The 72,089-nt window shown below is 39.5% G+C and overlaps 2 long non-coding RNA genes across 7 annotated transcripts; one reads left to right on the top strand and one right to left on the bottom strand.

The window, feature by feature from the left end:
* Nucleotides 1-17,725: 17,725 nt before the first annotated feature.
* LOC102154799 lies at nt 17,726-27,054 on the bottom strand. Its single transcript, XR_005368774.1, has 3 exons — nt 26,790-27,054; nt 22,101-22,291; nt 17,726-18,862 (listed from the first exon to the last, which is right to left on the bottom strand). It is a non-coding gene; the product is annotated as an uncharacterized LOC102154799 (long non-coding RNA).
* Nucleotides 20,545-45,671, top strand: LOC111098566. 6 transcript variants are annotated; one of them, XR_005368777.1, is made up of 7 exons: nt 20,545-20,704; nt 34,500-34,745; nt 36,218-36,358; nt 37,648-37,851; nt 39,209-39,372; nt 44,846-45,011; nt 45,454-45,671. It is a non-coding gene; the product is annotated as an uncharacterized LOC111098566 (long non-coding RNA). The 6 variants fall into 6 exon arrangements; XR_005368776.1 differs by lacking the exon at nt 39,209-39,372 and adding an exon at nt 27,738-28,237; XR_005368778.1 differs by lacking the exon at nt 39,209-39,372 and having other exon boundaries at nt 44,849-45,011.
* The last annotated feature ends 26,418 nt before the right edge of the window (nt 45,672-72,089 follow it).

Below are 72,089 nucleotides of genomic sequence, written 5' to 3'. Positions count from 1 at the left end.
GTGTCTGACTCTTGCAAGTCAGACAAAACTCTGGGTTTTGGCCCAGAGTCATAATCTCAGGGTGATGAGATTGAGCCCCACATCTGTGTAGAGTCTGCTTTAGATTCTCACTCTTCCTCTTCCTTTGTCTCTCCCCTGCTTGCAAACACTCTCTCTCTCTCCCAAATGAATAAATAAATATTTTTTAAAAAAGATATTTTCATCTGTGTTTTGTGTCATAAATGTGTCTGAAATCTGAAAGATTTCATAAAAGAAGATAAATATTTAATAATTGTCTTGGAAGTGACAGCACTGTATGGTAACCACCTAGAATAAATTCAAAGTGAAATTTATTTGTATTTTCCAGATGATAAAAATGAGGCTCTGAGAGATTAATTTGCTTAACATTATTGAGTTGGTAAGTGGAATTAGATGAGCTTTTCTTATTCTTTTTTGAAGTGTTAAGTGCTTGTGGCTTATGGGGGTAGTTCTCAGAGTGTGGACCCGGGACCAGCATCATTATCATCAACTAAGGACTTGTTAGAAATTCAAATTCTCGGGCCCCGCCCATATCCCACTAAGTCAGAAACCCCTGGGTTGAGGCCCCCAGATCTCTGTGTTAACCATCCTCCAGGCGATTCCAATACATGCTCAAGTTTGAGAACCACTGGCTTATTGTATCTTCCCAGATATGAGAAAGACAAATTAAAAAATGTGCTTCTTCCACTTTGGGATGAAATAAATAATTTAAATGAGATAGCATTTATAAAGTCCCTGGCAGAGTGCTAAGTATATATTAGATTCTCAGTGACTCTAATTGAAATATGATGAACCTAATAATTCAAATTGCAAACCAATCTCCACCAAAGACATTTTAATATACTAAAACTAAAAAAAGCTTTACTTTACATTTATAATGAATTTATGTATTTTGATTCTCAAAATCATTTGTTTTCTTAATGCAATTTTTTCATGGCTTCAATTAATTTAGAAACATTTCGTCCCCAAACCTATTTGATTTTAGGTTTTCTTATCAATTTTGCATATAGCAACAGTTAGAAAATTAAAATCTGGACATCTGAAGTGGATTCTGAAGTGTCTAGATTGATGTTTTTCTGTCCTAGTTAACATTCTGTCCCCAATACACACTCATTTCTCTTTATACTGGAAGTCTAGCTCTTGGAGCAAATTTCTGGTCGCTGAAGAGAATTAAGAGGCTTAAGAGTCACTGTTTCTGGCAATCCAGAGGAGCTTCATGAATTGAAGTGAAGGAAGCACCAGATAGTATCTTGGATCCCCTCCAAATTTAAGATTCCAATTTTCAGTAAAGCATGCAATACGATGGGAGGGGCCTCCCTCAGAGTCACACATCCCACGCTCGGAGCACTCCAAGGACTGCCACCTTCTATATGAGAAGCCAAGGGGTGATGACTTGGTCTCTCCATTTCTTAGCCTTCCTTTATGGAGCTAAGTACTTAGGCACTAGATGGTAAAATTTCCTCCCAGCACTGGCATAATTATAAAAAAGAAAAATTTTCCAAATAATAAAGAAATATTACTTAAGGAAAGGGAGAGAATCCAATCACTAGTATGTTGCGCTTTTCAGAAGAGTATAAATTGTTTCCCTGGAGATGCAGATGTTATTCATTATGCTGTAGATACATTCAGAAATGTAGTTTACCCTGATTTAGCTTTATGCTTAATTGTTTTGAAGACTAATGCAATGCAGTCAGCCCTGCATGCTGCTTTGTTGTTATATTTAAAAGCGAATGCTCCACTGATTTGCCTTGTGAAGTTTCTCTACAGGAAGAAGCTTCTAGGTTTGTAGCCACAAGACTCCGAAATGAAGGTATCACCACACTAGGAGATCTAATTATAAGAGCTACACTTTTTTTTTTTTTTGCACATACCCTTGGGCCAGCCAAGTGCTAAAACTCAGAACGATAACTCATTGTTTCTAACCTGCAGGTAAACTATAGAGAATCTAACACCCCATCCTATAAATGAAGACACTATCTCAAGACAGAAACATGATTGCTGAGTGTGCCATGGGAAGTAAAAGGTAGAGTTCAGATCCAAAATTATTTCTGCTTGACTCTTTCCCCAAAACAAACATACAAATAGACCTAACTGCACATGTACTATCTGCTCTATATCAAGTCTTTTATATTTATTGACTTCATTAGCTGGAACATCCCTCAGTAGGTCTTATTATCAGCCCTGTGCTACCAAATAGCAAATAATTTGTCCAAGGCCACAGGAGGAGATATGAGGGAGATGTGACTCTAAACCTAAGTGTTGGAGTTCTGACCCATGCTCCCAATACAGCGTTGATCAAATACAGAAAGTAAAGAAAGTTCACTGCTAAAAATCCAACAAAAAGCAAGCATGGGTACCTAGCTAAGAACAGATAAAATGGTTTCATAATTCCTTCTCATAAATCATGACATTTTGCAATGTTAAGTAATAATAAAGCGTGGGAAAATATCTCATTATATCATGACAAAAATTTTTCAAAAACACTCTAGATCATCTGCTTGCCTTCTAGTGAGTATTAGGCATTCTCTGTCCCTTGGGAACACTGTTTTGGATAGTACATGCATTTGAAGAGAGATGTCCTGACTCAGTGTTACTGCTTTTCTTCTGATAACAACTGTTGAGGAGAAACACAGAACAACTGTTTCAAGTTGTTTTGAACAATGATGTTGAAATATCCATAAGAGAAACCAGAAAAGACTGACATTTTTATTGGAATAAATAAACTTTATAAAAGTTGGATTTGCATTTTTGGATGTTATAAAAATAGATCTTTCGAGGTTATTGTTCAGACTACTGAGATAATCTAGTTTTGAGCCTAAAAACTTTGGGACCAGTTCCTTCTTCACTTAGCAGATGAGAAAAATGACCAGATTGGAATGTTCCAGGGTCACAAAACTAGTTAGGCTGAGAAAAGAATGCATATCTCTTGGACATGAGTTACTTGCTCTATTAGACTTAATCATACCAGAAGTCAGATTATTATACTGCTATGTGATATAAAAAAACTAGGTTCAAATTCCAGCTTCACTTATGTACTAGCTGAGCATTTTGCATAAGATATTTCACTTCTATTAAACTAAACATTAGTTTGTTTTATCTTGAAGATGAACGAATAATACAGACCTCATAAACTTTTTGTGAGGATTAAATAGATCATGTGTTAGTATTTCTAGCATAATGAAAGAGCTCCAAAACCTTAAATTCCCTTTTCTCCCTCCCACTTTGTCTCTCTCTAAATCATGAATAGTTGCAAAGGCTTAGTGCATTGCACAAATAGCACTCTGAGTCAATGAAGGGCTTCTTGGGCATAGACATGCAGCATACCTGTTGTTTTTAAATAGGGATGTCTCCTTGTATTTCGCAAACTTGTAGTAAACCTCTCCTGACAGATAAACTCTCCTGGCAATGTATTTATTTCAGGGAAGTTAGTCCCTGGTCTGCACAGTTGAATTGCAAAAGTAGCTCAGAACCATTTGATATGCTAAGCACAGATGACAAGTGCTGGCAAGGTTAAGAAAATGATTTGAAAAAATTTAGGTAATCTCTATTGAAAATGAGAAAACCTTAGGGTTCTCTCTCCACAAAAGGATTATAGTTATAAAATCCATGAGTAAAAAGCTCAGCAGAAAAGAAGCAAGACAGTAGTGAATTAGAAAAGACCATGAGCTCTGGTGCCATAGGACTAGAATTTGAGTCCCAGATGTATCATGTGTACACCTGGTGGACCTACATGTGAGTATATCAGTTAGCAATTGCTGCGTAACAAATCACCTCAGAATTTAGTGGCTTAAAATACTGCCCATTTTAAAATTATTATTTCTCAGGAACCTATGGGTTAACATTACAGTTCTACAGATCTAAGTTGAGTTTGGTAGAGGTCACTCACCCATCTTTGGTCAGCCATAGGTCAACTAAGCAGATCTTCTAATCTTGGTTTGGCTTTCTCAAATGTTTGGGGTCTCAACAGGGATAACTGGGCTGCCTCAGATTTGTTCCAAATGTCTCATGTCTCCTGAAAGCTAATGTGTGCATGTTCTTACAGAGAAGGTAGAGGAACAGAGAGAAAAGAAGTCTATAAGGTCTGCTTAGGCCTAGAGCTGAGAGACAATGACATTCCACATTCAAGTAAGTCAGCATGAATAAGACCCAGACATATGTATTTTATTGGTATTTTTTTCTCTTCTAGCTAACCATAATACACAGGTAGGTTTGAAGACAATGTCCTCACAGTATGAATCATGTATTGATCACAATACTTTTTGTTAAAATGTTATAAGTTGACCATACAGAAAGTGTGAAAAACAAAGCAAAATAAAACACACCAAAATCTGTCCTTATTAGCTCTCAAAACTGACAATATCAGGGACAAATGTAACTTCTGTCATGTTGGTTCCAAAACATATAGTCTGTCTCTCTCTCTCCAACTATTTTCTCAGCTTCACACAGTGCAAGCCATGCTGTGAATGTAGGTTCTTTCTCTCTGGGAGGAAACTGGCCACCAGCAGTTTCTATAGTCCTTGGAATTTTATTAACTGAGAGAGGGAGAGAGAGAGACACACACACACACAGAGACAGAGAGAGAAAGATAAAACAGAGAGAGGACATCTCTTTTCATAACTCAGACAAATCCTATTATGAGTTCCATTGGTACAACTTGGATCGCATGTCTACCCAAGAGCTTGGATGAGCACATTCAACACATGTGGATGGAGAATGGAGGAGGTGTGAATTCCCAAAAGGAAATCAGAGTGCTATAACCAAAAGAAGAGGAAACAGAGACTGGATAGGCAAAAAAGAACAGATGTCTGTAACAAATGATGTATTCTACAGCTGCATTTCTGCAACATGTTATTATATCCCTTTTCATGCTGTTGTAATCATGTGTTTTATTCTGACTTATACACTGTTCTATTATCTTCTCGAGTACAGGGAAAATGAATTATATCTTGTCATTTTCAGTGTCCCTAGCACTGCATGTGACACTTAAGTAGATCTTTGTTATAACTATTTTTTGAAAAGATTTTGTTAGGAGTTTCAATCTCTGGTTTCTTCTTAGGCTGCTCAATTCAAAAGGTACCTATGTACAGTTCCTCTTTTTCTTAAATTCTGTTAACTTTGGATGCAACCCCCTATTTCTATTGTTCTGTAGAACTAAAAAGTTGGGTGAAATGGAAGGTCTCTTTTGCCCTGACAAGAATCATGCCAAATAGCCTGATCTTTGGGCTTATGCTACTAAATCTACATCCCAATCTTAAACACACTGACTCAGAATTATACCTTCTTGAGGGGGCAGCAGATTATAGAAGACAAAATACTTATAGCAGGGAGCAATCTTTCCTATGCATCCCACTTCTAACTGTGTATACTTCGGTCCACTATCTAAATTTTGGGTGATCTTCCAAACAGGGGTTAGGATCACTAGGCCAGGAGTAAAACTACATAACTGATATCATAGCACTATCCACAGTGGAATGAAGAAAGCAGGACTAACAAGACAGATAGCAGATTAGATATTATAAGAGCGTAGACCACTGGGGGAACATAATATTATTTTACTTTTTCCTGAAAGCTTCAGATACACTGACTTTGTGTGGCATAACTTGTGCCTCTCATCCAAATCGGAATATATCTTCTTGTCCTCTCTTGTCCAAGGTCCCCTTCGGACTCTTGTTCAGTCTCCATCACCACCATGGTGACCAACCGTGCAAGGACTCCACTCAATCATCATGAGGCTGCAAACTATGGGTGGATTTATCTGAGCTGATCGAGGTCACTGCTCTGCCTCCAAAGACAACCACTGGGATTCTAATTCTTCCCATCACTACTAACCCTGACTAATGAAGCTCACCCAAAGGCTCCTGCAGGGCATAAGGGATACCTCAGAGAGCAGTATTTTGAAAATTGAGAATGTTTACCAATGGAAAATAGTAGACAGAAGGAGATTCATAGATAAATTCTGCATGGCCACCTCTTCCTGTATCTGTCAGGATCTCCCCAGGAGACTACAACCTTACTGTAATTTTAACAACAAAAAAAAAAAAGACCATAAAGACTTCTCTCTTTTTTTCTTTTTTTCCCCCAACTATAAATATTTCTTAATTAGATTAAAGGTAGTTGTATTTCCTTGGGCTACCAAAACAAAATACTATACATTGAATGACTTAAGCAACAGAAATTTATTTTTTCACAGTTCTGAAGGTCAGATGTCTATGATCAGGGTTCTGGCTGATTTGGATTTCAGTGAAATCTCTTTTCCTGGCTTCACAGACAGCCTCCTTTTCCCCCGTGTCCTCTCCTGTGTAGGGAGGCATACTCTCCCATGTCTCTTCTTCTAAAACAACAATCCAGTCTAATCAGGGACCCATCCTTATAACCTCATTTAACCTCCATTTCTTCCTACCCCAAATGACTGCCACACCTCAGGTTAGGGCTTCAGCATATGAATTTTGGCAGGACAACTTCATAACAGTAGCTACCTACTAAAAAGGGTAAAAGAGAATTCTAAGGTATAAAAAATTAGTAACTACAGAGAGTAACCACTACCCCCTAGGGTTGAGGGGGAAGTAGAGAAGAAAGAAGTCTAGAAGCTCAGAGAATAAGGGCAGGCAAAGCTGATAGGCAGCCCCACGGCAAGAGGGCATGGCCAGCACAGGAACATACTGCCCAGGGCTCAAGTATCAAGAAGCTGGATATTGGCCACTGGAGGGCCCCATCTACTGATCCTTAAGAGTAGCCCACCACTGTGGTGAAGGCTGTCATGTCCTTGCTCACAGATGCCCTTGCTGCTGCAGAGCCATTGGCGGACCCTACTATGGAGACACATGGTCTCGACAGTCATCATGTGCATTGCTGGTTATGTCATTTACTGCTCCTAATTACAGTACCATTAAATAATCTGGTACTAAATAATAACATGAAATTTAACCTGCAATATCTCTGTATAAAATTGTAAGGGGAAGGAGAGAAAAAGGTAGTTGATATATAGACACAAATATACACACAAAACAAGCAAGGAAAAATAGATAAATTACCTGTAGTTGTTTCCACTGTTGCCTGTGAATAGTGGATAACTATAACTTCTTTCTTTCCAGGACCCATTCCATATTTCCACTTAGCCAGCAACTCACTGATCAAAGTCCTTTACTGCAAGCATGCCCCAAAACTTGATTTCTGAGGGGGTCTGTTTATTTTATAGTCTCACCTTATTTTGATCACTCCAGTTCTTCATTAACCTCTACTATTGGTGATGGAATATTGATCACCCAAGAATGTCCCTTGGGTTCCATATATAGCTCTCGTCCTCTCTCTTGTAATACATAGCTACCCCATTTCTTGTTGAAAATTCAGATCAATCACTCCAATTATTATAATAACACCTTCCTCCTCTTTTTGTCCACTTGGTTCATGGCACAAAGATCCCCAAATGGCCAGAGGTCAGTTTCAACCTTCCATTCATTGGAATCATTGTTGTGTCTTCCAATGGAAGTATATCCCCTTTGTGAGCTGATGCCTTTGAGCCATCAGGCTTAAAAGTTGCCAGGATGGGAATTAAAAAATTCTGTGACTGTGGTATTATATATAATAATGAGAGGAGTGAGAGGAGCCCCTCCCAATATGCTTCTTTTTCAGTCCCACCTATTTTAGCTATAAGAAGAAAGCACCATAAAGTACTGATTGAATTTTTGTAAAGCACATCCTCTACCTTGTAATATAGAACTCAACCCTTTAAAAATACTATCTCCAAGCTGACACCTATAACCGAGTGTAAGCCAGTCTATCTTCTCACAGACTGAAGAAACATCACTTAAACAAGAATAAGTCATGGTTCAGAGCTGATTAATCAAATCTAATTAGGTGGCTCACTAATTGATCCCAGAAGCTACCGCCATTTGACCTCTGGTAAAAGGGCTCAATACATTCCAACTCCTCTGGAGACAAATGAATAGAAACTCCCATTGGTCTAAACCACATAATTCAATTAATCCACTTAGTGAATTCAAGGGTTAGTCAAATCATTTAAGTGTATTTTGGTTTTCAGGAAGAAATTGAACTGGAATTTATCTTTTCCTTGTCTTTCAATAAATACTGTCTAGATAGCAAAATCTTACATGCCAACTTCAAGAAATGATGCAGTAAGGTTGGTCACTATCTGCTTTAGAATATATTCCTTATTTGGTTTTTCTTCTTACCCTTTTCCCTCACACCCTCCTTCCCTTCCTTCCTTTTTCTTTAATTATTAAAATTGAGCCAAACCATATTTTTTGTTAACACGACATATCTAGATTAACCCATCAAGGTAAGTAGGAATTGGAATCTATAATTATCTAACTTTATAAAATAAAAAGTTATATGACAAATTGGCATAATATATAACAGACACTGGATTAGTACACTTAACATATAAAAATCACCTTGCCAATAAATGAGTAATCATAAACATATAGTAGCAATATAAGTAAAAGGCATGAATACTCCACTCAAGAAATAATACAGGGACATGGCCAATGAAAATATGGAAAATCCATTCTTTTAAATACTCATCAGAGAAATACAAATTAAAGCATCAGTAAGACCACTGATGCCAAAAGGATAACTCACTTTCATCTGTTGATATATTAACAAATTATCACTTATAAGGTTGCCAATATTATACACCGATTCTGATGTCCCACATAAATTATGTGTGTGCATATAAAGATATTTAATTTTTGGCCATTATGAAGTACAAACAAGTAGGTTACAACTGACACTACAGAATACAATAAAGTTCTTTGAATTAAACCAAAAATCTATATACATATAGGCTGAAAAGACTGCAAAAAGCTAATAATGTTTCTTTTTGAATGATAGGGTTGTGGGTAACTTTTTATTTATTCTACTTATTCATCTCAATTAGTTACAATATTTTAAATTAGTATAACTTTTGAGCTAAGAAAAGTCATCCTTTTTATTAGAGGATTTAAAGAAAAAAAATGTCAGTAGGAACCCTGACAAACGCCTCTGGAATTCCACGCACCCATCTCTCATCGGAGTGGTTCACCTGCTGTCTCTCACTATTTTCTTCCTTGACTCTCCAGTCTCCTCTCGGCTCCACTCGGCTCTCTTTGATGCTCTCCACAGGTGCTTCTGTACTTTCAAAAGTGCAGTTTCAATACAACAACCATCTCATGACAAATACTGACTCTTCCTGCTCTCCTTTTGTCCTCGACTGTGATCCAGTAAGATCGACTTGGTCCCCCCACCAATCAGTGGAGCATGAAGCTAAATAACCAGAAGAGAGTAAAACTGAACACCAAGGAGAAAAAAAGATATATATTCAATTCACTCTTCTGACTCTACGGAGAGATATTGTGCTCTGGTTCTGAGAGCAGTATTTGCATTAACAAGTAAATGTTACCTGCTTAAGTTTGGATTCAATATAAATATTTTCCTCCATAAATCAGTTTCATTAAATGGGAAAAAACTGCCTCAAGATATTCAGATGCAATACTACTAGAATATAAATACAGTAAGTGTCTACTGGGCATTTAGGTTTGTAGTCGTCTATTTATTCCTTACAACCATCTAGTAGGTTAGACGCTGTCTGCATGTGCAAGCCCAGACTGGCACTCAAAGTTGTGAAGGCATTCATTTAGGATCACTAGGTGGAATAATCAGGATTTTATGGGGTCCTGCTTTAGTTGGTTAAGTTTCTGCCTTTGGCTCAGGTCATGATCTTGAGGTCCTGGGATCGAGCCCCGTGTCCGGCTCTCTGCTCAACAGAGAGCCTGCTTCTCCCTCTCCGTCTGCCCCTCACCCTCTGCTTGCGCTCTCTCTTTCTCTCTCAAATAAAGAATAAAATATTTTAAAAAGAATTTTATGGGGTCCTGAGACGCAGATTCCTTTTCCTACTCCAAAATAATGTTACAACACAGTTAAATACCAACATAGTAAATGTGAAGCTTATAAGGCAGAAAACAACAGTGTAACCCCATATGGGATAAAAATAAGAAAAAAAAATAAAAGAAGTCCAGGACTTTTATAGCAAAAGCAATGAAGGTGGGAGTGACAGGGGAATGCTTCACTGAAGAGAAGCTGAATCCCTAAGTCCCTCCCAGTATCAGTCTGCTTGGGCGGCCATAACAAAGTACTACCCACTGGGTGGCTTGAGCAACAGAAATGTATTTTCTCACCCTTCTGGAGGCTGGAAGTCAGAGATCAAGGTGTCAGTGGCATTGGTTCCTTCTGAGGCCTCTCTCCTTGGCTTATAAAAGTCCATTTTTTTTTCACTGTGTCTTCCCATGGTCTTCGCTTTCAATGTGTCTGTGTTCAAATGTTCTCTTCTTATAAGGCATCAGTCACATTTAATTAGGGTCTGCCCTAATGTCTGCATTTTTACTTAATCAACACTTCAAAACCCCCTGTCTCCAAAACAGTCACATTCTGAGGTCCTGGGGGTTAGGACTTCAACATGTGAATTTGGGGAAACACAACTCAGCTAATAAAACTCTCTATGTTAAGTGTGTACTACTTCTAATATTTCTCTTTTCTAAAGACATTTTCAGAGACTTCATTCACAGTACCTGATAGTCAATGAGTCAATCTCTCCTCTGAATAAACATTTAATTATGTGCTGCCTTTTGTATAGATCATTTCACTGTGTATCAGTATTGTTTGTTTTTGGTCTTTCCCATCAGAATTTCAATTCCTTGAGGATATATTCAGTGGGTTATCTTTATTACCTCGAAGAGTGCAAGTGCACACAGGAGTATGTAATGAATAGCTGTGGACTAAAGCAGTAAATAATAAATGAATTCATAGAGAAACAAATAAGAGTATGTTGAAAGAGTCCCAAGGAGACCATGAACCCCTCTCCGAGTGCACATCTTCCCACGTGGAGACAAGCCTTGGAAAGCTGAGTGGGCATCAAAATAAAGGATTAGCATTAGTAGAGATTGAAAAATTGAAGAGATAGGCCCTATGTGCTATGCATAACTCAAGGACGATGATCTTGTTTGTTTTATTTAAAAATAAATACTCAGAGCCTAGTATTGGAAAATGACACAGAAAACTTTTTTTCTTTTATCAATAGGTGGATGAAACAATGGAATATTTAGCAAACGAAGCAAAAGGAGAAACAGAGAAGGAGAAAAGGAACCATCAGAGAAGTAGGCACGTTTTCAGGAGGGTAGCAACCAAATTGCATCTGCCTCCAATGATCTGCATAAGACATCTTAATTGTTACCAACTTCTCTCAATAATTCTGATATAAACCAAAGTCTGGGAGGCCTTGGCTAACCTACATCGCCTTTGCAAATGTTTACAAGGTGGGTTGCTTAATTATCTGAAAGCCTGCCTTTCTCGTCCACTTCATTTTCTCCATAGAGACCTGCTGTGGCCTCCAGATTTCTGCAATGAGCACCTCAGAGGAGTCCCATGGCAACCTCCCTGGAGACAGCATGAGGATTATTAATATACTTTTGGAAATAACAGCTCTCAGACACTGTAACTCACATTAATGTGCAATATCCCTACTGCTCACTCTGCTGATGGGAATGCAATGTACTCACTCTGGTTTATTATAAAAGCATTAAAATGTGCTCTGTTGGTTAATCATGATGACACTTTCATCTGTTTGGGGGGTTCTGAGTTGTTTTTTGTGGAATTTAATCATACTTTTTGAACTTTACCTTCTAGAAATGAATCTGAGACATTTGGGGCTGGATCCAAGCAACACATCTCTTTAGCCTATTTTTTTTTTTTTTGACAAATTAGAACCTCAGTCAAAACTCCTTTCAGAATCAAGAAACCATATTTCAGCAGGGTGCACCTACTATGTGCTAGATCATGGGGCAATGTGTGGACCATGATGGTATAGTCCCTCACCTAAACAACACTGCGAAGGAAAGGAAAATTTAGACAGGTGAGAAAACAGAACCTCAGAAAGGTTTATCAATCAGCTCAAATATATTAAACAAGCTTCTATTCTCTTTCTACTTCATGGTCTTGCTTGAAGATAGCCCACTAGGTGACTAGGGCTGGTTTTTCCATGAATACTTAGGCTTTTTCCTCTGTTTTAATTTATTAATGATTATATAGTCATTTTTGAAATTAATAATAATTGTGAAGTCAGAGACCATAGAGAAATTTAGTCATGGGACTTAATTCCTTGGCCATTTTCATTGAACTATAAAGATATTTGGAACCCTGTAACATCTTACATATTCTTTACTATCTGACCTTATTTCCTCTCTTCTCCCTCCCGATCACCATGTAGATTTAGAAGTTAGTCAGATTTTGAAGCACTTTTACATTTCATTTGACCCTCAGGGCTTCTTGAGATTGACAATGTGGTTTAAACTTTACTCATACAATGTAGTTGAAGCTGTTGAGACTCATTGGTTATTAAGTGATTATTTATGAACATAGGGAGACAGATTCAATTTAGTCGTGATAGCTCCTTTTTAGATTTAATATTCAGAAAATACTCTTTGAATGCCTTTGAATCATCTAACAGGTGATGCTCCGATCCAGGGGTTGGCAAATGTTTTCTATAAAGGAATAGATAGTAAATACACCGTCTGTGTCACAAGGTCACCACCACTGTGGCATAGAAGCAGCCATACATGATCTGTGAAAGAATGAGCGTGGCTTTGCAAATAACAAACAAAAATGAAAGCTTTATTTGTGGACATTGAAATTTTAAATAACTCTCATGTGCCCTTAAGTATTGTTCTTTTGAATTAGTATCTCAGCCACTTAAAATATAAAAATAACTTTCAGTTCACAGGTCATCCAAAAATATGTGGTGGGCCAGATTTGGCTCAGAAGCTACACTTTGTAGATCCCTGCTCTAAACCCTAGAGATTTAACACAAAACAGATCAGAACAAAAACTCCTTGCCCTTTCGGAGATTACACTCTATTGGAAGTAAGGCAACTAGGGAAGAAGTAGGTCAAACAGAGAATGCTCAGCAAAATAGAAAGAGGCTAGAACCCAAGCAGAGAATGATGCACAGGCAGGTTCATTTCTGAATGTATTTGCACATGCCCCTGAGGTGGTGCTCACTTCAGGTGGGGGTTGTGTGGGGTTAGTAAGTTGGTAGGGGGGTGAGGTTACTGAAGGATTTAAGAATGAGGCCAGCTAACATGCAATCATGAGTTTTCTCCATTCTCATGCGTTGTTGTGCTTTGCAGTAATTTAATAACCTTCTGTTACTATGAATTTCTAGAAAGTCTATTCGACACAATGGGCTGTTATGAGTAGTGTTTTGTGGAATTGAAAGCAAAGGGACTGTGTTCCACATTTAGGTCAAAACACAGCAGCCTAAAAATGGGAGGAGCCACCTGAAGCTGGCTTCATGGGAAAATTCAGTGGAAGCTGAAAATTAGGGCCAGATGAGTGTAGGAATAGTTTCCTCCAAACTCCCACCAAAGAAAGAATCCCTGTAGATATTGGGTGGGTAAAGGAGAGTCCCATGAAATGTGAAAAGAAGTGCATTTCCTATAAATCTTTTTTTTTTCCTATAAATCTTAAATGATAGAATGTAAAGCTGCTAATAGCTAGTTTGCTTCTCTTGTTTTTTTTTTTTGTTTTTTTTTTTTTTTTCAAAATCCAGTGAGGTGTCTGGGATAGATGCCTCCTTTGTACATTATAGATAATTCTTTCACTGTTAGCCTGATACACAAATATGATAATGATGATGACTATCTTATATAGTATACATTATATATAATAATATATTATAAATGTTATTATATTCCATTGGAATATAAGCTCCATGAAACAGTATTTTTGTTTTGTTTGCTGTATATTTGTTCATTACTGGATCTCTAGTGAAAGAATGCCCAACACATAGAAAACATCCGATAGGTATTAATGAATAAGCAAATGAATAAATGAACCAAAGAAACATTAATAGAACCAGTGGGGCCCAGATAAAAAAATTCCTTTGACTATTGATTTTTGAGTTGAAATGAGGGAAACATTCAGACTTGGGAAGGGTTTAATAAACTGGAAGGCTTCTACTGTGCCCAAAAAGGAGATCAGCTTTGGCTTTTAAAGAGGTGATGCTCTCTAAAGAAGCTCTGTCTCTTCCTGTGCAGAGATGCCGCCACAGTGCATGCCACCATTGAGTTACAGCCTTGGTGTTTGCAGCTATTGACTTTCTAAGAAGTCCCTAGTGAGAGTACATGTATCTCACAAAATTATTGGAAATCTCAGGACTTGGTTATTATTTCTGCATCCTCTTCTTAGCAAACTAATTGAATTCTCTGTTCTGCATCATAGTGATCCTTTAGGTTGTGCGAAGTATAAGAAAAAATAAGGCACTGTTCTATTTCACTCCTTTGTTCACCTAAATAAAGACAAGGAATAACTTGAGTCCTTCCTCAAAATTTGTATTTTTCCCTTATCTCACTATAGAGTCATTGATGGCAGGAACCACATTACTTCTTGTGTATCTCAGGATTTCATGCAAAACCTGTCATGTTTGCCATCAACAAACAAGTATTGATTAGAATTTAACTAGTATTTTTCTCTTATATGTTAAAACTATACCACTGACTTGATCATGAAATTCTAAATGCTATATGCCTACCATGAAGAACCTTCTAATTTCAAACTCTGAATTGACACACCATCAATAATATCTGGTATTAACAATAAGTCTTCAAAATTTTAAAAAATATATTTTATTTATTTATTGGAGAGAGAGAAGGAGTGAGAGAGAGGGAGATAGAGAAAGAGAGAGAGAAAGAGAGAGCATGGGCAGGGACAGAAGGAAAGGGAGAAGTTCAGCAGGAGCTCTGTCCCAGGACCCTGAGATCATGACCTGAGCCAAAGGCAGATGCTTAAGCAGTTGAGGTACCCAGTGTCTCATGTCTTCAAATTTTTATAGAACAGATAATTTAAAACACTGCCAATTTTTTTCTAATAGAGATGAAATACATGTATGGATATAATTACTTTTTTGTATTCAATAGATATTCAATAATAGCATCTATGTGACAGATACTGAGCTAGAGCCTGGGTCTAGTGGTGAACATCTGGTCTCTGTTCTTGAAGACTTTCTAGTCCAGTGATGCAGACAGAAAGTAGAAAACAAATTATGAAAATAAGTATCTTAATAGAGATTTTGATAAGAGAAGAAAAAACAGGTGTTTATGTAATATGCAGAGTATAATATGTAGCAGTGGATAATGGCTAGGAAAGACTCTCTCTCAGGAAGTCTCATTTAAGCTAAGACTGGAGACATCAATAAGAATTGCCAAAGTGACTTACTTTGCTGTTTTGTGGGGTCAAGTCAGAGAAAGCACCTATGCTGGAAACTGAAATTTGTGAGTTCAGTTCTGCCTTTGTTGACTTCAATGCATCCATAGGTGTGTTGAACTTCAATTGCTTGATTGCTAAAATAAAGCTCACACTGACTCTCTCTGTGCCTTGATTCCCTCATCCTGTGAAATGGCAGTAATTATAGTAACTATTTTTTTTTAATTTTTAACGAAGATTAGAAGAGTTAACACATGCTGAGCACTTAGAACTCTATCAAGATTATTTTAAGTGTCCAATAAATGTTAGACATTGTTGCTCTTATTATTTTTATTAGTGAATATAAATCTTATGTCATAATTCTTTTATTCATTAATTAAATTTGCACTGAAAATAGGACATAATATCTTTTTCAGATGGCTGGGGGAAAAATCAATGAATTAACTTAGACTTATTTTTTTTTAATTTTTTTTTTTTATGATAGTCACAGAGAGAGAGGGGCAGAGACATAGGCAGAGGGAGAAGCAGGCTCCACGCACCGAGAGCCCGATGTGGGATTCGATCCCGGGTCTCCAGGATCACTCCCTGGGCCAAAGGCAGGCGCCAAACCGCTGCGCCACCCAGGGATCCCAACTTAGACTTATAGTGCTCAGTTCTCTTCTCCTTAGAAGGGCTGTAAATACTCTATTTTTTTTCTTTAAAGTTGTTATTTAAATTATAGTTATTTAACACAGAGTGTAATATTAGTTTTAGGTGTACAACATAGTGATTTAACACATCCATACAATACCCAGTGTTCATCACAAGTACCCTCCTTAATCCCCATAACTTATTTTCCCCATCCCATACTCACCTCCCCTCTGGTGACCACAAGTTTGTTCTCTACAGTTAATAGTCTGTGTCTTAGTTTGCCTTGCTCATTTGGTTTGTTTCTTAAATTCCACATATGAGTGGAATCATGTGGTATTGACTATTTCGCTTGGCTTTATAGGGTCTAGCTGCATCCAAGTCATTACAGATGGACCATTTGTCTCCTGATGGTGCTGTCTGATTTCTCTATCCCATGCTAAGAGTCAAAGAAAGGCTAGGGAGGTGGTGAACAGAGGTGCTTGCTCAGTCATTTCCATAGAATCAAAGTGCTTCAAGGTGAATAACAACAGAACTGTGCCCAGGGAATTATGGGCAGAACATCGAGCAGAACAATCTGTCCTCGGTTGCAATGTTGCACACACATTGGGAGATGATCTCCAGTCAAGATACAGAACCACATGGAGAGGTGTTAATAGAACAAAAATTACAAATGAAAATAGCTCGAAAGTGATCCTCAGGATGAGTCACCTACAGGCATTTGCTGCATGCCAACTGACATGTAAAAAGCTTCAGATGAAGTTGGGTGATGATCCTGGGGAATAAATAGAAATTAGGTAGACAAAGTAGAAAGAAAGATTGGAGAAAGCATCTCAGAGGTATGCTACAGCACAAAGTAAAACCCTGAAGAGGAACAAAACGTGGCAACTTCAGGAAACCAAAGATGTCTGGAGCACACGGTGTAAAGAAAAGGATGAGGGTAGAGAGGCAGCCTGAGGTTAGATAATGAGGGTCCTTGTATGTTGTGTAAGGATCCTATTAGGTCAAACACTATGAAAACACTCTGTTGAGAATTCTATTGTCAGTTTGCTCTCAAAGTGACTAGCAGCTCCTCATTCGAATGGACAGGAAGTGTTAAAGACAGTGGAATTGTATTTTGTGCCCGTCTCCTAGGAGATAGCTATGGGGCAGCTAACAGAAATAGTGACACCGCTGAAACATCACAATGTGAACACACACACACACACACACACGCTCACGCGCATGGTCACAACAGGCTGATTATCCATAAAATGATATCTCTAACAATGGCCATGAAACACTGGGAATTAGTTAATTAGAACACATTTCCCTGGATGTTCAGGGTTTCAGCTTTCACATTTGCATCTTTCGAAGGTGTAATTATGCCAGATAATACACCCTGTGCTGGAGTTTTTACATAAACACTGTGGTCTGGTTCAGAGTTATCTCTACTGCATGGAACAGCTGTTGGGAGAAAAATATACGCTATTAAAAGCAGTTTGAATTAGATGTGGTCTACTTGCTTAAAATATACAATGCCTAGTCACTTATCAAGCAGAGGAGTGAGTTACTATTTATTTATTTATTATGCAAAATGTGTGCCTGGATAAGGTATACAAATTAAGTGGCCTGGAGAGGAGCGTGTTACCAATTCTACAAGAAGCCTAATAGCAACTCCCTTTAAATATACATTGCAATTTCAGATCAAGTCTTTATTCATTGGCGCACAGACGAGAAACACATATCCAAGGCCTGGACCAGGAAATGAAGCAATAGGACTCTCTTCCCTGTTTCCACAATGCTCTTTTAATTTCACTGTGTGATCATAGACATGATTACCCTGATTTCGCTGAGGGGTCTTGAGAATAGGAAATAGAGGATATTTTTAAACCCATTCATTAAGGTTCAACCAGGGAAACAGAAGCAGGATATATATCATGGAATAAGGACTTTATAGAGAGAATTAGATCTCACACAATTACAGAAGTTGGGGAAGTAACATCCTGAAAAGGGTCAGAGAAGAGTCACAGGCAGTCCTGGTGAGGGTGCATGGACCACACCTCCCAGGAAGCTGGGCCCCCACAGCCAGTGGTGTGTAGTCCTGAAGGGCAGGGAAAAGACAATAGCTGGTGGTTAGTCTTCCTAGCACCTACCTCCGTGAACTTCAGCTAGGCATCTGATGATAGTGGAACTGGCGTCGCTGTTGACCAGTGTGGGGGAAGAGAGGAAGGACTGCTGGATGTGAGGTGGGGAGAAGCAAGGATATTTGTCACTTGCTTTTTCACAACCATAAGCTTCAGATATTTTGTTTATTAATATTTATTTTTTAGAGCAGTTTTAGGTTTACAGAAAAATAGAGCTGAAAGTACAGAGATTTTCCACACACACTCTTTCCCCACAGTTCCCTCTAGCATTGATACTTTGCTTAGTGGGGCACATTTGCTATGGTTGATTGGCGAACCAGCATTGAGAATTATTGACTAATGTCCATGTTTACATCAGGGCTCAGACCTTCTGATATATTGTTCTATGGATTTTGACAGATGCATAATCCTATCACAGGACCGTGCAGAGTAGCTTCATCACTCTGAAATCCCCCGTACTCCATCTATTTATCTCTCCTTCCCCCTTTTTCCCCCATCCCCTGTTCCCTTGCAAACACTGATCTTTTTACTGTTTCTATAGTTGTGCTTTTTCCAGAATCATACAGTTTTTTCAAACCAGATTATTCCACTTAGCCATATGCATGAAAGTTTCCTCCATGCTTTTCCCTGGCTTAATAGCTCATTTTTTTTATTGCTGGATAATATTCTGCTGTATGGATGTTGCACAGTTTGTCCATTTCCTTAATTAAGGAAAGGCATCTTGGTTGCTTCCAAGTTTTGTCAATCATGAATACAGCCTCCCAGGTTTAAAGGTTGGTGCTTTCTTCTGCCACCTAGATATCACACATTTTTTCTCGTGGCCAATACTGAAGCTGATCAATCTGATAAAGAGAATTCTGGGAAAGTTAGTTATAGCTTAGCCAATTTAACACAGCACAAAGTACAAAATCACCACAAATCACTTTGGATAGCTTTATATATATAAATATATTATATGTGTATTTATATATATTTAAAATATATTATATAATATGTATATATTTATATTTATATATAAAATAAATTTCCCCAATTTCTGTAATTGTGTGAGATCTTTATATATATAATCTGTTAATCTAGTTTAGTTCTCAGGTTAAGTTACTAGTAAAAAGATGTAACTATCCCACCCATAAATAAAAACATGCTAATCTCCCCTCTAAAAAAAGAATACCATGTCTGATATGCTACTTTATTCATCTCTGGATAATATTCTTCCCTTTTTGAACTGTGCCACATTACCCATTAAATGTCCTTGACTATAAATACTGAGATACAGTGTTAACCACTATTAACCTATCACAATTAGCAGGTGGAAAAGGGGAAATTTGTTGATATATCACAAATGTAGCCTATGCTATAATTAAGAATAAATACACAAAACTATTATAGTGTTTATTTATGTAACTGGTCACATGTCTGTGGCTGGTAGCTATAATGTCCTTCCATGTCTCTTATTCCATATTTCCTTTGCCCCCGGCAAACACCTTAACTGCTCATCATTCCTTAAGGAGTTCAAAATCTTGGTTCATGAAGAGTTTTGGTTATTAGCAGTCCTATGTGTATTGGACTCTTTAAAGTTCTATTAATTTTTATTCATAAAGCAAAAGAATATTAAGAGGCATCTAGGGAAATTTCCTACATTCCAGGCATAATCTTTCCTTATCCTAATTGTGTCTAGCAACCCAACTCCTCCTTGATCATCAAGATCAATCACCCCTGCCAGGATAGTAATTCTACTTCTTGCCTGTTTGGCTCACTGACCTGAAGAGCACACGGTGATCAAATGACCCTATGCCTTTCCAGTTTAATAGATGACTGCTGCGCTTGCTGATGAGGACCTTCCTTAACCAGATATTGAGGCAATGATTGAAATACGTGGGCTAAGCATTTTCCTATCTCAAGTTCTTTGGCATGCCAAGAAGCAAAACATAACTTCACATTAGTACTTATTCTGTTCTTAGCCTTCAAAGGTAGAACCCATTGATCAACCAAAAGCTTGCCTTCTATGAGTGCCTACAATTTCAGAGGGGATGATTTTTATAACAGTGTCATCACAGTATGCTGTGGACCGTCAATGTCCCTTTTATAACTGATAAAATGAACATCGGAGGCTTTAAATATAATAGTATCGGAGAATCAATTTCAGATTCTCATCTTTAAATTTATGTTTCCCTGGAAACACTTTGAGGACTAATAATTGAATCAATAGAGTTCACTCAGAGAAGTGAAGTGCTGGATATTATATTACAAGTAATTTTACATGAAAATTAAACATTACGCAATTGTGAGAGAAGCTGAAGAAATACAAGTCAGGAAAGAATAAGAAAAATATTGCTCAAGAGCCAGGCATGGGTGAACGAACGAAGATTAAAAGAAGCTAGAAGTGTTCGCTTTTTGAAGCTGAACTGCAGGTGGCTTTAAGGTAGAGACCCATGCCACTACCTCTCCTCTGAGTTTAGGAGGACATAGTTGGCTGCTCCCTCTCAGGGGGCATTATGGCATCACACATCTCGGAGCCCCACAGCCTTAATGCTGCCTGTCTCTTGAGAACAGACTCTCTCAAGAGATTCTGAACACTTCCTTGAATAGCTCCGGACCCAAAATACTTCTTTAACAGTTGGCTCTTCTGAAACAAGTCCCAGTGGGAAAGGAAAGGCCGGAAGCAAAGTGTCCGTGAGAATACCGTGAGCCTTAAAATATGTCTGTTTGGAAATAACTTTTCCTAATGTGTGTGGCAACATGGGCACTTCTCAGGCCATGTAGGATGGTCCATGTAGGATGGCTTATTAAAGCTTGAACCAGCACTGATGGTCACCTCATTTTCTGGTTGGCAGAAATGATCCCTTAAAATAGTCTAACATTGACAATAATCTTTTTTATATTCAGGGTTGGTTGTTCCAATCAAGATCCAAATAATGTTTGTACACTTGTTAGATCTCATAGGTATATTTGTAGATTACTCATTTCTTTCATTTTAATTTTTGCAATTTATTTGTTGAAGAAATTGATTATTTTTCTGATGGACTTTCTAATGTGTGGGTCTTATTGATCGCATTCTTGTTGTGTAGTTTATCATTTTTCAGGGGTTGTTTTTTTTTCTTCACATTAATAGCTGGATGTAGAAACTTGGTCAGCTTTGATCTTTGTGGCAAGACTTCACTCAGCAGGAGGCACACCATGTCTGTCTGATTATCTCATTTATGGTGATGTTCATAGTCACAGATGATTATTGGTTAGATCCATTCATACATTAGAGCTTGCAAAATAGTTATATCCTAATTCTATCATTCCTTCTTCATTTTGAGGGCACTCACTATTGGTCAATGAGACATAGGGACGTCTTCTGGTGGACAGAAGTAGGTGGACTTCTAGGCAAGCTATCACTTCTTGATTAAAAGAGAGAGGTGCTGAGGTTGTGTGAAGACCTAATCCTTGGCGTTGCGAAGACCTAATCCTTGGCATTGTCACAGCCCCCTTACAATCATGTCTTACAATCTGTTGAGATATTGCCAACAGATTAAGGAAGTAGCTTTTTAAAAAATCAGAAAGGACAGAATTTTATGACATGCTTGAGCTGTGAACCAAGTCTCTGGATTTATTGTCATCTCATAAAATGAAATAATCTATGATATTTTAAGACACATTTATTCAGTTATTATCTTACTTGTAGCCAGAAGCATGCTAAATAATACAGTCCCAGTTGTAGACTGGCTATATTCTTGTGGTGTCCTGGTGCCCTGATACATCCTTCATCTACTACATGGTGATACACTATGCTGTATTACAAATTACATTAAATAGAGCCATTAATCTTAACTGACCCCATCTAAATCAGATCCAACTATCCCTGTAAATGCCTTTGACACTTTGATCTCTGCAATTGTAAGTACAGCACCTTATGGAAACCTTTATTTAGAGCTGAAAAGTATCAAAGAATGTGATCCTCTCATTATATAGGGGAGGATTAAGGGAATGAAATGATTGCATGCTCAAGTATGGAATCAATAAGATGACAATATGTTCATCCAATGCTCCACATGGTGATAAGAAATATCATAACATGGTATTATTGATACTCACTTTGTACTTCCTTTTGGATTGATTCTTTGCCAGGATGCCTGTCTGTATTGAATCTGATCCCATTTATTCCTGTGTACTGTCTTGTGACGTTCCCGTTCATTTATCTATGGCCCAAATAGTAACCATCCTCTCTCCCAGTCCCTGAGAAGGACTTCTCAGGATCCTTTCTGTGTCTGAGATCTCAGAGTTATCTAGGAAAGGAACACAGATTTATTTTAACTAAAAATAAAGAAATCTCAACTCAGGGGAATTTGAAAACTCTTTGGGTGCACAGACTGTTTTCTCCCAAGTTATGTTAAGAAAAGAGGAATTTCTAGCCTCTTTCCTGCCTAGGCCTGTCTCTGCCCCATTCCTGGTGGGTTACCTTCAGGGGAGAAGGCATTTCTAATTGGGTCAAAATGTGAAACAGTCATTGGGTTGCATTTAGTAACAGGCAGGGTTAAGACTCGGTCTTAAAGAGCAAGACCAGAAACTCTGCCCCTGCCTCTGTGTCTGCCATCCTGCTGGGCCTGCCTCACTCAGGGCAGCCACATAGCTAGCTGGCCTCCCGAAAGTACAGCCATTTCACACTCATTCCCTTTTTTGCTTCCTTCCTTCATCTGATAGTCAACAGGATGGCACAATCCACAAGTCTTAGATTAACAGGGGAAATGGGAGAAAAAGACCTACTATATTGTCAAAATACTGTATTGTCAATATATCAGTCAAACCAGACTTTAGGAGAACTCTGCATCGTGATGTGAGCATTGTGCATTGCTCAGTAAGATGCAGTGGTTCCTCCTCTCTAGGTTTTGCATGTTTAACTTCTACCAGAACACCATGGAGAGGAGGCTCATATTTCAACATTCCTTGTTCTCTGGATATAATTATATCATGATTTCAGTAAAACTTACCCATGATTCATACTGTATTTGTTCCAAACAGGGAGGCAGAGGCAGAGCCTGTGACAGCACTAAGAGTTGGTTTTCCCATTTATCAGGTCAGAGCAGTGGTATCAGCAGATGCACAGCAGAGATTTCTTTCTTCCCTTACTATCAACAGAGTCCCATGCAAAGCTCCCTCCAGAACACGTAGCATGTCATTAGGGGGGCTTTTAGCTAACCTAAAAAACCCTTTTGGGGATGGAAGATTTTCCATAATTAGGTCTTCCTTGACTGCCTATACTGGTTTAATTTCTCAAATAAAATTCATTTTTTAGGGCAGTTTACAGAAAATTATAAAGATGATACAGAGACTCCTCATTTACGTCATACCCAGCTGTCCCAGATTTATAGCACATTTAGTACAATTACTGATATCGTCACGTTTACCAATATTGATACATTATTATTATGTAATGTGTATATTTTATTCAGATTTCCTCAGTTTCTATCTAATGTTCTTTATCTGTTTCAGGATCTTATCTAAGATGCCACATCACATTTAGCCGTCATATCTCCTTAAGGTCCTCTGAACTATGACCACTTCTCGGGTTTTCCTTGCTTTAGATAACCTTGGCAGTTTTAAGGAATACTGATGGCATTTTGTAGAATACTCTTCTACTGGACATGTCTGATGCTTTCCTCATGATTAAACTGGAGTTGAGAGTTTGGGGAAGGAAGAGTACAGAGGCAAAGTGCCATTCCCATTGAATCATGTCAAGAGCGGATACTGCCTGTGGGGCTTATCACTGCTGATGTGAGCTTGAGCCCCAGCTGATGGGTATTTTATAGGCTTCTCTGCTTCAAAGTTGCTCTTCATGTGCAGCACACACGTAGGGCAAGGACGGTGGGAGGTGGTTATGCTCCACTTCCTTGAGAGGGTAGTGTCTACATAAATTATTTGGAATTTTGCATGTAAAGTTTAGATTGATTGATTGATTTAGTCATATGTTTATACCCATGTGGCCTCATGGATATTTACTTTATTCTTTGGTTTATAATATGAAGCCACTTCATTTATTTTGCTCCCCTATTTCCAGATTTGACCATTGGAAGCTCTTTTTCAGTTCCCAATGGCCCCTTGACAAACGACCTTATTGAGGTTTTCTTTCTTTTTTTAAAATATTTTATTTATTTATTTGACAAAGAGAGAGAGAAAGAGAGCATGAGTAAGGGGAGCAGCAGAGGGAGAGGGAGAAGCAGGCTTCTTGCTGGGCAGGGAGCCCGATGAGGAGCTTGATCCCAGGACCCCGGGATCATGACCTGAGCCAAAGGCAGACGTTACTACTACTACTGAGCTACTCAGGCGACTTGTTGAGATTTCTTTGAGTTTGTTTTTGTTTTGTGCATTTTGTTTTAGCATTTCTTACTCTCTGGTCCTAGGAGATGCTTCAGATTCATCTTGTGTGCTTATTGTCACAGTCCTAGAATTGGACATTTCTCTAAGGAACCCTTGTTCCTTTTCTGAGAGAATAGTTTTAGAAGCCAAGCTCTGGGAGCCTGATATGCTTCCTAGTTCAATTTTATTTTGTTTTCATCTCTTTTTTTCTCTTTGTTTTTGTATCTTGCCCTTAATTTTAATTTTTAGAAATTAAATTAGTATTTTAAATTTAAATTACTTTGCTATTTTTCTCCTCTATACTCTTTCTCATTTACAGTTTGAGTTGTGAAGATTTAGCAAACAAAAACAGTCTGCCCAGCTAAATTTTAATCTCAACTAGGCAAGTTTTAGAATAAGTATGTCCCTTTTAATTTTTGGATCATACTTATACTAAATTAATTGTTTATCTAAAATTCGAATTTGGATGTGTTTCTTATATTTTATTTGGCAACACTGCAGATTCTCCTATAAAAGGGGGAAAAAGTGGTAGGTTTTATTTAGTACTGTAACCAAAACAGTGAAGTTTACCAAGTCCCAAAGACTTAAGTTTTGAGTCAGAGGGAGAAGCCTGTGATGTGAATCCTTTTGCCAATAGGCAGTGCAGGTCAGTGGTTAGGGTTGCAAGCTCTGCATCTAGACCCCACATCATTTTAATTGGACTCTGATTTCACAAACTTAGGAGGCTCAACAGCAATAGTTAAAGTCTAAGAATGCCTTCTTTCCCTGCAAACATTCAGGGTAGTACCATGACACTCCCGATGGGAAGACCCTGCACCCCATTAAATCCAGAGACCTGGGTTGGGGGCCAATTAGGATCTAGAAAAAGCTGAATGCAAGGAAAGTTTCCCTTTTTACTTCTTCTCTTTATTGTATCATCCCTTGCTGAGATAACATTGCTGTCTTCCCTTTGGCCTTTGTCTGATAAGGGTAATTTTTTTCAGATCGTGTTTTTTTCTTTGAAAATGCTTTTGCCCCAGGTCACATTTGGTTGAAAACAATGAGTGATGGTGGTGGCATTGGTGGTTTGATGGATTTATGGATGTGCGCATGTGTCAGTGTTTATTTGAGGGTTCTGGGCCCAGCTGCGACAAGGGGAGTTCCCCCGTGGAGGCCGAGAAAATTAAGGCCATTCCACCTTAAGCTCAGCGTTAGCACAAGTACAGCCATCCCAGGCCCCTGTGAATAAGAGCTGAACTTTATTTGGGGACCCTACTCTTCCGCCATCATGCACTGCTGGGGATTTACCCCAAAGATACAGATGCAATGAAACGCCAGGACACCTGCACCCCGATGTTTCTAGCAGCGATGTCCACAATAGCCAAACTGTGGAAGGAGCCTCGGTGTCCATCGAAAGATGAATGGATAGAGAAGATGTGGTCTATGTATACAACGGAATATTCCTCAGCCATTAGAAAAGACAAATACCCACCATTTGCTTCAATGTGGATGGAACTGGAGGGTATTATGCTGAGTGAAATGAGTCAATCGGAGAAGGACAAACATTCCCCTCATTCATTAGGGGAATATAAATAATAGTGAAAGGGAATAGAAGGGAAGGGAGAAGAAATGGGTAGGAAATATCAGAAAGGGAGACAGAACATGAAGACTCCTAACTCTGGGAAACGAACTAGGGGTGGTGGAAGGGGAGGAGGGCGGGGGGTGGGGGTGAATGGGTGACGGGCACTGAGGGGGACACTTGATGGGATGAGCACTGGGTGTTATTCTGTATCTTGGCAAATTGAACACCAATAAAAAATAACTTTATTATTAAAAAAAAAAAAAGAACTGAACTTTATCTTGCTTCAGTTACAGGAAAAAACAGCTTACAGCTTAATGCCCTAGAAAGTCCCATATCAGAATGAGAACAGAGCTTAATGCCCTTGAAAGCCCCATATCAGAATGTATACAGAACTTGAGAAACTCCCCCCCCCTCCCTTCTGGAGGTCCCCTAGACCAGCCCATAAAACTAAGCTGGAACCCACTTCGGGGTCCAAGTCCCTGCTCCGCTGTGTCGGGTATACTTGGACCCAAGCTCGAGCTTGTAAATAAACCCTCGTGTTTGCATCCTTGGTTGTTTCTCGGATACGTAAACTTGGGCACAACACCCCCACCAACAAAGAATAACTCTCTGCTACATGAGCTGGGTGTCCTACAATTCAACTCCATTCCAACACTGTCTGCCTGGCCAGCATCAGACCCCACCAGTTAAGGGCTCTGTCCTACAAGACTTCACATGCCAGTTGCAAGTCCAGGTTGTCATCTATACTTCTGACTGGTTGGCTAGGTTCTCATGACCTCTAAAACCTCCACTCTCCCTGCCCCCATCCCACTTAGGTTCATTTAATTTGCTAGAGTGGTCAATGAATTCAAGAGAAATATTTTACTTACTAGATTATAAAAGGATAGTTATAACTTGTGAACAGCCAGAGAGAAGAGGTGCATAGGACCAGGCATGAGGCAAAAGCACAGACTCCAGACACGCCAATCTCTCCACATCTCCATGGGTTCAGCAACCTGGAAGCTTTCCAGACTTTATCCTTTTGGGTTTCTATAGAGGCTTCATTACACAGGCATGATGGAAGCAATCATTGACCTTAGACACCTGGTTCAACCTCCAGCTCCTCTCTTGTTCCCAGAAGTCAGGGGGTGGGCCTGAAAGTTCCAACACTTTAACCACAAGATTGGTTGCCTTGACAACCAGCTCCCACTCAAGGGGGTGGTCCAAATATCACCTTATTAACATAATAAAAGACACCTTTTTGCCCTTATCATTTAAAAATTCCCAAGAATTTTAGGAGCTATGTGCCAGAAATGGGGCTAAAGAGCAAATATATATATTTCTATTATAAATCACAATATCACGGTGATGGATAAGGGAGGATGTGTGTCTGTGGGTAGGAGAATTTGTGGCATTTAAACGTGTGTGTGTCAATGGGGGCTGGTGTCTGTGTATGGGTGTGTGACTATATAATGCTGAGTGGTGACGTAAGGGTATGTTTGAAGGTGCAGATGGCTGTGTAGCAAGCAAGGTGGTAATATTATATATTTGATCTTTTGAAATTATTAAAAAGTTGGCTAATAAGTCACAAATGATTTTCTTTGGATTCTGACTAGCTAGAATTTTGTTGCAAAAATATTATGCATGTACCCTCTCTCCTGCCAGAGAGGGACTTCAGTCCCTTTCTTCTTTTGTCGCCCTGTCCTATAAGCCAAACATTAAATGTATACAACCAAGCAAAACGAGGCACTATTGACAGATTGCATACTTGATCTGCGAGAAAAGAAGTGGTTCAACCAAAATCCTCATCTAGAAAATATTGTTCATTCTTTCTAAAGTTCTGTGACCGAAGCAAGAGGATCCAGAAAGAAAACTTGATATTAAGCTGTGGAGCGATTCAGACAAGGCTCACAATGTGCTGAGAAGTTGCAAGCCACCCGTAACAGCCAGCTCCTCACACACCGGAACCGAGAGCTGATCCTCTTGTAAACACGCCCCTTTACCATGCTTTCTCTCCTGCTTTCCTCTCCATTGAAACCTTCCCAAATTCAAGGAGGAGAAAAGACATGGCTTGATCTGAAGATCAGCCATAAACTGAAGTTTTATATCACTTAGAGCGCATGAGACAACAACATCAATTATTTACAGTAGAAACTATAAAGCATTAATATTTTATTTCATGTCAAGAACCACATGCTATGTAAAAAGCAGGTGTCACAATGAGTTTCAGAGGAATTTAAAGACAATAAGTGAGATACTCAACATAAATATGCATTTCCTATTTCCCTTTAAGCATAAAATGTACACAACCCACAAAAGTTGGCATCAAATTTACAACGTAAGTATAAAAGGCAATATAAAGCTTTCTTAATAGCTGCTTAATTCATGAGTCTTCTTAGCTCTGGATGGGACAGTGCAGTGTGCAAAGCAAAACCCTGGTGGGGTAGAGGTACCATGGGCAGGATATTGGTGAGGAGGAGAGATGGGCCCCTGTCTCTCCATTCCAGACAGAAATACCAAGTGAGAGGCAATTTGTCTGCACCCTGCCTAGTGGAGGCTAGAGAGAGCATAAGTGAAGAATTCAGCTGGATTAAAATATAAGTCACTGAAGGAGTCTGGGTGGCCCAGTTGGTTAAGTGTCTGCTTTTTGCTCAGGTCATTATCCCAGTGTCCTGGGATCCGGTCCCGGGGCAGGTTCCTTGCTCTGCCAAGAGTCTGCTTCTCCTTCTCCTTCTGCCCTTCCCCCCTGCCCCCACTCGTGCTCTCTTTTGCATGCTCTCTGTCTCAAATAAATAAATAAAATCTTAAATACATATATATTATATCATATATATATACATATGTATATCACTAAAGAAAGAAAAATATCAGACTTGGAAGTTAGAAAGTAAATTAAAAGGTATTTCACACAGTAATCACATAATTTAATCTGTATCATTTTAGAATTTTATGTATTTTAAATTGAGGTGGTTTTTTAGGAAATAATTTAGATATAATGACTGTTCCTCTGCTCTTGTATGTTTTCACCTACTAAAGGAAGGGTGGAGATTATATGTCTGTGTGTCTGTGTATGTGATATTGGATATCATACATATAGGAGTGTGTAAAATATATACATGTTTCATGAATTTATGTTTCATTTTAATTGTATAATATAATGTGACTTTCTGAATTTTGCTTTCAAGTACATTAAGATTTGAAATCCTTTGTGGTTAATGCACAGAATTATAATTCACTTTCTACAATTTTTTTGTGACATGGGTTGATAGTTAATTTGAACCTTCTACTTTTAATGGAAATATAAAATTAAACTTTATTAAATTACAATTTCAGTAGCATTTTATGAGAGTATACCAATTCCATCAATTTGCTTACTGATATGATTCAATATTTTAAAAACTGCCATTCCATTTTGGAAGAAAAGTACTGCAGAGTTTTAATTTTCTGTGTATGTAATTACGTTACCTTTTTAAATTTTATTTATGACTTATATTTACTCTTCTCTGGAAGAACGTTTAAGTTGTGGAATTTTTAAAAGTTATATGGCTTTCAAATTTATTTGGAGATGTCCTATACATATTCTGGACATCACAATATATCCCAACATATGTTTTTCCTCAGTATTTTGTCTTTTAATATGTGTTTACAAGGTCATTCATCTTATGAGTTAAGGTTGATTCAGTTGACTTTTTCGATCTTTTCCTGCATTGATTTTATTTTTTGTGTCTTTTTAAAGAGAGCTCCTTATAATCATGTTCTCATGTAATTTCTTACAATATTTTTGAATTTCTTTTTAAAGATGGTATCCTTTCATCGTGTATTTATTAGTATAAATGTATGAAGTTTTGATCAACTTCATTTGTTCTCCAAGTCCATGACTAAGTGATCCCAAAGAACACATTAATTTACTCCTTTCTTAAGAATCAACCACAAAACGTGCTTGTATGACCTGCATGTAATGCACGGTCCACCTCGCTAGGGGGCACCATCCACAAGACATCAACAGAGACCACCCCCCAACCCCCACCCCCACCCCCTGCCAGGATTGTAGAACAGTTGTTTCCCTCTTAAATGCCAGCTCTTAACTGAATTTCCAAATGCATAAGTATTTATTTATGGACTCCCTTTTCTGTTCTAATGTCCAGTCTGTATGCAGTTTGCATTAATAGCTTTTTCCTTTGGTTACTTAAACTTTAAAATATTTTGTTTTAAATTTCTGATCAAACTAATCTCATTTTTTAAATGAAATATTAGCTAACCTCTTGGATTCTTATACATTTTTCTCTTCCGTATCAATCTTAGAAACACTTTGTCAAAGTCCATGAAAAATCCTATTGGGATTTGATTAGGATTGCTTTAGATGTATAGATCAATTTGGGGAGGAAGATGGTCTTTACAATATTGATTCTTGTCATCCTTGGGCTAAGTAGATTTCTTCATTTACTCAGGTATTTATTTTTTAACTATCTATATAGGTAAACCTACTTTGTTTTTCTCCCATAATGTTTTAAGGAGATGAAACACATCCATGTATTTTTCTATTATTGGAGCTTCCTTGCATTTTTAGAATTAAAATCTTTAAGTTTGATCTTGTTTGATCTTCTTTTTTTTGACATATTGCTGAATTGTATTATCAAAGCAAGGATGCTCATTATCTAAATATTCCTAAGGTGAGTCAGCATTTGAGACTGCCTCTAAAGAACCAAAAGGAAAAGAAAATATTTTAGTGATCTGATGAATTATATTAATTCCCTCTCAAACATTTCTGTCTGCTTAGCATGGACTGTTAGTCATCGCCCATGTAGTTAACCTTGGTCTATCTGTAGCTGATTGTCAGAGGTTCTAGTCATATGATAAATACAATATAAACAGATTGCAAAATAAAATGACAGCTGTTGCATAAGATGTAGAAATTTAGGAGTTAATAAAGCATTAGCAAAAAACCTTCAAATCATTAATCCGTTCAATAAATACTAATAAATCAACTAGTAAATCAACTATTACATGTCAGAAATTATTTTGTCTGTTGGGATATAATAGTGAAGCCATATGAGTAAAATCCTGGCACCACATACGGATTATATTGTATTGAGAGACAAAATAATGACCAAATAATAGAATTAAAATAGAAAAAAGTGCCAGTTAGTGATGAATGTTATAAAGATCTGAAAGAGCAAATAAGAAGCAGAGAGAAGGCGCCGAGTTTGAAAGTGGAAGAGTGATTATTTTAGGAACACTAGTCAGGGGTATCACACAAAAACAGCCAAAAGAAATTTCACCATTTTATTAAGATAAAAAAAAAAAAATTAGGGACTCCCGGTGCCTCAGTGGTTGAGTGTCTGCCTTTGGGTCAGGGCATGATCCTGGGGTCCTGGAATCAAATCCTGCATCAGGCTCCCTGCTCAGAGGGGAGTCTATTTCTCCCTCTCCCTGTCCTACTCCTGCTGCTTGTGCTCGCTCTCAAATAAATAAATAAATAAATAAATAAATAAATAAATAAATTTTTAAAAAGATGTGGTTGGAGAAAATGTCAAAGCTCTCAAAAGTATTTTTGCAAAAATATCCTTCCTTCAGTGATAATATGCAGTAAGCAAATACAGAGTGAATGGAAAACAGGGATTTCAGGCATGTCATGACTTTAGGAAAATGACAATAAAAGAGCAATAACTAATACATTTGACTTCTAATATTTAATATTTCTAACAAGTGCATCACAACAGTAACACAAATTTTATTAAATGTGATAACTTTACACCACACTGTATTTTTAAATTTAATTGCAATTTGTCAAAGTATAACTTCAGTAATCTAAACCTTTCTTTATGCTTTTCTTTGAAATGCTGATCCTTGTTTTAAGTTTTTGCAGCTTAGTAGCATTTCTGAATTCCCATAGACTCAGATCATAAAGGAGTCTTTTTTTTTTTTTTTTTTTTTTTTTTTTGGCACAAACAAGCTGTGGGGAGGGGCAGAGGGAGATGGAGAGAGAGAAGCTTAAGCAGGCTGCATCCCCAGTTTGGAGCCCATTGCAGGGCTCAATCCCACAACCCCAAGATCATGACCTGTGCTGAAGGCAGATGTTTAACCAACTGAGCCACCCAGGCACCCCAAGGCCTCTGATTTTTAATTGGAATTTATGAGTTTGAATTTGTAAATTACTTTGGCTTATATTTCTCTCTCCTTCTTTCATTTTGTTCCAGTGTGGGCACTGAAATTTTCCTGGCCTTGAAAAACATGTACTAGAACTTTTCATCTATTTCTCTGTGCTGGAAAAATTCATGTAACAAATTTACATGAGAAACAAGTGTTTTTGACACTTGATCCTGTAAACCTTCTTGGCCTGTGCACTTTTAGGGATTAAGAATTAACTCACATTTTCAAAGTCTTCTTTTTTTCTCTTATATTCAAGTGTTCTAATTCAAACGGTAATTTTGATAATATTTTCTTAGCATGGTATTGAAATATAGTTACTATATTACCGTTCATGTTATTATCCTATGCAATTTTTGAAATAAACTTTTGTACAATGAAAAGCACAGATTTGGGACGCCTGGGTAGGTCAGTGGTTGAGGCTCTGCCTTCAGCTCAGGGCGTGATCCTGGGATCCGGGATCGAGTCCCGAGTCCCGCGTCAGGCTCCCTGCATGTCTGCCTATGTCTCTGCCTCTCTCTGTGTCTCTCATGAGTAAATAAATAAAATCTTTAAAAAAGCACAGATTTTAGGCATATAATCTTAACAAGTGCATACAGTTATATAACCTATCTCTGTCTCAAGATATAAACCATTTCCATGATGTGTCTTCCCAGACAATTTCTACTCCTGCAGACAGCCAACCATCTTTCCCATGTTTGTTCACCATAAATTAGTTTTGCCTGTTCTGGAATGTCCTGTTAATGGAACCATGAAGAATGTGCTCATTTGTGCATTTTGTTTTAGGCTTCTTTCTGTGAAATTCCTGTAAATTTCACCTGCTCTGTTGTCAGCTCACTACTGTTTGTCTCTGAACTGAAAGCTTTTCCGAGTTCTTACAGATTCCAGCTTCTGCCTCTTCACTCAGTCTCTTGATGTCTCTCCAAGTCTCTGATGCATAGTTTGAAGCCAGAGTTTTTGTTAGGGTTTCTCATGTTCATTCCCTTCCCATAGCTCTTTTCCCTTACCTCCTCTCATCTATCCTTCCTGCTTCTAACTCTTTATTTTGAGATGGCAAAGATTGTGACTTTCTACCACTCAAACAGTCTGGGGAGATTGAAGAATAACCTCAAAAAGAAAGAAAAGAAAAAAGAAAAAGAAAAGAAAAGAAAAGAAAAGAAAAGAAAAGAAAAGAAAAGAAAAAAGAACCCACACTAATTTCAAATCTCTCTCAAAAAAAAATTCAAATCTCTCAAGGGACAGTTGATATTAACATTTCATTTCCCCCCTTGGGAGACTTTCAAAAAAAAGTTTGCTATTAGGGCACCTGGGTGGCTCAGTCGGTTAAGTAGCTGCAGAAGGCTCAGGTCATGATCCCAGGTCCTGGGATGGAGCCCCACATCTGGCTCCCTGCTCAGTGGGGAGCCTGCTTCTCCCTCTCCCTTTGCCCCTCCCCCCCCAACTTGTGCTCTCTCTCTCTCTCTCTCAAATAAACAAGTGATTAATCTTATTTGTTTTGATTTTTAATTTATCTATTCATGAGAGACACACAGAAAGAGAGAGAGAGACAGAGGGAGAAGCAGGCTCCCTGCAGGGATCCCGATGTGGAACTTGATACCAGGACCCTGGGATCATGACCTGAGCCAAAGGCAGACGCTTAACCAATTGAGCCACCCAGGTGCCCCAGTTTTAATCTTTTGTGCAGCTTTTATAAATATTTGTGAACAAGGTAGTTCTATCAAACCACTTCCTCATTAATAGAACTGTACATATATTACATGATTTTAAAAAAATCCTTCCAGATAATCTGTAAATGTTTCCTCTCCAAATATCCATCTCTTTTGACTGTTTTATTTCCTGGGGGCTTTCTTTGAATTTGTCTCTAAACTGATGAATCAAGTTGATATTTATTTTTATTTCAATGCTATTGTTCTCATTTTATAGAGGCATTGTGTGCTCAAATCTTTCTGAGGACATCAATTATTTTTTAGTAGTTTTATTCCACATTATACATAAATATTTCACATGAGAGGTAACATAGAATGCGAGGCTTGGGAATTCAATCTGGGCCGATATTTTATCTTTATCTCTAAAAATCTATGGAAATTTGAGAAAGCTGCTGTATGAATCAGAGTCCAACCAAAGAAAATAAAATATTAGCCATAAATAATGTAGATGGGTTTCGTACGGGGAATTGGACTCACAGGTGATGAAAGAGTCAGAGAGGCCATGCAGTAGAGAGGAAGGCAACTGAGATATTAACAGGGAGGGGGCTTCTATTATCTCTTGGTGGCACAGAGGAAGGAGGTATTGTTAGCAGATTCTCCACAATAAAAAAGCAAGGTGGACCAGTCTGCTGAGAGATGATGCTTCACATCAGACACAGAGGCTGTGAGACACACAGCCTGAAGCAGAAAGAGAAAGAGAGAAATGACCTTGCTTTTCTTTTCTCTTGCCTTTTGTTATATTTCTAGTGCTTTTGCTCGCCAAACCTGGAAGATGGCTGGCACAGATGCTCAGGACATGTAACCTAAACCGGGGGATCAGAACCGGGAAATTCCAGGAGCAAGCAGTGCTAGCAACAGCACATCCATTGAAACCTTGACTTATTAGGCTTTGAAGCAACAATCGTAATGCCCAACACTAGGTGTTTGAGGGAAGATTATGTAAAATAATATGTGCCACTTCCCGGCTCATACCTAAGAAATAATAAATGTCGGGTAAATTTTCTGTATATAAACTGCATATAGATGTTTTACTATAAGAAGAGATACACAACTGTTGAAAACATGTATCCTACATGAGGCTACAGATTCCTCCCATTTCTTTATGTTAAGATGCAGTTTCTATCCAGCTTGATCTATACACTGATACTGGTCAAATAGACATATGAAAAGATGCTGATCATCCTATGCTATTAGGGAATTACAAGTTAAAATAACAGTGAAATACCACTACACACTCAGAAAAGTGGCTGAAATCTAAAATGCAGACAACACCAAAGGCTGATGAAAATTTGGAGCAACAGGAACTCCCACTGGTTAGTTAGCTGGAGGGCAAATGACACTCTGGAAGACAGTTTGCAATTTCTAACAAAGGAAACATATTGTTACTATACAATCCAGCAGTCATGCTCCCAGGTATTTACCCAAATGAGCTGGAAAGATATGTCCACATAAAAATCTGTACATGAATGTTTTCAGCAGCATTATTCATAATTGTCATAAGCTGGATACAATCAAGATGTACTTCAGTCAGTGAATGGGTAAATAAGTGGCACTAAAATGGACTATTATTCAGCAATAAAAAGAAATGAACTATTCACTCATGGAAAGTCAGGAAGGAACCTTAAAACCTTTTTGTTAAATGAAGGAAGCTAGTCTGAAAATATTATACATGGTGAAACTCTCCAACTATGGGACTCGTGGGAAAAGGCAAATTAATCAGAAGGTCCGTGGTTGCTGGGGCTGGGAGGGAGGGTCTGAGGAGGGAGAAACAGGTGCACATGGGATTTGGAGGGCAGTGACACTATTAGGTATGATAGTTCAGTGGTAGGTACATAACATCCTACAGTTAGCAGAACCTAAAACTGCAACACAAAGAGTGAGCCCTGATGGAAACTATGGACTTTATTAATAACAATGTATCAATATTGGTACATTAATTTTTTAAAATATACTATTTATTTATTCACCAGAGAAACAGAGAGAGAGGCAGAGATACAGGCAGAGGAAGAAATAGGCTCCATGCAGGGACTCGATCCCAGGACTCCAGGATCACGCCCTGGGCTGAAGGCAAGCGCTAAACCACTGAGTCACCCAGATGTCCCCAATTTTGGTACATTAACTGTAATGAATCCACCACACATAAACACAATAATAGGAGAAACTGTGGGCAGAGGGTGAGGACAGTGAGTCTGGGAGAAATTTCTATACTTTCTGTTTAATTTTTCTATAAACCTAAAACTGCTTTCAATAATAAGATCAATTAATTAAAACAATAAAGATGCATTGTGAAAAAAAAAAACAATTGGCATTTTACGGTTTCTCTCATCACCAAAGTCCATCCCTCCATCCATTAAATCTGTCCTTGACCATGTGATGTGATTTGGCCAATAGTACACCTAACAAATGTGAAGCAGCAGAGGTTTGAAGCGTGCTTGCAGACCAGAGATTATCTTCTCTACTGCCAGAATCTCTTTTGCCACCAAGAGAAGCCCAGACGAGGCTAACAAAGGACCAGACCACAAAGAACAGAGGGCAGCCATCCAGCTTACTACCACTGGACCAACCCACTGAGATCACAAAAGTACTCCAAGTGAGTCCCATCCAAGGTGAGAAACCCCATGCTGAGCCTAGCCTACACTGAAAATTTATAGAATTACGAGTAAATAAGATCAGTGTTTAAACGATGAGTAAATAAATAAGGTTCAAAGTCACTGGAGTTTGGAGTGGATTGTCACAGAGCATTCGATAACTGAACTCTACCCATCCTGAGTTCTGGTCGCCGCTCTTCCATCAGGATATTGGAACCTTGAGGAAGTCACTTTGCAATACAATTCCCACCTTTCTTGACAATAAGGTAAAGTAGCAGAGCAGAGATTTGGAAGAGCCTACACACATTTCCAGTTTTCTTCCAACTCTGAAATTATATGATTATGCAAAATAAAGTTGGACTTTCTTCTCATTTTTTCCCCTGTAAAGTTATTCAAAGATCTTTTTTTTCTACTTATCCAAAGAATCTAGCTTGGAGGACTGTTTATAAATATCTCATTATGAGAGCACAGACCTGCTGTCCGTGAAATGAGCAAGAAGTTCAAAGAACTCTCAGAGCTTATGGCCACATCAATACTACAGGGCTCTACTTCGGTGCTGCCATGATTGCGGCACGCTGCAAGGAAGGGCTAGATTTTAAAACCTGGAGGATTGTGCCCTGAGTACTAGCCCTGTGGCTCTGTGATTCTGAGAAACCTACTCAATGTATGGTTATTGGCCAGAAGATACACATAAACCTAAGAGGATATCTTCCTCTGAACTGACATTCAGGGGAAGAAGAACAAAGCCCACAAGACATCATTCCTTGGTCATTCAAATAGTAAAAGTTGAGAAGTTAAAAATCCACTGGTTAGGAGGTTGTGTGTCCATAGAATGTCTAAAAAATATAAAAAGCCTAGAAATACCTCAAATTTTCATTGATGCAAGAATAGATATATGATTTGATGCATATTCAATATTGTGTTAAAACTTGAAACAGATTGCAGCTCCATCAATAATGTGAACAAAACCTAGATGCATAGTTTTCAATAAAAAGGTAGGTCCCAAATGTACTGCTTAAGATCTTTTCAAAATAATGTCAGAAAAACAACCAAATACCAAAATGTACTTTTTTTGGAATACACATGGATGGGGAAAAAAAGAAATTTAAAATGGGAATACATACAGATGCAAAAAAATATATATTTAAAATGCAAAGCAAGGGTATGAACAAGTAATTTAGAATAGTGGTTACACTGGATGGGGGGCAGGGGGTATAGAGGACAGAGGAAGGATCACAGAGGGATCAACATTTTTATGTTGGTATTAATTTGGGTATAAAACTTTTAATAGCGTTTATCATTCACAGAGAATGAAGAAAAGAAGTCTTGAACAGACCGAATAAGGAGACTCTCATGTATCAAGGATTATAACTAATTCATTTGTGTGCAGTTGACCTTGAGCCCACGAGGAAAAAAAGAAGTGAATGACATGATATATGTAGTCTCCTAATGTCAAGTGGAAAAAAATGCATCAAACTGTATATTTAGCAGGACTCCAAAGCCCTATAATGGTAAACAATGGTGGGACACGGGGAGGAAATGTGAGGCTCTGGATCATTTCTCCATTTGCCTCCAGACACTATCTGCAATCTTGTGATATATGGAATGGCTTTTGGATGAATGAGGACGTTGCCTTCTGCTGTCTTGCATTTTACCTCTAATCTTTATATACCTAATTCTTTTTTTTTTCCCTCCACCCCTCAGTGACTGACTCCATGGTTAGTAAATGGTAACAGCTAACCTTTATGGAAGTCTTATAAGTGCTTACTATACATTAATGCATTGCATTATAATATTCTCACACATACTCTTTTTTAAAAAAAATCTTTACAGAGGAAGAAAATAAGGCTCAGTGAGGCTAAGGAAATTGCCCAAGTATTTATTGCTAAGCAGTGACAGAGAAGGGATGTTAGTCCAGGCAGCATGCTCCAGAGACTACATTTTTCTACTGGGACCATAGGTGCTTAATCAATATTGAAAGGATGGATAAAGGGATTCGGAGTTCATCATGCTCTGATAAACGTGGAGGATTGCACCTGCAGAAAAGTTGTATTAGCAGTCCTCTAAATTCTCCAAATAAAATCCATCTCCTCTCCTTGGTCTTCATTACTGAGGTCCCAACATGCTTTCTGCCCGTGGTTACGTGCCGTATTATTCTTGACACACACAAAATGTAATAATGCCTCTGGACACTTTTCGAGTGAGTGAATAGCTCTATGAATATCTGTTCCCTGGGGCCAGTATCTGGGGTTGCTGTGGTCTTAGCAAGAAGGAGACATTCACCAGATGTGTTGTGTAAATGAGCTATTCCCTCAAGGGTGTCAATAGACACTGCCCTTGGGGCTCAGATGACCTGAAGCCATTAGCACTCAATATTTATGCCAGAATCTTTCCATCAATAGAAACATCTCCAACAATCCATGTTCTCACCTGAAAGAAATACATCCAAGAGGAAATGACCCATAGTATCTAGCAGTAGATAGAATTTAAGCACATATGGTACCATTACAGACCCCAGGAAAGGCACTTCTCTCTCCTCAACTTCACCTGCTCAAGTAGTGGGTATTAGGGTGCTGGTGCTCTTCTTAGGGGCAGCAACAAGAAGGAGTAGTGGTTGAGCTCTGAGTGGCAAAAAGCCAGGGCCCATTAGGGGAGGCAGAAGGGCTGAAAGCAGCACCTCTACGCACAGACAGCGTAGACTCAGACAAGTTACTGAGCCTCTTGCAGCCTCCACTGCCTTATTTTTAAAATGAGAATCTACCAAATCCAAGGTTTTGTGAAAAACACATAAGTAAAATAGATGGTTAATTCCTACCCTTTTCCAAGTAGTTCCGATGCAGTGATCAGTTTATTTATTCCTATGCCTAGCAAATGTGTGCGGCGGCGATGGGGCGGGGGGGACCCGCTTCCCGATGCCAGGGATGCAGCAGAGAGGAAAAGGACATCTCTGTGGAACTCACATCCTAGATGGGAGACTGGGAACCAGAGAACTGGGTGCTTAAAAGAACAGAAAAAGTAAAGGCCAGCATGATGTATGTAGTACTTTCTAGAGTATAGTACCTATATATCTATACCTATATATCTATATTTTTGCTAGATGCACAAAGATGACTGGATCTTTAAATATTATTAAATATCTTTAAATATTATATATAGGTATATATCTATACCTATATATCTATATTTTTGGTAGATGCACAAAGATGACTGGATCTTTAAATATTATAAATAAATCAAGCTTCTGATGCTTGATTCTGCTCAAAGCACCTCAGACAAGAAGACATTCTCTGTCTGCTCAAAATCTCCCGTAATGTGGTCATTTCCTTAGATGACGTTTAACGTTTTTTTTTTAAATGTGTTCTACAGGAAAGTTCTTCCTATGTCAGCATGGATTTAGGTTGCCCAGAACCTCTTGCCTTGACCCCACCTCTACTTCTTTGTAGGAGATCTAACTAATCTGGCACATGACTGCCCTCAGGCCTTTGGAGGGAGTCTTCACAATTAAATTGAGGCAAATCACCAACCACTCTGGATTAAGAATGTTCTTTTTCCACGTGTTTTTTTTTTAAGATTTTATTTATTTATTCATGAAAGACACAGAGGCAGAAACACAGGCAAAGGGAGAAGCGGGCTCTCCACGGGGACCCCGATACAAGACTCGATCCCAGAACCCCAGGATCATGACCTGAGCCAAAGGCAGATGCTCAACCACTGAAGCCACCCAGATGCCCTATTTTTCCACAGGTTTTAAGTGTGACTGAAGTGCCAGACACTATAATGTGGAATAGGAACATGGGTGACAATTGAAAAATATCACACTTGGGAGAGGTTCACACTGGATGAGAAGCGAGACACAAACAGGTGAATTATATAATACTACAGTTTGTGCTACTGAAGAGGTAAATGTGATGTCCCATCAGTAAGAATAGAAGTGAATATCTCATTCCCAGGCTTAGGATTCTTTTTTTTTTTTTTAAGATTTATTTATTTATTCATGAGAGACACAGAGAGAGGCAGAGACACAGGCAGAGGGAGAAACAGGCTCCATGCAGGAAGCCTGATGTGGGACTCGATCCCTGAATTTGGATCACGCCCTGAGCCGAAGGCAGACGCTCAACTGCTGAGCCACCCAGGGGTCCTGGCATTTGAATCTTTATGAAAAGTCCACATGGAAATGCACCAGAGGGAGGCCTACCTTGAAGACTGAACCTTTAGATTCAGGTTCAGTGGAAAAGAATAGAAACAAGAACCAAGTGAGAGTCACATTAGCTGCAGAAAGTGCACTTGTGCCTGAACTATAGAAATGCTGCCCTATGTATCCTTCTTTTGTGGACAAACCAACTTACCCATGGGGTGTGTATGTGTGTGTGTGTGTGTGTGTGTGTATGTGTGTATGACATAGATTAAGAGGAAGGGACAGAGTGTGTTTTAGGGCACAGAGGTTGTAAAAGGGAAAATGGGAAAGATATATAAGCTGTACTTTTCAACACTTGAGTTTTCTCCACAATTGGTCAAAGAGCTATATTTGTGAGTGACAAAGGTGCCCACTCCCATCTGTTAGCTCAAATATGTATTCACCAATACACATTCTTGTGGCTGGTTTAAAATAAGCTCAGGCTGCAAAGACATATTGTGCATAAGAAATATGTTAGTTGCTTATATAACATCTCTTTCCAAAAGTGCCCCCATGCATTGCCAGTTCAGAGGCAAGCACACAGGAAGCAGGTCCCGCCCCTCACAGTGCAGTAGAAAGGGGCAGCAGTGTGGGTCAGCCCTCTACATTCAGGCAGATCTGGGTTCAAACACTCTCTCTGCCATTTATTAGCCCTCTGACCTCGGTCAAATCACTTTGCTTCTCTGAGCTCTACACTTACAAAAAGCCTTGGATGTGCCGTGAAACTCTCTGGGAGTTGTTTTCACAAACAATATTGAGATGATACGTATGGAAATGCAGTACGATGGAGGATGTTTTAGAAAGGTCATTCTGGCAGTAGTCTGTCTTGGGGCTGGGGCAGACGCTGGTGATTGAGAGAGATTACAGGCAAGTTTAAAAGTCTGTTCTAGTTTCCTAGCTGAGAACCTGAACAGAAAGTTTGGGTTTTCGGAAACTACTATGCCAGGCTACATGGCTTGTAGCAGGAACACAGAAACAACTGGAACCAGCTTTGCCTGGAAAAGGCATGGATGGCTTCACAGTAGCGGTTGCATTTAGACAACACTTAGATCATAAATAGGAGTTTTACAAGCAATAAAGAGAAGATGAAGTATCTCGTGAAGAAGGGAGAGAGACTACAAAGGAGCAAAGGCCCAGGAGCGCATATGCCTTACAAGGTGCAATGATCTGTGAGGTGGGGTTGCAGTGCGTGGGGGTTGAGCAGGATGATGCACACAGTGATAAGAGCTGGAGATGAGTAAGATTAGGGACAGATGATAAAGGTTCTGGCTTGGCTTCCATATTTATCTATCTTTTTTTTTAAAGTAGGCCGATTCACTCGTGGATACCTATGCTGCTGACTTATAAAAACAATTCCAACTTGCATACTCAACACTTGGTCACCACACCACCCTCACCACCCACCACCAGGATTACATTGTGCTTCTCTTTTTATATCTTTCTCAGCTTGCAAACACTGTGCCTCTTGCCTGTCAGAACCTCTTCTCTCCATGTCTCCTACATTTTGATTTCTGACCTCTAAGGCTGCCTTCCTGGCCTCTTTCTGCTCAGGATGTTTCAATGCTGTAAGATTCTGCAATTCTACGTGTCTCAGATAAGTGTGCACCACGACAGGCACCAGGGCTATGGAATCCAACCTCTTAGTTCCACCAAAGAAGAGTCCTATCTACCTCAGGCACCCCACTGGGTAAGGAGCTGCAGTATCGAACCTTCCCTGTCCTTCTGCTCTGACCATCAGTCGAGAGGGGAGGTGGCATGCTAGTAGAGCTCAGGAGGAGGGGTGAATGAGGAGGAATGACACTGGCCCCATCCTACCCACAATCATCACTCTGAGTTTCAGTTTCAAAAATTCTATTCATTTTTTATTTTTTATTTTTATTTATTTTAAATATTTTATTTATTCATTCATGAGAGACAGAGAGACAGAGAGAGAGAGGCAGAGACGCAGGCAGAGGGAGAAGCAGGCTTCATGCAGGGAGCCTGACGTGGGACTCGATCCCGGGTCTCCAGGATCATGCCCTGGGCCTAAGGCTGCGCTAAATCACTGAGCTACCAGGGCTGCCCTCTATTCATTTTTTAGATGGAGCTAGAGAGTATTTTTTAAAGTTTTTATTTAAATTAAAGTTAGTTAACATACGGTGCAATATTAGTGTCAGGTACACAATCCAGTGATTCAACACCTCCATACAACACCCGGTGCTCATCAGATCTGTTCATTTTTAATGTTGAGCACTGTTCTCAACACCTCAGATGGCATATGCATGACTGACTAGAAGAGTCTCATTAGGTGATCAGTTGACTCACATTTCTTTCACACTGCTAGATGATGAGAAGACAAATGTGATCTGATTCCTCATTCCCTTCAGGTGTCTTAAGCTTTTCTTGGATCAAGTCGGCCTTTATCTATAATTGTCTGAGTGAGGCCAATATTAGTAAAAATGATGGTTCATAGTATTAAATCCAGCACCAACTCACTTCTTTTGGAGATGACTAAGGACCAATTTATCCTGCTTTGGTGAAAATAATTAACCTTGATGGTTTTCATGCTGTGTGTGTATGTGAAGGGATGTACCTTTCAGAAACATTCTCTGCACATGCACTTACTTAGATGCTCACAACCTGTTCAGAGCAGTTTTCATTCTTCCAGTAAAGAAATAAGGTTAGGAAGTTTATGTTTTCTCAATGTTACTGCATTAATTAGTGCACAGAGTATATCTGGGGTGAAGGGAGTGTGGGTTCAATTTTTCCCAGAAGTTACTCAAGTGGCTCGCTCCATCAGACCATACTCTTCCATCGTGTTTATGTCTCTTACACTCAACATAATTCATCATAGATCCCGGAACCCAGGATGTCATTAATTTCTGTACCCCTTATGTTAAAGATAAGGAATCAGCTCACTTTCTTAGAGCCTGGTGTTTTGCATTTCCCATGTGAGAGAGATGAATGAGATTATCATGCTCTAGACTTTCAGAATTAGGGGTGATGAGGTTTTTGTATTGAGTGAGGAGGTACTCATTTGAGACAGTAATTATTGGAGAAACATAACAATTGTACCAACCATTCTGGATATGAAAGAAATAGGGGTTGAAGTCAGGGCATTGATCCAGGGAGATAATATCAAAAAAGGTGTTTTGACACAAGGCAAGACTATTTATAGTACACCCTGGGAGCGCAGCAGAAGAACAGTAGGAATAGTGGGGCCAAGGGTGCAAGGGATTCTCGGAAGCACTAAATGTATATCATGGCACCATGTTAATTTGGTTTGTGGAGAACGAAGGTCCAATGTTTAAGGAAAATTAATTTCACATCGTTGACTGAGAAACTCAAGTTTTTCATTCATTTGGGAGAAAGAAAATATGAACTGTTTGGTAAGGGCCAGTGAGGGTAGGTATGCGTTCACTGCTGGAGGAAATGTCGATTTATAGGCCACATTGGAAGTAATTTTGAAAATTATATTTACAATATGAAGTTCACAGTCTACATGACCTAAAATATTAATTTCTGCTGGCTACCCTAGGGAAAAACAAGGAGGCATGCACAACGGTGCCCATTAAAGCATGTTTACAGGTGCCTGGTTGGCTCAGTTGGTGAAGCATCTGCCTGCAGCTCGGATCATGATCTCAGGGGTCCTGGGATCGAGCCCCGTGTCTGGCTCCCTGCTCAGTAGGGGAATCGGCTTCTCCTTCTCCCTCTGCCTCTCTTCCCCACCCCTGGTAGTGTTCTCTTTCTCTATCTCTTTCTCATATAAATAAATAAAATATTTTTTAAAAATAAAGCATGTTTATAATACTGAGCATTACAAATTCATCTTAACATCTAACAATAGGGGAATGGCTAAGTAAATATGTGTATTCATTTCTTATAATACCATGAAACAGTTAGAAGTAATGATTTATGAGTTTATGTGCTGATTGATATAGGAAGTCATCCAAGATACACTGTTGAGTGATGACTATAAGGCAAGTAATATATACAATGTGAAATACATACATACATACATATGTATACCTATACAATAAATACTGCATTTTTAAAAATAAAACATATATAATTACAGGTTATGCACCAAATCCAGAATGCAAGGGAGTCTTCACAGGGGATTATTACCTGTGATAGATTGCACCATCAGCCCTAGTTCTTTTCTCTTCCCTGTACCCGTGCCCTGAGCATGAGATGTTTAAGTTGCTCTCATTAATGGACATAATAACTGTATCGGTGATTTCACTGTGGTTTTAGCTATGCTTGCTTTGCCTTATATGATAAAGTAGAGATAACAGCACCTGGTCTATTAAGAAATCTGACATATCTCTGCTTCTCTCTCTCTCCCTAAGAAGAGCATTCCTAGGATAGCCCACTATTCAGAGAAGAAGGATGAGAGTTATGTGGATCAGAGCTGCCCCAGGCAACCTCCAGACCTGCAGTGAGAAGCAGAGCTGCATAGCTCGGAACAGGCCAGCTCTACCCACCAGTACACACATGCAGGTGAAAATAGAACAGGTGATTTAAGCCACCTGAGCTTTGGGCTGGGTTTGTTATGCAGCATTATTGTGGTCATAGTTGACTAGTGCATTATCTTATTTCCATTATGTAATTTTTCTACATAAACAAGGAGAATGAAAAAATAAATAAAAAAAAACAAGGAGAATGAAATAAGGGACACAAATGCATTATTACAAAAATATCTAAAAGGAAGTTCAGCTAATGTTTGTCTATGTACTTTTTAGGAGATTTTTGTTTTATTGAGAATGGGATTGGAAGGTTGCGTTTTAAAAGCTGAGAGTGGAGAGGATACATTGTAGAATAAAATGTGTATGTACTGCCGATTTGTATGTGTAGGTGTGCATGTCTGTATCTTTACCTATGACTAGAAGTGAACTGTTCGACCATGGACAAATCATTTTCCACTTCTGGAGCCTTTGTTTTAAAACATTTTTTGCAGGCAAAATGGAGGCCATGGATTAAGCCTACTGATCTAAAGTCTCTTAGATGGTGTACATTCTAAGATACTGCATCCTGCTCCCATGCTTCACTGTACCACATACAATTGCTTCAATATCTGATGCTTGGCTGTTTGACCTCTGTATTCTGCACTCAGGGAGAGTGATGGAGACAATTCATTCTGACATATTTTTCTCAGAATCTCATGATTTCCTACTTTTCACCCCTCAGAATGTCAATCTCTTATTAAATCAAAAAAACCTTGCAATATAATTTCCTTGTTGTTTTACCTTCCCACAGAGACATTGTCATATCATTTTTTTTCCATGGGAAAGAATGAAAAACACACATTGGGTCTTCTTGACAGTATTAGAAAGAGATAGTGAGACATTTATGTTTATTGAATTCAAGGTATTTACCAGAGTATGTACAGGAACATGTTCTTATTCTCTATACAAGAATATTGTACAGAGATTAGAAGCAGTGTGACATAGTTATAAAAAAAAACAACTTTGGGGGTCTAAAGGATCTCAGTTTGAAACTAAATGGTGCCTCTAACCAATTATGAAGCTTTGAAAAGGGATTCAACTTCTCTGAGGCCATGTGGCTAACTGGTAAAAAGAATCTAGTAGTAACATACACTTCCATGAATATGTAAGAGCATTAAAGGAAATAAATGCAAGTGAGGAATTTAGAAGAAGCCTAGAGTGTAATAGAGAATCAGTAGCTCTACTGTCCACACTCCTTATGACATGCCCAGGAGGTGAATGGTTTCAAAAACATTGTGTGGATAAAAATTCTAAAACTTAAAAAAATACCAAATAAAGAACATGAAAATAAATGCAAATATGAAGATTAATGAATAGACAATAAAAAAAAAACAAACACCAATAAAAAATAAATCTATAAGAAAAAAAGAAAGAAAGAAAACCAAAATATGGCTCTTCCAAAAGATCAATCAATGGATCAAGAATCTGGTTAGACTTATAAAACAAAAATAGCGGTCAAACATTACCAACGTCAGGAATTAAAGAGCATTTATATCTATAGCAGCATCTACAGAAAGAAAACAAGAAGGAAATTAATGAAATAGTACAACTTGTAATGAGAAAGATAGGAAGTCAAATTTTTTTCAAGAATATAGATATAGTAATGATGCCCCTTGTCATCAAAAAGAGTTGGTTTAGAGGAGGCAAAATGTTAGAACATATATGGAGATAACAAAAATCTATCCATCTTTACATTCAACTATCCACCCATCCAACCATCCAACCATCCATCCATCCATCCATCCATCCATCCATCCATCCACCCATCCAACCATTCATTCATTTTATTCAACTCTTAACATGTGAGACATTTGCTAGAAAGAGGGTAGAGACTTAATGACAAGAAAGGCTTCCTACCTTCTTCTTGAAGCTCCCATTACAGAAAGGAAGGTCAGGGTGTGAGCATATCACAGTGAAGTCACAATAAAGTAGTAAGTGCAGTAAGGTCAGTGATAAAAATAGGTATCACGTGCCTACATAAAAACATGGACTACAAGAGCTCTACCCATGCTAGGAGAGGAGAGGGGGAGCTGAGGCAGGGACATTTTTCCACGAGTTTTGAATTCTTTACTTGGCTTATATGCAAAGATAGAGAAACCAAAATAATAATAATGCTGATAAAGAAAATGAAACTAAGTATTTGTGTCAGATTCCAGGTTGCTGTGCAATGTCTTCCCAGTCACCTCATTCTTTCATTGGTGTTATTTGCTGGGATGAGATTGGATATCTTCCAGCAGCAGTGAAATGGAACAGCATGAGATTCATATTTTGGAAGGAAAAGCTACTGCAGAGCCTACAGAGACAGGGGCCTTTCCACCTGAGCCATCTGGATGATATAATTCCAGATAATGTGCTGTTACTTCATTTGAAGTTTCTTGTTATACATATACACACATATTTTGCTCAGGAGAATCTCATTGAAAGTGAACAAGTTCCAACAAGTCCTCAGTCTAATGGTTTGTAGTAACCCTAATCATCTCAGAGCACCATCACAAACATGCAAAAGGCACTGGAACAATCATGCTCATTTGAGCTGTGCTACGTAGTTCCTTTAAAATTGGTTGGTAAGAATGGTGAGAAAGAAGGTGGAGGGGGAAAGTGACAGTCATGTGTCAGAACACAGAGATATCAGTCAAGGGTCTCATAATACTCTCACGTCTGAGTCACAGAAATGCAGAATATTTAACTCTTGGCTAATTTAACCAAAGTGTTCAAATAAATCTAGTGCCATTTCATTTTTTCATTTTAAGATAAATATTGAAAACATGATTCATTAATCTGTCATTTCACTATTGCCACCTTTAATCATGGCACGGTAGATAGTTTCATTTCCTTTAGTCACAGAAATAAGAGAGAGAAAACCCATTTGTTACAATTCTTAGGTCCTCAGCTCTAGCAGAGTATGATTATTTATCGCTGACTTTATTTGTAATTGTCGTAAGTAACAACTCTATGCTTTTACTGTTGCCTGCCAGACGTTCAAGTGAGGTAGCACAACCTCGATGGATCTAGTTTGGAGATTCTTAGAGGAGTAAGTGGCTATCATAATGTATATATATATTTCTGGAAAAGATAATGGCCATCTTAGGCCTAGTTCTGAGATTCCTGTTTCATAAAGACTTAAGAAGATAAGAACTGCATGCTTCAGAGTATTTCACAATTTAATGCATGCTTTCCCCTCCTCTCCCACCTCTAAACACCACGAAAGTGATGTAAAGGTGGGGAAGGAAGACACATTTAAATAAATATAGCTCTCTAGATCTACCTTCATACCCAATTCCATCTTAGAAAACTACCTTCGCCTTCTTCTCTTTCTCCTTACTGCTTCCACCATAAGGTATATAGGACTCTTCAATGAACATGAATATGTTCCAGATAAATCTTATTTTTGCTTGATGTGTTTGACACTGAGAATATTTGGGTTTGTTCAGAATCCCAGATTTAATAGCTGAATAAAACATTTAATTTAGATGTATCCTACATTTAAGCAAAAGAAAGGTGAAGACAACATACAATTAAATAAAGATAACACTAATTATTATGTGGCCTTAATAAATACAAAAAGGGAATGAGCAAATTAAGAAATACCGATTTTCATCACAGTGCACAATAGGGGAAAGAAGAATGAATATTAGGTTTGGATCCCAAACGAAGCCCTCTTTATCAATCAAGCCTATTAAAAACTAACCCTTGATTTTATATTCATTTACTAATTAAAATGTGTTAATAAATGTGTTTAAATAAACTCTAATGTAGATGCATATGTATGTTTTTAACCAACCACAAAGGATGAAGCATACATACAATATAACATTTTACTCTTAAACTATTAAATATCTTCCCACCTTTTTTTCCCCATGACTTTGACGTGTGTGTGTGTGTGTGTGTGTGTGTTTCTTTGGACTTTGATACTTTTTAAGCACCCAAGGAGTTGCCCTGTGGACTGTCCTACCCTCCAGATTTATCAAATTGTTTGCCTATGACATCATTTAGGTAGCTAGTCTGTTCTCTACGTTTTCCAAAAGCTAGAGTTTAAGATTCACATCTGCTTAGATATAGAATAAAATTTTGGGAAGGAGGAGAAAACTCCTTCAGGTGATACTATCTATTTCATATCACATCTCCCCAGGGGGATCATAATATCAGGTGGTCCCAGGGACAGCAATGATGTTTGATGCCTTTGCTAAGTGATGATGACCAAGGAGATCCCTTATGAAGATACATTTTTCATTTTAGGACTAGTAAGTAATCCTCAGAGTGATCTCATGTTGAGTGAATATCCTTTTCCAAAACTGCCTTGTGCCTAATGGTTTTATGCATCTACAAATGATCCTTCCCTAAACTATTTCATTGGAGGCTGTACAAGTGTCATTTTGTAATCATGTCCTTCTCTCTGTAGTTATTGGTTGTCATTCTTCTGTGGAGAAGACCCTTCTTTCCCTCATGATCTGGATATTCCTTCTAAAAAAGGCAGAATATATGTCACTTCTTTCCCTTTAATTAATTTTTTTTCAGACTGAGGAAAGCTGGATTTGCCACCTTTGAGAGTAGCAATTGGTGTTTTTCTTTTTTATTGTAATCATGGATTATTTTCTTAAAAAATAATTTGGTATATCACCATCTGTTATGGATTAAAAGAGAACAGAGAGACATTAAAACCAAATGCAGTATGTGAATTGTGTGAGATTCTTGAGCTGAAAATAAAAAATGTTTTGGGAAAACTGGGATATTTTGAATATATTTTGACATTAAGTGATGGTATTTGGAAGCACCTGGGTGGCTCAGTGGTTGAGCATCTGCCTTTGGCTCAGGTCATGATCCCTGGGGTCCTGGGATCGAGTTCCGCATCTGGTTCCCCTGCAGGGAGCCTGCTTCTCCCTCTGCCCGTGTCTCTCATGAATAAATAAATAAAAAATGTTAAAAAATAAGTGATGGTATTTGCTTACTTTTATTAGGAGTTACAAGAGCAATGGGGTTACTTAGAAAATAGCTCTTATTTTTTAAAAGAATATTTTATTTATGTATTTGGGGAGAGAGAGAGAGAGAGAGAGAGAGAGAGAGATCACAGTGGGGGATAGGAAGAGGGAGAAGCAGATTCCCTACTGAGCAGGAAACTTGAAGAAGGGCTCGATCCCAGGACCCTGAGATCATGACCTGAGCCTGAGGCAAATGTTCAACTGACTGAGCCGACCAGGTGCCCCAAAATAGCTCTTATTACTAAAAGAGGCATGATTAAATATGGAAGCCCAAAGCTTCATGATGCCTGAAACATTTTCAAATGCTCAACAAAATATGTGTGGTTTGAGTATTTCTATATAAATAATTCAATTCACAATTACCATGTATTTGTATCGTCCTTTCCATTTTTTTGTATGTTTGAAAATTTTTGCAATAGTTGGAAAAAAATCATGAAAATTGATTTTGCATAATCAAGCTAAATTGTCCTGGAACACCTAAACATATATATGCAAGTTACATAAAATAATTTTAGGATCCACAGTGCTGACCATCTCTATCCAAACCTGAGAAGCAAGAACTCATCTGAATCAGCACCTAATGCATCATAATGTGATGTTTACAGTGTGGCTGGCTTCTTGTCCCTCTGACTTTAATTCTCCCTATGGATTCAAGGCTCTGATTTAGGGCCATCCAGGACCAGCTACAAACTTTTCAGGGTCTAATGCAAAATGGAAATGCAGGGTCCTTTGTTAACAAATTATTCCTGATTTTAAGACAGCGCAATAGAGTATGAAACCAAAGGAAGGGCTCCTCCTATAAGCATGGAGTCCTGTGTGAAAAATAGGCATAAACCCATCACCCTAGCCTAGGGGCTACCTTCTCTCTTTATAAATATCCCCCATACTTGGGCTGTTAAGATCCAAGCTTACTCAAATGCTTAGTTAAAAATGCCACCAGAAGACAGCACAATCCTCCTTAAGGGCAGAAGTAATGAATTATTTTCTCTTTCTTCCACTATGCCATTACGCTTTGTACCTTGTAAGCCCTTAAAGTAAGGGAGATGGGATGGTTAGTGAATTTACAAGGGGCGGATTTGATCAAGGTCCACTACTTCATAGATTTGCTTCTTCCCAAATGTCTTAAACTCTTGTGTATCCATATTCTTGACTTAGGAAAATCTCTATCTCACAGAGATCTTACATGCGAAAATATTGTCTCCATTAGGTCTAAAACACAAGTATTAGTGAATGAACGAATGGTTTGAGTGACCCACATGTGGTTCACATCGATGCTGTACCAAGAGAAGAGGAAGGAAGGGGTCAGAAGCCCATCTTTCATGGGGCTGATGCAGGCAGCCAAATCCATAACACACATCCTCTGATTCCCTGTCATCAGGTCACCAGATAATCACAGGCAAATCCTACCTGAATTGTATTATCCAGGTGCAGACGGAGAAAGATAATATGATTCTTCTTGGTAATACATGACGAGGCAGCGTAACTCAGAAAAAATAATGCATTCTCTAGTTAGCTTGGATTACTTTCAGTAGCTATGAGATCCTAAGCATGTAAGTCAGCCTTCCTGAGCCTCTTCTTCCTCATCCATAAAGTGAGCACAACAATACAACGCACGGTGAAGGCTCGACTTTACTGGGTGCCAGAGTAACAGCATTAGGGTGATCTCCCACACATGGTGGTTTACATAGCAGCCACAACAACATCACGTTTGTGACAAGGATGTTTTCCGTCTCAGTGAATTGCAAACAGTAGCCTATTAACCGCTAGATTCCCTGCTCATGATGACAACAGCCAAATTCTCTTCTTGCTTTTGCTTTGTCTTCATTCACTGAATTTATCTTAAAACAATTTGACTCCACAGAATTAAAAGATATTTCTGGCTTTCTCTTATCTTATTAGGACCTGTATTATCCTGTTGGGATTTTAGGAGCTGGAGTCCCTGGGTCTTATCCGTGATTTCAGGAGGTAATGCCTTGTTAGAATTCTTGTTAATGTCAGACTTAATCTAGCTCAATAGTCTCACGGTGCAGATGGTCATTACGGTGGCATTTTTTATGTTGCAAACCTAAAGTACATAATTTTGCACTTTTTAAAAGTATCATTTTAAAATTAGAGGTTGCTTTACCCATTAGAGTCTAACGTAGAAAGGATATACCAGGATAGTACATTGGCATATTTTTTTCTGTTTAATTAATCAGGGAAGAAGATCACATTTTTCAAATGCATGGGCTAATTTTTATGGAGAGTCACATTCAAAATCCAGCACTGTATTTCATTCATTTATTCATTCGGTTTAGTCATTTATTTCTTCTTCATTCATTCAACAAAGACATATGGACTATGTAACTGGCACTGTTTCAGGTGCTATTCAGACAAACCAGATACAACTGTGTGGCTTTTCCTATAAACGATTTCACAGTCTCGCACGATGTAATCTGTGCTTTAATTAAGGCTTGCACAAGGGCACAGGGATCAGACAAGGAGGAATGCCTAAGTCTCTTTGAAGGCGTTGGGACCCAATACTTGAAGACAGAAGTCTGGAGAAGGCAGAGAAGCTAGGAAGATCATTCCAGGCAGAAGAAACATAAGAAAATATGTTTCTAACTTGTATCAAGTGTGTCTGCATAGTATGAAAAATCTCCTCTGTGTGGTAGGTAAATACAGGTAAAGCTCCCTGCATTTAGAGATGTTTGAACAAAGTCTGCCTGTCAATCTAACAAGTGTATTGAGGAGCATAGGGGGTTGTGCTATAGGCCTCTGTAATCATTTTAAATCTTGAGATTTTACATACAGCTGGATCTGCATGCAATTTACTCCAAATAATGAATGGGAGCAAAACCAAAGAACGAAAAGAATCAAGGTTGAGCAGAAGTAATAGGCAACCTAAAGAAGTGTACTGAAGAGCTGAGAAGCGGGTCAGATAGCGATCGGAAAAATGAGCCCCCAAGCCAGAAACCAGCAAGTTCCAGGAAGTTCTTGCTGTCTGGGTGAGAAGTTCAGGATGGAGAGAATAGTGATGCAAAGACATTGAGAACCCCATTTCTATGTGGCACAACTGTGTTTCATTTGCTTGGCAATGGGCCAGACTGCTGAAAGGCATCCAGAAGAATCATACACCCCCAACTGGCTCTCCAGAGCTTGCAGAGGTGAGTGACATGGGGACATGGGACTGGGAACCGGATTTGGGTAAAACAAAGAAAATACCCGAGATGGATCATCACTTCATCATTGTAACACTTCACAGTACAACACTCACGTCCAGGAGGTCCCGTTAGCAAGGAGTCATGGTAAGATTTGCACCGCTCTCTGCAGTTCTGTGCTCATCACACTTCATCTTCAAAGCAGTCCTGAAGAAAGGGAGCCTTGGCTCCTCTTGAGAAACGTGAGCAGAGTGACCCACAGCATGTTTGTCTCATCCAAAGTCATGCATAAAATTTGGTTTTGAATACCCAAAAGTAGGCTTTTTCCTGGCACTTTCTGTTACTGTCTTCTTGGAGTGGCAGTTAATTCATCTGTCAAATGGGGTAACAATTCTAAATCCAATTATCTCAAAGATCTACTGTGAAAATCCAGGGAGATAATACACTTAAAAGTATTGCAACAATATAAAAGGTCAGCCAAAGTAGTTAATGGGGTAATAGGTGATGGCAAAGGAGGAGGATGAGGAGAAGGGAGGAAAAAACAAAAAAAGAAAAGGAATCAGGATTTAGGATTCTCTTTCATCTTTTTTGATCCACGATCGAAACATCAAGTTTCTTCTATATTCTGTTCTGTTGTCACAGTGAATTCTGGGTGGTTTATTCACACACTCTCCTTTTTTTTTTTTTTTAACATTCTTAGTTTATTAATCCTCTCATGAAAAATCTGCACAATCACCACAGATAAAGCCACTGCAGAATCTTTACTCCTTCTGTTGTCCAATCTCCAGCTCACTTTTTGCCAGCACCAACATTGGCTTTTGCAGTCCCCCTGACTTTCTTCATTCTGCTTTTGCGTTCTTTGAACTGTTTTCTTGATGTCTTTTTCTTCTCATACAGGACCATGTCTTGCAAGTTTATGTTTGGGTTCATTTTTCTTTGTGTAATCCAAGGAATCATAAATCATAAAACTGCCAAAGTGAGTTGTCTTGCCACCATCAAAATGGGTTCTGAATCCAAATACAAATATGGGCACTTGACGGGATGAGCACTGGTTGTTATTCTATATGTTGACAAATTGAACACCAATAAAAAATAAATTTATAAAAACAAACAAACAAATATGACATCTGGTGTGGTCTTGTACATTTTGGCTAGTTTTTCCCCGAATTTCTGTCTTCCTGGGGTGAAGAACATCAATGACCATCTGTTTCTCCTGAAGCAGTAGGTTGGTCATGAACTTCCTGGTCCGGATTATTACTGTGTCGTTCATGACGGTGGCCAAGCTTCAAGCAGCATGGAAGGAAGAGACACACTCTCCTTTCAATGCCGTATTGGAAGGTTTACTCTTTAGCTCATGTTTTTATAATTTTTATGTATGTGTGTATGTACGTACTTTAATGATGGCAGGTTTCCACTTTCACAAATTTATTTGATTCTTTTTTCCAAACCTTTTTGTTTGTTTTTTAAGTTGTCCTGTACTCATCCTGTGGACTCAATTGTCTATGATTGTTTTTTTTTAAGATTTATGTATGTATGTATGTATGTATGTATATATTCATTTATTTGAGAGGGAGAAAGAGAACACAGGCAGGAGAGATAAAGGGAGAGGGAGATAGAGAAGCAGACTCCTCGATAAGCAGAGAGCCTTAAGACTTAAGGCTTGATCTCATGACCCTGAGATCAGGACCTGAGCCAAAATCAAGAGTCCAATACATAATCAATTGTGCCATGCAGGAGCCCCACAATCTTTTATTTTTTAAATTTTAAAAAATATTTCAAACATAATCATCATAGAGGTCAGATGCCACCATTTGAATTTTATGGAGGACAGTTCCAATCATTTTTGAGTCTGCTGACTTACTGTCATGGGGGCTGCAGTTCAAAGGAAGAAAAGAGGCATCTGATTTAGGAAGTGAGAAAAACTTTGGGTTGGAATGGAGGCAGATGTGTGTGGGAGAGTGTGTGTGTGTGTTTGTGCACGTGTAATAAAAAGACAACCATTACTATGAGTTACACTTTCAGGAGCCCTCAGTGCTGTTTGGACAGATTCAGTGCTAAGCATGTTAGTTGCAGGAATTCAGTTGTTTCTCACATTCAGTGGGCAATAAACCCAACCTTGACTTAAATATGAAGAAGTAGAACAATTTTCACAAGTTCGAAGAGTGGACAGTTTAGATTGGAACTCAAAGGCATTCTTCCAAATTGCAGCTTCTTCATTGTTAAGCTACCTGCTAGTGAGTATGAGCTTAACCAACAGAAGTTCTCTGAAATGTTCCCTGCTACTCTCAGAAGTACGAGAAGAGAGAAGTTATCTATTTTAAATGAATCTTATAGGATTTTATTTAGCTGAATTATTTTTATTTTGAGAACATACAGGCAGGTTTTGGACAAACTGTTATTGCTTCTTTGCTCTACAATCCACTGTCTTGTCAACTTTTAAGTTGTGCACGGAGAGGGAAGATGTGGAGTGTGAGAACAAAGTGTGACTCTGCTTGGAATGTCAGTGTGCTGAGAAAAAACTCAGGGAAATTTCTCCTATCCTGGAGCTGAAATTTCATATAAGGAGACATACTTAGGGTTTTCACACAATAGATTAAATTGGAAGAATTCTATAGGCCTAAATTTATTTTTTAAATGTATATATGTTGACAAAATATTTGGCTTGACCTTTGGACACATCTGTGGAAACGGATACAAACCCCAGGGGACACATGCAAAGAGAAAGTGTTGCAACTCCTTTCTGGGTGGGACACCTTGAAGCATAGAATCTATGACCGCAGAGCTATTGCTGGCAAACTGCTGAAATCACGATCAGTAGAGTGTTTCCAGGAAGAGAGAGAAAGAAAAAATAAAGATCGCTTAGCAACTTAGCGACTGTCAGGGATCTGAGTGGGCCCTTTTGTCCCTAACACTCTGGTTCATTTGAAATGTCGGTTTCTTGATGTTTAAAATAAATGCCATGAAACAGATTGGTGTATGATGCTCCTTCCAGCTCAAAGAGTCTATGAGCATAGAATGTCACACCTGTGTGGCCCCCCAGCAAGATCACATGTGGTGGTCGGGAAATTACTAAGAGGGATCCTGGAGTTATTTTCAATGATTTAAAAAGCCAAATAGAAATCATGTTTAATCTTGAGAAAATCTCTAAGTGAAATGTCAATGATTTATATAATTATAATTATTAATAATTAATAATTATCTCAACTTTCTGTAATAAATCCAATCAGCTTCTGCTGATCTAGGGATCTAGTAAATAGCAAATCTCTTTGATTAACAAAAAATATAGGATTAAAATATCATTCACTATTAAAAAAAGAGTTGAGTTTTTGTTTTGAGTGTATTTGTTTTCAATAAGTAGAGAACTGGGTTCTGGTAAATGTGGGATAGCTATGCCACTGTTAGTGTACATTTCTTTTCGAAAATTATTTTTTACTTGAAAAACCACGCTAATGTTGTTCTGGTAATCTTATTTCTGAGAGTCTATGTAAAGAAAATAATCTAAAAGGAAAAACTGCTTATTTTTTTTTATTGGAGTTCAATTTGCCAACATATAGCATAACACCCAGTGCTCATCCCGTCAAGTGTCCCCCTCAGTTCCCATCACCCAGTCACCCCCACCCCCCACCCACCTCCCCTTCCACAACCCCTTGTTCATTTACCAGAGTTAGGTGTCTCTCATGTTTTGTCACCCTCACTGATATTTTCAAGCATTTTCTCTCCTTTCCCTTTATTCTGTTTCACTAATTTTTATATTCCCCAAATGAATGAGACCATATAATGTTTGTAATTTTCCTTTTCACTCAGCATAATACCCTCCAGTTCCATCCACGTCGAAGCAAATGGGGGGTATTTGTCATTTCTAATGGCTGAGGAATATTCCATTGTATACATAGACCACATCTTTATCCATTCATCTTTCAATGGACACTGAGGCTCCTTCCATAGTTTGGCTATTGTGGACATTGCTGCTAGAAACATCGGGGTGCAGGTGTCCTGGCATTTCATTGCATCTGAATCTTTGGGGTAAATCCCCAACAGTGCAATTGCTGGGTCGTAGGGCAGGTCTATTTTTAACTCTTTGAGGAACCTCCACACAGTTTTCCAGAGTGGCTGCACCAGTTCACATTCCCACCAACAGTGTATGAGGGCTCCCCTTTCTCCACATCCTCTCCAACATTTGTGGTTTCCTGCCTTGTTAATTTTCCCCATTCTCACTGGTGTGAGGTGGTATCTCATTGTGGTTTTGATTTGTATTTCCCTGATGGCAAGTGATGCAGAGCATTTTCTCATATGCTTGTTGGCCATGTCTATGTCTTCGTCTGTGAGATTTCTGTTCATGTCTTTTGCTCATTTCATGATTGGATTGTTTCTTTGCTGCTGAGTTTAATAAGTTCCTTATAGATATTGGAAACTAGCCCTTTATCTGATAGGTCATTTGTAAATATCTTCTCCCATTCTGTAGGTTGAGGAAAGACTGCTTACATGAGAATGTTTACTTTTTCTAGACCAATATACATCACATCAAAAACCTAAGAGCAACATAAATGACCAAGAAGGCACTAGTGAGATGGATTCCTCTGCTATGTCATGTTGCAAATGTTGATTAGAAACAGCCATAGAAATAATGGAAATAATTCCGTTATAATGTTTAAAATTGAAATCGAGATAAAATTGCATGTGCATTTGGTTTATAACTATGCAAAATATACATAGAGAATGGACTGGAAGAGAAACCAAAACATATTTTTTCAATTAGTGTGGATATTAAAATATGCACATAGAATATGTGTATTCATATAGAATGGATTGGAAAGGGAAATTCAGATCTGGAGCTGTTTTTTTAATTTCTGTGGATATCAGTAGTGGCATCGTTCCTTTTAATTAGTTTGAGGATCAGTGTGATTTTTTTCGTTAGTGTGGATTTTTTTTATTCCTGCACGTATTTTTCTTATTTTTTCAAATGTTTGTAATGCCTTTACATTAGTTTTACAAGTAAAATACTAAAGTGAGGATCAAAAGGAAGCTTAATTTATAAATATACTTTGGTTAGTGAAAGATAGCAGACTATGGGGACTTCTTGAGGGAAGACGAAAGAAAATATGATGCAGGGAAGGTGGACGGAGTATGTTTGTTGTGTTTTGGAACCTCTACTATGGACGTAACTTGATACTTGACAAAAGCTTTCCCAGCGAGCTTAGCACCATGCCTGGCTCACAGGGCTCACTATTCGCTAACTGAATGTGCTCTGCTACCACCATTGAAACCCTTTGCCAGAGGGCAGACCTGAATCACAGGCGTGAAGGAGGTGCCTGGACCCGTGATGCAGGTCCCAGTGGCCATGCTAGAAGGAAGTTGAAATCCTCACATCCTTCTGCAGCAGGGTTTCCCAGACACAGCTAAGCAGCGCCTCTGCAAAGGTATTTTTCCCTATAGTGACATTATCATCGAGAAATTTTCAACCATTCTGGAAAAAGACCTTCATTAAAGTTTAATATTCTCCTCCAGGTGAGAACACTTGGCGCTTCAAACCTCATGACGGTTTCTAATTACAAACGATGAACTGCCCTTTCAAATTATGCCAACAAAAATTGATTTTACATGTATCAAAGTTTATTATGAACTCTGAAAGTTCCGCATTTTTTTGTTGCCACTTCCAAGGCAGTTTGCAGGGCAGCAGTCGGTGTTGAAAGGTCAAGGTGGAAAGAGATTATTAGAGGAATGAATAACAAGTGAGTTGTGTTTTTCCTTCTCAAGTGATTAAAATGAGAAAATCACCCAAAACTGTATCAGCGCCTGTCGGGAGCTGTTTCTGCCACCACTCTTCCCCTAGTTGAGTCTACAGCATTGCCTCCTAGTGACTTGGTCTAACATGCCCTGAAGAACCAATATGGTAGACGTAGGTGGGGTCTTGATGTCAGTCCTGGGGTCAAGTCCCCTGCTAATCTTGGTCAGTCCATCTTCCTTTATCCAAAGATCTCCAACCTGGGTTTTATTCATTGATTGATTCCCTTATTCAAAATTATGATGTCCCTAACATGTGCACTGTGAAAGCAAGCATGTCAACCCTCCTGACATAGCCTAAAAGAATTGAGTCTACTGCACTATTCCTCAGCTTCTTTTCTTAGCATCACTGCCTTAAGGAGTCTCTCTCTCTCTCTCTCAATCTCTCTCTTTCTAATAACTATAATATTATATCCCCTGCCCCTAATTTTACCATCATGCTTATGACTGTGGCCCTTTGGAGGGCCACAAACCATTATAACATCTAAAATCTCTTTTGTCCCAGAGAACTAATTTTCATCACTGCATGACACCATCCCTGTTGAGAATGGATAATCTAGTGTCAAAGTTGTTCAGGAGTAGTTGCTTGACATGTGCTCTGGAGAAGGACCACAGGGCGGCTACAGAAGCAGTGAATGGGAGTCCATATCCTGGATTTGGGTACATCAGGTAAAGATTCTAGAGGAGGCTGGTGAAGGCATCCTTGAGTGAGTCTGAGAGATGACAGGGAAGAGGCAAAGCAATGACCTGTGCCAGTGACAGGTTTATCACGTACCTGCAGATGAGCATCCCATTGAAAATGGCTTCCCTCACTGATGTTTCCAGCAGGTTCTTGGCCTTTAAGACACAAAGCTCTCATTATGCACCACTTGGCTTTATATATATTTAGGAATAACAACACAAAACGAACAAACAAAAAAAGTCTTGAGATATCCAAGCAAATTTTCCTGTATTATCTCCCTCCTACCTATTCCAAATCCAGTTGTGTGTCAACTTAAACCCTCTTTCTCATTTACTTTTTGTGGTCACGAGAGTTCAAGCTATTTGTGGCTTCTGAGGAGGGGCAAGTAGACGTCCCAAATGATGGCTTTTAAAATTTCTTCTTAGAAGTGGTACTTGTCACCTTTACACTTGTATCATTCATTGGGCCCAAACAAAACACATGGTCATTATGTGTTTTGGCAAAACCCAAGCAGAAGCTACTCCTCACTGCACACTTTAGAAGAGGAGATCATAGGGTAGCGTCAAAGAGAGTAAGTTCACCTAAGATGAACCATGCAGTCTTCTTTCCTCACTACTCTGGGCATGGCATAGGTATGTGAGTCTTCAAATAGTTTCACCTAGGTTGTCCTAGTAAGTACTTTTAATCAGGTTATCCCTCTGGGCTTTGGTGTTCTGTGCTGCTACCTTATCCAGATACCTAATATCCCAGATGCATACCTAAAAAACCTTGCTCCTGATGACTTCTGTTAATCAGACACTCTGCTAATCAGGTCCATCAGGTCCTCTCACTTAAAAGGGCATGGGAGAGCATGGATATCATATCCTTTCCCTGTAAACAATTTTTTTTTTCCGTATCATGAGCTCAAAGGTCATAGTTCATTGTTCTTGTATCAGCTGTTAATTATCTTGAAATAAATCACAATGAAATGAACAATTTATGTAAATCAGAGTTGCATCCTCGAACTAAGACTGCATTTTTTAAAAAATGTATCAATTAACTCCTTGTAATAATACCCATTGCATTTGTATATTGCATTACCATTTATACAATGTTTTCACATGAATGTTTTTATTAAATTCTTATAATAATCCCATGAAGTACACATTTTGAATATCACTATTTACAAGTGAAAAAGAACCTTCAAGTCTTTGAGACATATTCAAGACAATTATTACCAAGTCAAAGAGAAGGAATTGATTTTAACAGCAATCCCTATAATATTCTAAAATAGGATTTGAGATAAATCACCATGGTATTTTCCAAACAAGTGCCAGGCATTGTACATTGGTGATTGTGAATTAAATAAGACAGGCATAGACCCTGGCTTCATATAATTTACAAGCCAACAAACATTTTTTAAAAACGCTAAAAGTCTCTAAATTGGGGACACCCAGGTGGCCCAGTTGGTTGACTATCCAACTCTTGGATTCAGCTGGGGTTGTGAGCTTGGGGTTGTGAGATCCAGAGTGCATTGGGCTCCATGCTTAGTAGAGAGTCTGCTTGAGAGATTCTCTCTCTCTCCTTCTACCTCCCCCTCTGCCTCTCCGTCCACTTGTGCTCTTTATCTTGCTCTCTCTTTCTGTTTCTCTCTCTCAAATGAATAAATAAAAATCTTTTTTAAAGTCTCTAAATTTAACAACTTAATTAAACTATGATAAAGCAGAAATTTGATGCCATAGAAGTGATTTTAAGGTCCTGACCTCATTTGGGATGAACAAAAAAGATTCTCTCAAAGAATTCCTGAGTTTTGAAAGGTATCTTAAAATCTGCCATGAGAATATGCAGACGTAGGTGGTGAGAATCTATCTTCAGGTGATGTAAACGATACATTGAAGGTTATTTAAGTAAAGACAGCATGATGCATGGACAGAAGGAAAGGAACAACAATGCAGCCTGGGGTAGGCAGTGATCAAAAGAGAAACACACTTGTCAATGTTGGGGAGGTAGCAGGACCCTGGTCTAGCGGGCTGTGTAGACCAAGTTAATAGTGTTGGTCTTTTCCTTAAAGCCATAGGAGATCATTTTTTTTAAAGATTTTATTTATTTATTCATGAGAGACACAGAGAGAGAGGCAGAGACATAGGCAGAGGCAGAAGCAGGCTCCCTTCGAGGAACCTGATGTGGAACTCGATCCCAGGACCCTGGGATCATGACCTGAGCCAAAGGCAGATGCTCAACCACTGAGCCACCCAGGGCTGTCCCAGGAAGAGATCATTTTAAGCAAGGGAATAACATGATGAAGTTTGCATTTTTAGGGATCCCTGGGTGGCGCAGCGGTTTGGCACCTGCCTTTGGCCCAGGGCGCAATCCTGGAGACCTGGGATCGAGTCCCACGTCGGGCTCCCGGTGCATGGAGCCTTGCTTCTCCCTCTCCCTCTGCCTGTGTCTCTGCCTCTCTCTCTCTCTGTGACTATCATAAATAAATAAAAATTTAAAAAAAAAGTTTGCATTTTTAAGAGCTCACTCTTGTTGTCATGAGTAAACAGAGGAGAGGAACAAAACTAAATCCCTGAAGACAAAGTTGGGGTCCAGGGACAGAAGAATAGTGTCCTTACCTTGAAGAAAACGTATTTGAAACCAGCATTCGACTCCGTGCTTGTGAATACTAACCCTACTGCCATAGGAATCAGAAGCAGGGCAATGATGTAGAGAGGTGTTGCCTCAAACTGAGGGATGTGAACTTTAGATGAGCGAGAAAACAACTCTTCTAAGGTTCTTGGATACTATGGCGTGGGTACCGACAGAGATGGCTGACTTTCTTGATTCTCCCCTTTTATTTGGGGACATATCTGAGGAAAGACTTGAATTAATCATGCTTTACTCTTTTCTGTATTTCTGATCCTTTGAAATCTGGGCTGTGCTGACCCTGGAAAGCCTCTGCCTTCCATGGTAATTACTCCTAGGATAATAAGTGACTTCCTACGAGCAAGACATACTAATGCAAACTACCTAACCCAGAGTCCATACCCCAACTACCTCCTTTATTGGGTTCTTATACTCTGGGCCACTATTCACCTGCCCTAATCATCGTAGGGCCAGGTGCCAGCCAACTAGAGACAGACCCTGTGCCCTAGCCCTGGAAGCCCCAGTGAAGGCTATTGTCCTCAATCACTCCCATTCTCCCCCTACTCCCTCTGCCTCCTGACCAGCCCGGGTGCTTCCCCTTGAGGGACCTGTGCTGTGATGCCCCTTCCTGTTGGGAACTGTGAGTAACAAACCATTGTTTTATTTATTATGTAAATGCTACTTAGTTACCATATGGTACAATATTGGTTTCCAGATAGAATTCAGTGGCTTATCACTTACATACAACACCCAGGTCTGAAAGGTGGTTGTCTCAGGATCTGTGGGTCTCACCCTACCCAAATTACATTAAATGGACATTCTATTCTATTCTATTTTAAAATATTTTATTTATTTATTCATGAGAGACAGAGAAAGAGGCAGAGACACAGGCAGAGGAGGAAGCAGGCTCCCTTCAAGGAACCTGATGCAGAACTCGATCCCGGACCCTGGGATCACGCCCTGAGCTGAAGGCACATGCCAACCACTGAGACACCCAGGTGTCCCTAAAACATACATTTTAAAACAAGCCTACAGGAAAGCCCTTGAAAAAAGGCCCAAATTTGAGGGAAATAGTGTCTAACATTTGTGGAAAGCTTGCTACATGCTGGGCATTGTTCTCAGCACCGTACGTGCATTCACTCAGTGAATCCTCACAACACTCTGATATAGGGGGGCTATTCTTACCCCATCTTACAGGTGGAGATATTGAGGCATGGCAAGGTGAAGTGACCCTCCCAGCATCATGTAACTCATAAGTGACAGAACTGGGATCCCAGTCCACCTCTGTCTGACTCCAAAGCTCACACTCTTGCCTCCCTACTGGCAGGACAACTAATTCTGGGAAACACGGAGGTAAAGAAGCAAGGCTCTTCTCCAGGGAATACAGTGCACATGAGAGAGGGCAGCTCAGAGCGATGCCTTATGATGAGGCCATGAGTGAGAAAATGGGAAAACGGGAGCCATAAGAGCACTTTCTATAAACTCACACAGAAAAATTGTGCCACAGCAATGGAGACATAGTTGAATTTTTCTTAAATAGGTATCAAGGCCAATATGGTCACTCTCAGAGGCCACATTTGCCTCTTGGCCAGTTCTAATTATCAGCATTGATGCTTTCTATGGGCAATTATCCAGGCTCAGGGAGCCGCCTCAGTCAATAATTGGAGTGCAGGGAGCCCTGGAAGGGTTATCCACACAGATGTACTTACTACACACCCTTGCTCCAACTGGCAGTGTGCATGGCCTGAGTGGGAGCAATAAGGCCTCTGCAAAGCTGGCCCAGAGCTGTGGAGCAAATTGCAAAGGCTGATCTCTCTGCATTAAGAGAAGCCCATTAGCACAACAGAGCAGTTGTAGCTGTCAAAATCGCTAGGTGCCTGGCCTTGTCCCTGCACTCTTCCACTGAGTCTGGCTGTCAAGGATCTTCTGTGCCTCTGAGATGGACCAAAGTGAAGCTGCAGGCCACTCATTCTGACTTCCTGGGCAGGGAAGTCTTACCCAGCAAAGTTAAACACCAGTTTTCCTCTACTCACATAAAATGTGTAGGCTGGTTTTCCTCACACCAAATAGTTCTGACATGAACTGCCAGGAGTTTAGCACACAGCCTGGAAATCAAGGGCTCAGTCCCACTAGACAAGATGGCCCTTGACTTCAGACACAGTCACACGTCTCAGGTTGTCACCTACATTTCGACTGATGAGCTATGAACTAGGGGGTTCCCACAACCCCTTTGTCTGGCTTGATCATTTGCTAGAATGGCTCACAACACCCAGGGAAACATTTAACTGCTACTGACTATCACAAAGGCCACAACTCAGGAGCCACCAATAGCACAGAATAAGGTATGTGGGAAGGGGTGGGTGTAGGGTGTCCATGCTTTCTCCAGGTACATCCCTTTGCCAGTATCTCAAAATGTTCACCAACTCAAAAGTGCTCCAAACCCCAATGGTAAGGGTTTTATGGAGGCTTCATTACCTAGGCCTGATTGATGAAATTATTAGTCGTTGGAGATTAGTTCAACCCTACCCTGCCCCTTCCCCGAGTAGGGATGAAACTGAAATTTCCAATCTTCTCATCACCTCTAATCGAGTGGTTGGTTCTCCTGGCACCAGCCCCTCATCCTTAGAGTCTTTTCCAAAAGTCCTCTCATGAACATAAACTCCAGTAAGGTTGAAAGGAGCTTCTCATGAAGAACAACAACAAAATGCTCCTTTCACCTTCTATCACTCAGAGCTATTTCAGAAATGTGAAAGGAAGACCAAAATATATATTCTTTTATTTTACAACATCACACAGGGTAAGGGGCACATGATTGGTATAATTCAATTGCTTTTTAATACCTTTTTTTGTGTGTGTGTGTGAGTCATTCGACTGCCCCAGAAAGACAGGAGAGCTATCTACAATTAAAAAATCAGTGTGGCTTGGGCACTGGACAGTCATAACTGGTAGAGTCTATGAACCAGCGGGGCAGCTGCCCCTGCCCCCAGGCCTGAGGGAAGCACAGAGAAAGACACACATAGGAAATGGTCTGTCCTGATGCAGAATGGCCGGTGGGATGATAAAGAATGTGACGGCCCCATCAGCTCCCTATACTTTGGACTTGGGTCCATATTGAGTACCTCAGTTGTGAGACCCTAGACTGCATCTCCTTAGTCCATCTTCCAGAATCCACCTTAAATGCTCTCCTCATCCATCAACACCTTCCCACAAACAGCCCAACTTCCCACTCGAAAGTCAGAAAACAAGCCATCCCCGGAGCACACTGCCTTCCCACTTGACCTGCTCCCATCCAGCCTCCACTTGTCCCAGCTCTGTCTCTCTGGATAGGGGAAATGTCCTGTTTCTCACGGTAGAGAAACACCCAAAGACATCAACAGTGTCTCTTTTTCTCGTTCTCTCTGCAGCTTCTGTTTTCATTGTGTCCTCCCACTTTGCTGTTGTAAAGCACTTCCCAGGGAGCCAGCCCCTTCTCCCCCCCTGCCTATTCCTCAGGTCCTTGCTCATCTGCTGGTCGGCCTCTCTTCCTCGCACAAGCTGCACCGTGGTGGTGTTGAATACAGACACGTAATTTTCAACAACATGGAAATAGACTCTGTGTTCCTGAAGCTTTCTAAAAGGGAAAGTGGGTTGGCACCCAAACATTCCCAGGCCATGGTGACTGTGAGAGCTGCATCTTTTTGCTTAGGAAACCAAGCCAAACACCCTTTCTGCTTGCCTGTTAATTTGCATCCCTAAGAAAGATTAATTGTAGTATACAATTCCTGAAGAGTGGGTAAAGAATGACATTTTAATAAAGTAAGATTGTGGGAGACGTACGGCTGCTGAGGACTGACAGGCAAAATAAGATGATTCTCCGCTGTACAACTTAATTGTATGTTTGCTTGTTTGCAGCGTTTTCCACGGTGGCATCCTAGGAACTTGTGCCTGGAACCCAAAACAAGTTCATGCACCTTCTTATTCTTACCTGTCACCTCTGTGACACGGGTCTCTCATACACGCAGAGCGATGCTAGTATTTAACAAGCATGCATTAACATTAATTTTCCCTCCTCAAATTCCTTTCTGAGAAAAAAAAAAAAAAAAAGAAAAGAAAGAAAATCCACTCAAGCCCCATGAGCTGTTCTCTCCTTAGGAACTGACTCTGCAAGTCAGTGTTTCCACTCCAGATTTAACTGCTTAACTGGAGCTCAGTAAATGAATTCAGAACCAATTCAAGCATCTCACAGGAAATGTGGTTTTGTCATTTTGCAGTTATATCATGTTTAATTCCAATGATGTTTTCAAGTATAATAAGATCATTTTATTCAAGATCTAACTCTATCAACTTTTTCTTAAGCACACATATTCCTTCGGAGATTGACAGACTGAAGATATCCTACCACTGATGAAATTTAAAAGCAAATGATGTGGAATGTTGAAACACTTTGAGGATAACAATAGAGCTTTGAAGGGGACAATTTAAGTGAGACGTCCAGCTTTGAATTGGCAAGTCCTTGAATGGTTAATTCGTAAATGTCAACCATCATCCCATGAAGTTAGTGCAGGTATTGAAAATAGTCAGTCCCAGATGAGTATGTATGACCTTGAAAATTAGATGGGTTAACTTATCTGAACTTTGGTTTTCTAAAGTATAAAGTGGGAAAAATCGTGTACAGAAGGTAGCGTTCTCCTGAGAACCAGAGACATCACATTGTGAAGCTGGATCAGCCAGGGTCCAGGCAGGAAAATAAGACCACAATGAGTATTTCAAATGGAGAGATCGAGTACACAGGACTGGTTACACAAGAGTTGGAAAGCTGATAGAACAAAAATTAAAATTAGTCACTGCAGAAAGCAGAGGCTTCACATAGAACTGAAGGAAGAGAAGAGGGCATGCTTCCAGAAACTGGTAGCAGTCAGGGGGAGCCTTTGGGGATAGTGCTGGGACAGCTAAGAAGAAAAAGCAAACTCAGAGTTCTCAGCTTCAAATGCCTGTTCCCATTTTCCTACTCACTGACGGGAGGAAGAGAGTGAATTGTTCTTATAGTGGCGAAGACTTGGACACTGGGACCAGACTGTCTGGACCCAAATCCAACTCAGATACTTACTTCCCCTGGATCTTTGAACAAGCTAGTAACCTCTTTGTCCTGCTTCCACACTGGTGAAGTGGAGACAGTAATACTACCCCCTCCCAAGGCTGGGTGTAATGTATGTAAAGTCTGACACATGGTAGATATAATGTGGGAGATTGCTAAGGTTGGCTGAAACATTATTATTACTGTCATTATGACTCCTATCCTTTAATCTTTGGGCACAAAAAGTTCCCTTCCCTCCTGGAGAACTGGAAGAATGTAAAGTAAATGTCTTCTCCACCCAGTGTTCCTCTCTTTTCTGATTAGCTATTTGACTATTAGCTCATGAGGGCAAGGATGGTTTCTTTTTTGTTGCAAGGGTGACCCTGGTTTACAGCACTGTGCTGGCCAAGGCGGGGGACATGATGAATGTTCAAGGGCTGAAGGAAATACATGTAACTCCTAATTTCTTTTTCTTTTCTTCCTGCCCCCCTCCCCCTTTTTTTTTTTTTTTGCATCAATCGACCTTTAATGTTCAAAAGAGGCATGGATGTAGAGCACAGGAGATGTGGTGGGGTCTCTGCCCCTGCTCCAGAAATGAGGGAGAGATGAACACAAACCAGACATTTCCAAATGGCCACACAAGTCTGGGAAAGCAGGGGGAAGCACAGATTTGGACATTCATAAAAAAATAAAACCTAAAACTAAGCACTCAATCTTGTGCCCACTGAAGCGGTTTGATATAGGGAACTCACTCACCATCCCAGTACCCACCCTCTCCTGTCAGCATCAAAAAGAAAGCTCAGCACAGTAAAGGCTTGGGGAAGGAGTAATTCCTAATTTCTGATTGGGGCAACTGAGTGGACGGAGGTGTTGATCCTCTAGAGCCACACTCACCACACAAATGGGAGCTGAAGTTATACAACTGTAGGATGTTGCCCCAGAAAAAAGGAATAGAATGGGCAAATTTATTTATTTTTAGCATGTGCTCTAGTACAGGCTCCAAATATCAGGGAAACAGCTGTCAATAGAAAGTAGACAGAAATGCAGCACCTGGGTGGCTCAGTTAAGCATCTGACTTCAGTTCAGGTCATGAACTCAGGGTCATGGGATTGGAGCCCCGTGTCAGGCTCCCTGCTCAGCAGGAAGTCTGCTTGTCCTTCTGCCCCTTCCCTACTCAAGTTCCTGCTCTTTCTTTCTTAAATAAACAAGTCAAATCTTTAAAGAAAAGCAAGTAGACAAAATTCCTGGCTCTTACATCTCACTTGTGTGCTCTGATAGTAAACATGTAGGAAGAGTAAGTTACACGGATGTTTAGAACAAAGCAAGTGCTGCAGCAGAGGTTGAAGTTTTGAATATGGTGACAGGTGGAGGCCTAACTGAGGACATTTGCACAGACTTGGAAGTAGTGAGGGAGTGAACCATATGGACATCAGAAAGAAGAACGTTCTGAGAAGATCAAGTAGCAAATTTGAACGCCATGGAATAGAAGCACGTCTCATGTGACCTGGGATGGACAGGGAAGCCTGTGCGGCCACAGCAAAATAAGCATGAGAGAAGTGGTGGGAGAGGAAGTCGGGTAAGTAGAGAAGGCCCAGATTGCATGGGTTGTGTGAACTACTCTGAGGGCATGGTTTTCTTCTGGGCTAGGACTGCATCGAGGAGTGCTATAACCAGATTCATGTTCCAGGGATTACTTTGCCTGCAGGGTTCATGATAGCCCTGGGGGCAGGTGTGGTTGCAGGGAGAGAAGATGGGAAAAAGAATGTCATCATTCAGGTGAGAGACAAAAGCTGGCTTGGACCACAATGGTAGCAGAGGAGGTTGTGAGAAAGGGATCAGATTTGGGTAAATACGAAATCCAGGCCAAGCCACCAGGACTTACTGAGGGATCTGATGCAGGTAACTAAAAAGAAGAAGAGAAATGAGTCAAATATGTCTCACAAGTTCTGATCCCAGCTGCTGAAAGAAGAGAGCTGCCTTTGGGGCACCTGGGTGGCTCAGTTGGTTAAATGTCTGATTCTTTATTTTGGCTCAGGTCATGACCTCAAGGGTCTGGGATTGAGCCCCAAGACAGGCTCCATGGAGCCTACTTAAGATCTCCCCTTCTCCCGCTGCCTCTCCCCCCTCAAAAAAAGAGGGAGAGAGTTGGAGAGTTGACTTTCAACATGTAAGAGGCAGAAAACTGGGGCTTTCCTAGCCAAGAGACACACTGATTTTTAAGTGATGGACAAAAGAAGCCAAATCAACAAATGCACAAGAAGAGAGAAGCCTGAATGAAGGGGAAAATAATGAACTATATTTCTATAGAGAACAAGAAAGTAAATGATAGTCCAGTTCTTAAGAGGGAAGATGGAATACTATTAGCATTTCTTGAGATTATACCACTTATCCTGGGGTTTAGACACTGAATTTGTATCAACCAAGGCAGAATAAGTTGTTTATTTTTTATAGAGAAGAATCAAGGGTTGGTGGGTACATAGGGCAACCTTGAAAATGATGGGCAGGAGAAAAAAATGGAAGTGAGGGAAGAAAGAAAACTTCTCATCACCCCAGTACTGTAGGATGGTAATGCAGTTAATCCTGGCACACACCCCACCTTCTCTGCATGCTGGTGGGAAACAGCAACATGAGTGTGCAATGAAAATCTTTATAGGCAGGAAAAAGCTTGACACAAATGCACTGGTTTTCTACTGCTCTTATGACAAATTGCCATAAACAAATGACCAAAATGGCATAAATGTATTATCACATGGTTCTGGGGGTCAGAAACCCAAATTGGATTTCTGGGGCTAAAACCAAGGTATCAGAAGGGTCGTGTTCCTTCTGGAGGTTCTAGAGGAGAATTGTTTTCTTTCCTTTTTCAGCTTCCAGAAGCAACCACATTTCTTGGTTCTTGACCCCTGGGGATAGACCCAGGTGACTGATGGTATTAGGCTACCTCCAATTCCTTGACTTCACCCTGATTGAAGCTAGATAAATGCCTGGACTTTCCAAGCCACATGAAGCAGTAACTGCTTCATCTCTCCTTCCCTTCCCTTCTCTCTCTCTCTATCCTTCCTTCCTTCCTTCCTTCCTTCCTTCCTTCCTTCCTTCCTTCCTTCTTTATTATCCATTCTAAGTTGGTGTCTGAACCTCAAAATCCAAAAATTTCTGATTATACTAGTAGGAAACATTGAAAACAAAAATTTCCTATGTTTGGAGTTCTTTGATTCCCAGCAGTGATGCAAGGGTAGTTGGTATCTTAGGTGAAACACTGAGAAGGGCTGCAGTCTGCAGAGAAGGAAAACATTTGGTTTCCACCCCAAAGAGTAGATAGACATAAGGCACTGCATGCATAAAAACAGGTGGGCCAGCACAGAGAAATAGTAACCATTTGCCAAGAACAATGGTTTGAAATTTAGCCAGCAAGAGTCCTGGTCAAACCTCTACTGGGAAAAAACCCTTTCCTGGCAGAGCAAAATTAAAATACAGCTAAGAGGAGTTCAATGAGCGAGAGTCAGAATTCATCATGATGAGATTAGAACACACAAAAGCAAATTCCACCAAAATACCGGACAATTTAGAGGCATGGTGTGCAGAGGCCACATGCCTTTCCTTAGGCAATTTGCAATGAATGACAAAGAAAAAGTCACTGCTCCAAGGACGACTGTATAGAATAGCCTATCTTCATCTCCTTTTCTACGCTATTCACCCACAAAAGCTGCTAAGAGCAAAAGTGGAAGGATGGAAGTTGGAAGGATAAAACCCTGAGTCAGTGACAAACCAATAGGAATGTGAACCTGCTCTTAGAGCATCCCTGAGTTCTAGGGGTGTGTGAAGTGAAGGTGACTGAACTAACACAGGATGTGGAGCTGTGAGGGGGCCAGTGTCTGCTCAGACCTCCAGGTTTCCCATTGCCCTATAAACCCCACCACCACGGAGGCACTGTGGGCTGCAAATGCCATCACCATGCAGGTGCTCTCGGCTGCCAACCCCATCACCATGCAGGTGCTCTGGTCTGCCAACCCTATCACCATGCACGTGCTCTGGGCTGCCAACCCCATCACCATGTGGGCAGGTGCTCTGGGCTGCAGCTTCAGGAGCTTAAGTGAAAATCCCTCATGGCCCTCCAGATGCATGACCTAAAACACTAAGTCATCTGTCCCTTGCCTTATTCAACTCCCTTTGTCTCCATAGGAAATAAAATGCAAATAAACTCAGTAGCAAATAGCTCGCCTTTTACCACCCTCCCATTCTCCATCCACAATCACCTCTGCCCTACTCCCTCGAACTCACTTCCTTGCACATTCCAATAGAGGAATGCTCTACTTGTTATGAGTAACAATGCCAATAGCTAACAAAGTAGTAATCACCGATGATACCCAAAGAACTGTAAGTATATTAACTCATTTAATTTAATTCTGTCAACATGCTATCTATGGAAGAAGCTAGTTTTATTATTTCCATTGCAATTTATGCCTGTATTGGAGCTTGAACCCAAACCATTTTGAGAAATTTAAGACATATATCTGAGATTGGCATTTATCTTGCTAGTCCCTGGCTCCATGTCTTACAAAACAGAACTAAACAAGAAATGGTTTCAAATGAGAAGGAATTATTTGGGGTTTGCATAATTGACATCATTATCTGTCAGGTGGCTTAAATAAACCCAGCAGCCATTATAAGATCATTAGAAAAGGGGTAGCAATAGGTCCAGAAGGCCAATTGGCTGTGTTCTAATCACGGGAGAAGCAGCAACCCTAACAGGGGCCTCGGGGAAAATGTATTGAAGCAGCTGGAAAAGTTTAATGACCAAATCAAGGTAAAGAAATGGCTACCTGTGCACCAGTGAATAGGATCATTTCAGCCT

Source organism: Canis lupus, chromosome 13, assembly GCF_011100685.1.
Source record: "Canis lupus familiaris isolate Mischka breed German Shepherd chromosome 13, alternate assembly UU_Cfam_GSD_1.0, whole genome shotgun sequence".
NCBI lineage: Eukaryota > Metazoa > Chordata > Mammalia > Carnivora > Canidae > Canis > Canis lupus.
Note: the sequence above shows the minus strand (reverse complement) of the source record. Positions and strands in the feature narration are given on the sequence as shown.